The sequence below is a fragment of the Talpa europaea genome (assembly GCF_964194135.1).
Source record: "Talpa europaea genome assembly, chromosome: 16".
In the NCBI taxonomy this organism is placed as follows: Eukaryota; Metazoa; Chordata; class Mammalia; order Eulipotyphla; family Talpidae; genus Talpa; species Talpa europaea.
Window position 1 is genome coordinate 45,065,230 of NC_140084.1, and position 68,995 is coordinate 45,134,224.

General features: G+C 55.7%; 5 protein-coding genes across 6 annotated transcripts; 2 read left to right on the plus strand and 3 right to left on the minus strand.

Annotated features, from left to right (window-relative positions):
* Positions 1-5,834: 5,834 nt before the first annotated feature.
* EML2 (EMAP like 2) lies at positions 5,835-29,889 on the minus strand (the record flags this gene model as incomplete). The annotated part of the gene is given in 23 exon segments (XM_084257605.1): positions 5,835-5,960; positions 6,270-6,400; positions 7,232-7,327; positions 7,776-7,863; positions 8,429-8,526; positions 8,741-8,829; positions 9,073-9,140; positions 12,796-12,927; positions 14,455-14,580; positions 14,704-14,858; positions 16,844-16,943; positions 17,649-17,783; positions 19,126-19,221; positions 20,355-20,465; positions 20,581-20,650; positions 21,147-21,296; positions 24,374-24,503; positions 24,710-24,738; positions 26,528-26,632; positions 26,803-26,926; positions 27,022-27,240; positions 29,719-29,841; positions 29,844-29,889. Coding segments are annotated over 23 exon segments (2,547 nt in total).
* Positions 29,890-38,304: 8,415 nt separating this feature from the next.
* Positions 38,305-45,845, plus strand: GIPR (gastric inhibitory polypeptide receptor; the record flags this gene model as incomplete). The annotated part of the gene is made up of 13 exons (XM_084256951.1): positions 38,305-38,376; positions 38,770-38,869; positions 39,338-39,445; positions 39,898-40,001; positions 40,684-40,787; positions 40,935-41,079; positions 42,125-42,284; positions 42,489-42,549; positions 42,853-42,922; positions 43,046-43,134; positions 43,228-43,366; positions 45,390-45,431; positions 45,517-45,845. 13 exons carry the CDS (start codon positions 38,305-38,307, stop codon positions 45,727-45,729), a joined length of 1,407 nt encoding a protein of 468 aa, XP_084113077.1. The 3' UTR covers positions 45,730-45,845.
* A 2,471-nt stretch (positions 45,846-48,316) lies between these two features.
* SNRPD2 (small nuclear ribonucleoprotein D2 polypeptide) lies at positions 48,317-53,531 on the minus strand. The gene is made up of 3 exons (XM_084257274.1): positions 53,489-53,531; positions 51,897-52,076; positions 48,317-48,559 (listed from the first exon to the last, which is right to left on the minus strand). Coding segments are annotated over exons 1-3 (357 nt in total). The 5' UTR covers positions 53,491-53,531; the 3' UTR covers positions 48,317-48,384.
* Positions 53,532-54,177: 646 nt separating this feature from the next.
* QPCTL (glutaminyl-peptide cyclotransferase like) lies at positions 54,178-60,524 on the plus strand (the record flags this gene model as incomplete). Of its 2 annotated transcripts, XM_084257536.1 has the most annotated exons (7): positions 54,178-54,387; positions 54,868-55,011; positions 56,007-56,288; positions 57,631-57,783; positions 57,868-57,967; positions 58,439-58,555; positions 60,379-60,524. In XM_084257536.1, the coding sequence occupies 7 exons, from the start codon at positions 54,178-54,180 to the stop codon at positions 60,522-60,524; spliced, it is 1,152 nt and encodes a 383-aa protein (XP_084113662.1). The 2 variants fall into 2 exon arrangements, with proteins under 2 accessions (XP_084113662.1, XP_084113663.1); XM_084257537.1 differs by lacking the exon at positions 56,007-56,288.
* A 4,636-nt stretch (positions 60,525-65,160) lies between these two features.
* Positions 65,161-66,978, minus strand: FBXO46 (F-box protein 46; the record flags this gene model as incomplete). The annotated part of the gene is made up of 1 exon (XM_084257710.1): positions 65,161-66,978. The coding sequence occupies one exon, from the start codon at positions 66,976-66,978 to the stop codon at positions 65,161-65,163; it is 1,818 nt and encodes a 605-aa protein (XP_084113836.1).
* Positions 66,979-68,995: the final 2,017 nt, after the last annotated feature.

Consider the following 68,995-nt stretch of genomic DNA (forward strand, 5'->3'; position numbering starts at 1 on the left):
CACCAAGGCATGGAGCACCAGGGCCGCCCCGCCACTTGGCCGGGGCTTGGGCTTCGGGACGGCTCAGAAGGTGGTGGGGGACCTGAAAGGGGCCTCTTGGTTAATTTTTTTTATCGTATTATTTTTATCCAGGTAACATGGTTTTTATCCAGGTACAAGTTCACACTGTTACAGGGCAGCCCCGATATTGAACGGGTTCCTGGCTGTGGGTCCTCACCCGCGCGCTCAAAAGGGACTTATGAATACTCCACTGCAGGCACACACACAAGGTTAATACAAGGTTTATTTACAAGGGAAAAGGAAATAAGGAAAATGGACAACTCAGGGAGAAAATAGGGAAATAAAGTCTTTAAGGCGTCCTACCTGATCCGCCGACCTGGAAACCCAAAGGCACTCTCCGAGCTGCGAGTTGGCGGAGAGCCAAAATGGGGGACCCCCCCCAAGCCCACGTGTCTGGCTTTATACCAACCCGGCTGCTGAACCCCACCCTCAGGTCCCAGCCACCTTCCCTTGGGTGGGGATGGGATTTGGAGTTCCCAGTGTCTTTGGCTTTGGCCTGGGGTGGGGGTGGAGTCCACAAAGCCTGCATGGACTTAGCCTTAGGACATCCTTTCCCCCTAACACCACCTCTTCAGATATGTCTTACCGTGTTTTGCAACCTTTCCTGGCTGGGTAGATTCATCGTCAGTCCTCCCAGGTGAAAGATAATTTTGGAGACTTCAGTCGATTTTCAAAGGCCTTTAACGCTGAAGCAGCCTTGACTCTCAGCATTTCCCTGCCTGCCCCCCCCTTTACTCTCCCGGCTCAGCGTGACTCCGCCCTTATAGCCCCCTCGCCTCGAGTGCGCATGCCCGCTGCTCTTCGGACCCAGGTGTGCATCATTACAGGTGCTGGTCATGGATGCTAACGGCGGGAGGGCGGAGAAAACCTGATTTTTAACTCATTTACCCTTCACCACACGGTGCCCACCACCAGGGAAAGGAAACTGACCCCAGAGTAGCAGACAACTAGCTTCTGAAGCCTGGGGGTCAAGCGGGGTGATGAGATTACTGGGCAGCGCAGGCTGAATAGGAGTTCTCCAAGTTCAGAATGTGTATACCAGCAGGGAGGGAACAGCATGTGTGGAGGCTCAGAGGTGTGAAATGCCACAGGGAAGGGCAAATACTGGTGATTCAAATGGTGGGAGAGAGAGGTGAGGACAGGAGATGGGGCTTAAACAGCGAAAGATCGAAAATGATTGGAAAGGGGACAGCTAACATTGTTAGGGGGCAAGAGCGGGAAGCTAAAAAAAATTTAAGATTTATTTATTTATTTTTAAATATTTATTTATTTATTTTATACAAGAACCTGGGTATAGGCCAGATGCGGGGGAGGGTGAGAGGATTCGCAGAGACAGAGTGGGGAACAGAACAGGGAGACTGAAGAAATACACTGCTGAGGGGAGCAGCAGGTGAGACAGGAGAGGTCTGCAGCCCCATGTGGGACCCTCGCTGAACCAGCGTTGCAGGCTGCTGACAGCCTGCACCACCAGGGGAGGCCCAAAGATTTGTTTATTTATACAAGAGCTGGGGTACAGACCAGAGGAGCAGGACAGTGAGAGAGTTCACCAGACTCAGAGCAGGGAGCAGAACAGGCAGAATCTCCCTGCCTGGCCAGGAATCAAACCCGCGCTGCAGAGGCTGCGGGCATCTCCACAACACGGTCCTCAAACTGCTGCGCCACCGGGGAGGCCTGAAGCTAAAATTTAATGACTCCACTCCAAGCACTATTCTAAGTGTAAACGACCAAACGGGGTCTTTCACTTGCACCCAGAAAGCCACACTCTGAAATGAAATGCCACACACTTCAGAAATGTCACCACACGGTTTATTCCAGATGGCCCTCAGGGACTCAGCGGGATAGGCACCCCATATGGTTCCCTGAATGGCGGGAGTGCTGGGATTTCATAAGGGGTGAAGGAATATGAGGGCTTCACATTTCCAGTTCTGAAGGGGGGCCAGGCAGTCCTTGACCAGAAAAGTGGAGGGGAGGGAAACTCTCAATATTGTGATTTATAGGAAATACAGGTACACAAATATATACATATTTGCTCATGCAGATAATGGAAATACTTTTCTTATACACATTTGGTCTTCACCCACAATTCCTGGCTCACAGCTCCAAAAAATCTTGGAATTTCTGAAGCATTATGAGGGTTACAGTGTTTCTTGTTATGGTAATGAAGCTAACTTTTGGAAAACACCTGAGGATGGGGGCTGGTTGCCAGGGAAACCAACCCACGCTGGGCGTGATTTGAGTCCCACCTCCAAAGCTCCTGGGAAGGGAGAGGCATTTGAAATTGAGTTCAATTGCCAAGGTCAGTGATTTAATCAATCCATGTAATGAAGCCTCCATAAAAAACTCCAGAGCAGGGGTTTGGAGCGCCTCCAGATGACTGAACACACAGAGCTCTGAGGTGAGGGCAGGCTAAGGAGGGCGCGGGAGCCTCTCCCACACCTTGCCCTATGCCTCTTCTCCTGGCTGTTGCGTGTTATGTCCTTTATCATAAATCAGTGATCCAGAGTCTGACTCACTCCAGCAAATTAACTGAACCTGAGGGCAGTCTTCTGTGCCCTCTGATCTGCAGCTACTGGGGCAGAAGCATCGGTAATAACTCAAGTCTGGGGAGGGGGTTATGGGGACCACCGATCTACCGCAGGTTGAGCAGAAACACAGGACTTGCCACTGGTGTCTGAAGAGGAAGCAGTTTTGGGGGGCTGAGCCAGTGTCGGAAGTGAACTGAACTGAGCTGGTGCTGAGAACCGCTAGCTGGCATAGGGCACCTTCCCGCTCATGCTGGCACTGGCTGCAGGCACCTACGTGTTACCCTCTGAAATGACCGCATACCCTCTCCTTCCTAGAGGTTGTGCTCATCTCTGAGAGCTGTCTTTTCTTTTCTTTTTTTTTTTTTTTTTGGATTTTTTTTTTCTTTTATAGAGGCATGTTTTATTTATTTATTTATTTGTTCATTTGTTTTGTTTATACATGCACTGCGTACAGTCAGAAGCGCGGGAGGGTGAGAGAATTCACCAGAGCCAGAGCGGGGAGCAGAGCAGGCAGAAGGACTGAAGTACACTGCTGAGGGGAGCAGCGGGCGGCAGGAGAGGTCTGCGCGCCATGTGGGACCCTCCTCCAGTGGCCGGGGAGCAGCCGGGAATCGAACCGGCGCTGCAGAGGCTGCGGGCAGCTTCGCAACCCAGCGCTCAACCACTGCGCCACCAGGGAGGCCCTGAGAGCTGTCTTTTCTGAAGGGTATTGACATGTGGAGAGTTCAGAACAGTTAGCTGTTCCTGGAGACGCACAGACTGTCCTCCACTGAGCGTAGCTGGCCTGAGAGCTTTGCAGATTTCCCAGTGATCCCTTTTTTCTCCCTCGGGAAGAGAGGCACTTGAGAAGTTGTCACTCTGAAGCTGCAAGGCTCTGAGCTTTCCATCCCAAGAGATCGCTGGTGCAGTTGAGACAAGGAAAGGTCACACAAGTAGGAGATGTTCTATAACAATCTTGTGTTTTTTTGTCCAGAAAATTCCCATGTTTTGCTACCTTATTAGAGCAGTGGTTCTCAAAGTGTGGTCCTCGGTATTCCTGGGGCACTCTGGAAATGCAGGCGCCAGCAGGGGCATGACTGAACAAGGAACCCTGAGTGGGGGTTGGGAGGGGCAGTATTTTCATCAAAAGCCAGCCCTGTGGGTGATTCTAAAGCTCCTTCATCCCTTCTCTTGAATTAGATAGTAGAAAAAAGAAAACACCCCTTCGTGTCATCTTCTATAGCATCACTATTAATCACCTAGCTAGGAAACAGAAGACTCAGAATCCAACCCCAGTAGCAATGATATTCAGCTGGTTCACACTGATAGGGCTGTATTATCTGTAAAAATACTGAAACAATTTCCTATCAGGCTGTAGGTCACTAACCAGAGCAAAGATTAATCCTCCGTGTTCTAACACAACAGCTGGGGCCACACAACTTGATGTTTCCGCTGAGCTAGTTCTTAGCTCCTGGCTTGACCCTGTCTTCGGGTGCAGCATATGCATCGCTGGTGATTAAAAACACAATGCGTGCCAGCCAGCCGGCACATGGGGGTTTCTGGTTGTTGTGTTTCCCCATCCAGGAGCTCACTGCACGGGTGGGGGCAGTCTGAGCTCAGCAAACTATGCGTGGTTCACCAGGTGGGTTCTCTGCATACATAATCAGTAAGGGCCTAGGGGTTTAGTTTCAGCACTATCACCACTCTGGCCTGAGTTCAATCCCCATGTTGAATTTGTGGGGAGGTGACCCATATATGGCGCAACAGACCTCTCCTGTCTCACCTGCTGCTCCCTTTAACAGTGCATTTCAGTCAGCCCGCCTGTTCTGTCCCCCACTCTGTCTCTGGTAGGTCCTCTCACCCTCCACACCTCTGGCCTACACCCCAGTTCTTTTTTTTTTAAGATTTATTTATTCATTTATACAAGAAGCAGGGTACAGGCCAGATGCGCAGGAGGGTGAGAGGATTCACCAGAGACAGAGCGGGGAACAGAACAGACAGACTGACGAAATATACTGCTGAGGGGAGCAGCGGGCGCGACAGGAGAGGTCTGCCGCACCATGTGGGACCCTCACTGGCCAGCTGGGATCAAACCGGTGCTGCACAGGCTGTGGACAGCTTCACAGGGCGGTGCTCAAGTGCCTGCGCCACCAGCGGAGGCCCAAAACCCCAGTTCTTGCACGCATAAATAAAGCTTCAAAAAAATAAAAATCAGTGAAAAGTTAAAAGTAAAAATTTTGCTCAAGGGTAGAGTAAGTTGAGATACCTCCCAAAGGAGAACCCCGATGGCCAAATTTGAGCCCCCTGAAAATCCAGTTGGCCTTTTTTAGGCTACTCACTTCCTGAAGCTGACAATTTTTTTGTTTCTGTTGGATGAAGTTGGGTTTCCGTATCTTGCAACTCACAGTCCTCACACCCCATCTCGCAGACATGTATTGTGACTTCATTCCCTTAAGCAGAGTGCTTCAGGTGTTGGCTTCCTTGCTTTTACACAATCCCACCCTGCTGGCCACAATCATTGGTTCAGGAATGGTATGTCATCGAGGGGAGCCAATCACAGTAGACCAAGCAGCAGGCTAAGTTGATTGATCTGCAGACAGGCCCATCACAGATCTTCCCTGGGATATCTATACTGGGGCCCAAGGCTGATTGACATGAGCGTTGAAGCTGCTGGGTGTCATGTTATTGTGGTGTGGAGATACCGGTCGCTGAGAAAAATGCTGCCTTGCAGAAGGTGAGAGAAGGTATAGAGGGAGTATCCTGGTGGGCCTCTAATTGACTTGAGGACCTCAAGTTTGATTTGTAGGTAAACAGATTTCTCTTTTGCTCTCAGAGGAAGTTTGGTTTCTGTTACTTGCATTCAATAAAAACAGAATAACAGTCCCTCATCACAAACTCTGTAACCCCTGTGTGCACACACACCCCAGATACATAAGTTAATGGACACACTCTATGGCCACAGCACACACAGACCCCGACACTCCACCTCAGTGCACGTGTCTTTATTTCTGGATGATACAAAAGAAACTTAAAAAACACCCCAAACCAAACACCCTAATGCTTTCCCCAAAACAATGTGACCCCTCCTCCCATCCTGATAAATAGAGACTTCTATCTGTCTGTCCACCCTCCCACCCCCATAACACTCTCTGCTATAGACATACTCTGGGTATATATTACTCTACTCGGCAATAGACATCTCCCGAAAATAGAATCCCAGCCCTGCCACCTGACTCTACCCTTGCCCGTGTCTCTGGCACACCCCCCACCTCAGACCACCCGCCACTGCAGCACACTGGTGTCTTTGCCCCCTGTGGTCAGGGCCATGCTGTCATCCCACAAGAAGGCCACGTTGGTCACATGGCTGCTGTGTCCACCGTATTTGTGACTGAGGGCCTGTGATGGGGAAAGAAGAAGGTGAGAGGAGGGCCTTTATCTTGTTCTCTGCTGAATCCCCTGTGCCCAGGTACCTAGTAGGTGTCTCGCAAGGACCATTTAAATTAATACAGATAAAAAAACCAAAGTTCTCTCAGAATTGCAGAATCTGCGAGGGTAAGCGCTACAGACTCTGAAATTAATCACATTTCAGGTTAAGAAATGCTTTTGGGAGAGGGCTGCCTCCATCTTGCCCCCCAGCCCCCAATGCTGCTTGTTACCGCCACCCTGCCAGTCCTCCCATGCCCCACCCCAACACGGGGGACTCACTCGGGGTTGACAGCAGGGGTAGCTAAACAGGTGGACTTTGCCAAAATCATCAGCCGAAGCCAGCAGCTTCCCATCGTGGGAGCGGGCCACGGCGTTGATGTCCGTGCCATCTGCTCCCTCAGACCAGATGCCTGTGGACAACAGGGATGTGGTGGTGCTAAGATGTCAACTGGGGACCCCCAAGAGGAGCAGGCCCCAGCTATCCTCTCACCGTGTCTAATCTGGGAAGGGAAATGATCTTTTGCAAATGTGTATCTGACCCTGCTCCCCTACTGCTCCATAGCTTCTCACATGACCCCTAAGCTCTGCCCGGCCTGGTTCCACCCTACTCCAGCAACTCTTCACCAAAGCTCCCCTTGAACTCTGTAGTACTTTAGCCTCTCTGCCTGCTTGGATTCCTCAAATACCAAGGTCTATGTCACCCCTGGGTTTTTGTAGATTCTATTATTCCCTAGAGATTGTGTGCTTCTTCACCTCCCTGGAATGTAGAACTGGATCCAGTTCAATGTCCCTTCTTCCAGGAAGCCCTCCCTGACTCTCTCCAGGCTAGGGCCAGAAGATCCTCTGGACTTTTCTGTCCCAGCGTGACTTGTCTGGAGACAGGTCTGTCTCTCCCAGTGGACTGTGAGTCCCATGATGGCATGGGCCGTCATGGTCACCACTATGTGGCAGCACTGCCCTGCCCTGGGCTGGGCACAGAGGTATTCAAGGAGTGTGTGTGTTCGCTGCGATGGGTGGCCAGGGCACTGTCAGTGAGGCTCTTGGAGCCAGATGTCACCACCCATTTCATTATCCAGAGGACCTCAGAGGCCTTCTCACCTTACCCTTTTCTTATGCAAACACAGCCCCTGTGTGTAAAGGAGTTTCCTGTCCTGGAGGTAACCAATAGGACACTGGAAACCACCAATCAGGGATGTTTCTGGAACTCTTATCCTCAGTAAGACCCCCATTTCAGAACTTACCAAACACTCCAAACCCCAGGACACAAGTAGCCGTGGCCCATTCCACATTCCTCACAGCATCAGCACTGGTGATCTGCTTACAGGCAGCAGGGTCCCCTGGGATGGAAAATGAGGAGGGGGCTTCAGAGAGGAAAGAAGGATGGACTGAATACATCCTCTCACAGACAATGGACACGGGCATGAGACAATGGGCTGAATGCCTACACCTCTGGGTACTGTCTGAGGGAGCTGGGTCCCGGGTGGTGACACCCCCATGTCAGAGCAGGGGATCTGCTTAGAAACCTGCACCCCATCCAACGGGAAAGGGAAGAAGTGGTTAAAAGTGGGGTCCACCAGGGAGGAAATCAGAAGCCAGGAGACCAACCGATGGGAACAGGCCCTGAAAACCAGGGCCAGAGCAGAGTGCCTTGAATGCCCCAACAGCTCAAAGAAGCCCCCACCTCCTTTCTCAGAATTCCAGCTAGCCCCTGCCAATCGCAAATGAGAATGGTGAGGGTGGGGGTGGGGGTGAAGGAGAATTGTCTTTTGGTCTTGGAGAACTCACAGTACAGAATCTCATAATCTCCGGAGTTGGTGACAAAGCAGCTGCTGTCCTGCGCCCAGTCCAGGTGGGTGATGAAACTGGAATGGCCCTGCGGGGGAGGGAAGAGGTGGAGTTAGCCCTGGAGGACGTGGGACCAGGTCAGGCTGGGTGGAATGCAAAATACAGGGATAGGGTGAGACACAAGGGAGCTAAAATGCAGGATCCACAGGCCTCTGGAGCCTGGGGGTGAGGCCAGACTACCGTGGGCGGGGCCAGACTGTGGTGGGCGGGGCTAGACAAAAGGGGCTTGGACACAAGGGAGTTTGGAACATGTGGGCAGAGCTGGACACAGAGGGACGGGCTTTGACTGCAGGGCTGGGCCACACAGAGGGTGCGCTTAGAACGTGGGGGCGGGGCTACACGAGGGGGCGGGCTTAGAAGGCAGGGGCGGGGCTACACGAGGGGGCGGGCTTAGAAGGCAGGGGCGGGGCTACACGAAGGGCGGCTTAGAACACAGGAGGGGGTAAATGTGTGGGCGGGGCTAAGGCTCCTTGAGGCCACCGGGGCAGAGTCAGTTGAGTGTTGAAGCTGTGCTCCCTTGAGGTAGAAAATTGGTTAATTCTGCACCCCCTGGACAGGGTGGCGGCGCGGGCTGGGGGCCACTGCCCACTCACCGAGCACTTGCCCAGGCGGCTGACCTTGCGGCCGCCCTGGTCCACCGTGTACACGTACACCAAGTTGTCGTGGGAGCCCACGGCCAGGTACGCCCCGTCTGGGGGAGGGGGAGGGGGCTATGAGGAGACACCCTGGCTCGGTCCCCTCCTCTCTCAGATTAAAACCCCCACTAGCCCAGACCCCTCAGCAGTCCCAAGCGCCTTCCCAGCTGCAGCCCTAGGCCCGCCCCCAGGCTGGCTGCATGGGTGCCACCCCTTCCCCCGCTGTGGCTCCCGCCTCGCCTCTCCAGGGTCCCGGGCCCCGCCCCTTACCTGGGGAGAAGCTGACCACCGAGATCTGCTCATTGCCATCTGTGTGGATAGCCACCAGGTCGTGGGTGTCCGTGTCCAGCAGCAGCCATCTTTAAGGGGAAGGCACCGGGGGAGGAAGGGTGAGTTTATCTGGTAGGGAGGGGCAGCCATGGGAGGGAGGGACCCCAAAGAGATCTGGGAAGCTGACTCCAGAGATCAAGGGAGATAAAAAGCCGCACCAAATTAATATTATCTGGGTTTCGGGGCAGTGGGTAAGAGGTGTGTGGTCAAAAGACAAGCCTCTCTGGGGAGCAGAGAAGCCCCCCTCCCCCAAGTGCCCTCCTCAGCTTTACCTGCCAGTCACTGTGCCTACAGCCAGGACTGTGCCACTGGGGTGGAAGCCAGCAGAGCGGGCGGGGTCCTGAGGAGGGAGAGAAGAGGGGGTGCTGAGGGCCACCCCTATCCATCTGGCTATCCCCCTGCCTCAGAGCCAACTCTCAGCCTCCCCCTGCTGCCCTCCAGGAACCCCCTGCTCCGGACATCCTGAAAGCAGCTCCCTTTCCTTGTACACGTCAGCTCGAAGAGAAAACACTCCTGTCACTGTGGATCCTGCATCTTCTTCTCCTCCTGGTCTACATTCCCCCGGTTTTATTCACCCAAGGCAACTGCTTCAGGTAGCGAGACAGCTGGGACAAAAGGTATTCGTATTTTTTTTTTTTTCTGTGGGACCCTCACCGGTGGCCGGGGATCGAACTGGTGCTGCAGAGGCTGCGGGCAGCCTCGCAACCCAGCGCTCAACCGCTGCGCCACTAGGGGAGGCCCAGTATTCGTATTTTTAAAAGACTTGATATAGAGAACCTGTCTACTTGCCAGCCAAGTGCACCAGCTTTTCACCAGGCGTGTCTCGGTGCCTGCTTCCTCTCGTCTTTATCTAACACCAGTGCTGGGTACTACCACTGTGTCAACTTTGAGGGCTTGGTCAGCCTGCAGGCCCTAGAGTACATGCAGTGAGGTCTGGCTTCCACCTGTGGGTCTGACTTTTCCTAACATCGCTTGCCCTAGCCTGGGTGACCGCGCCTGGCAAATGGAGAGCCAGCACATCTGCCAGGACTGTTATAACTGACTCCTTCCGGGGCCTCCCTGGTGGCGCAAGGGGTTAAGACACAACCTATAACGCTATCCGAAGCCACTGTAGCAGGAGTTCAATCTCTGGCCGGCCAGGGAGCAACCCACATGGCACAGCAGACCTCTCCTGACTCGCCCGCTGCTCCCCTCAGCAGTGTATTTCAGTCAGTCTGCCTGTCCTGTTCCCCACTCTGTCTCTGGTGAATCTTCTCACCCACCCCCACACCTCTGGCCTGTACCCAAGTTCTTGTATAAACAAACAAACAAACAAACAAATAAACAAACAAATAAATAAATCTTAAAAAAAAATAAATGACTCCTTCCCATGGTGAGCTAGTGACACAGCCTGCAGCAAGGAAGGACTCATTAAAGTTAGCACATGGGGTTGTGCCTTTCTGAGCCTCTTTCCAAGTGGGGATCCAAGAGGGTCCCTACTTCCAAGAGGGTCATCCCTCCTGCCTTGTGGAGGCAGGAGCAGGAGTTAAATAGCTGATTTGAATGAAGTACTAAGCTGGTTTTTCCGGGTATGGGCCTGGGTTATCACAATTCAGAATAACCAAAGGGAGGGGTCTCCCTGATGGCACAAGGGGTTAAGGCTTGGCACTATCAAGCTATCCGCAGCCACTGCAGCAGGAGTTCAATCCCCAGCCAGGGAAGTTACCCACATGGCATTGCAGACCTCTCTTGTCTTGCCTGCTGCCCCCCCTCAGCAGTGTATTTCAGTATTCTGCTCTCCACTCTGTCTCTGATGAATCCTCTCACCCCTGTACCTCTGGCTTGCACCCCCAGTTCTTGTATGCATTAATAAATAAATCTTAAAAAAAAAAAAAAAAGCCCAAACCCAAGGGAGTGCATTACAAGTTACAGATTTCTGCTCCCAAACTCAGGCCTCCTGATTCAGACTCTGTGTGGCACTCAGGATAATGTGTTTTGAACATGTCCTGGGTGATTCAAATGCTCTGGAAAGCTAGAAAACTACAGGGTCTGGCGTAGAGTAGGTTTTCAATTAAGAGAGACAGAATGAAGATCCTTCTATATGATTATGACAATTTCCAGGGCACACCAGCCCCAAGTCATAAAGTTCAGAGGCCATTAACTATTCCAGTATTGGAGAGTTCCTGAAGCAGTCTTAAAGGGTGATGTGGGGGATCTGGCATATCTCCCCACATTGCACAGGCAGGGATGATTAGAAACTATAATGTCCAGAATCCCTTGCAGCTAAGGTTCAACTGTGATTTGGAATCAGTTGCACTTTCGTGTGCTCTGGAAGGCAGGAAGCAGAAGCCCTGCTTCTGGCTCCTCTTCTGACCAGCTGGGTGATGAAGCAATGGGATTGCTGTTAATGCCACATGAGTGATCACTAGCCTTGGCCACAATGGAAGTCAAGGGCACAGGGTATTTGGTTTTGGTCAATGCAAATGTCACCAGCACTGGGTGGTTTGAGAACAAGACAATCCAATAGAACCTTCTATGATGAAGGAGATGTTCTATTTCTGCACTTTCCAATATGAAAGCCATTAGCCACATGTGGCTACCAACCCCTTGCAATGTGGCTAGTTCAACTGAGCAGCTGAATTTTTTATTTCAAAGATTTATTTTATTTATTTATGCGTACAAGAACTGTGTAGGCAGAGGTGCGGGGGGGGGGTGTGATCGGATTCACCAGAGACAGAGCTGGGGATCGAACTCAGGCTGCAGTGGCTGGTGACAGCTTCATAGCACTGAGACTTTAATCCCTTGTGCAATCAGGGAGGCCCTGAATCATTAATTATATTTGCATTTTAAAGTTAATTTCAGTTTGAGGGCCTCCCTGTTGGCTATCACTACTGTATCCTGAGTTTGATCTTCGGCCAGGGAGCTACCTACATGGCGCAGCAGACCTCTCCTGTCTTCCCGCTGTTCCCCTCAGCAGTGTATTTCAGTCATTCCACCTGTTCTGCTCCCCACTCTGTCTCTGGTGGATCATCTCACCCTCCTTCTCTCTACACCTCTGCCCTATACCCCACTTCTTCTATGAAAGAAAAACAAACAAAAAACCAACTTTAATAAATAAAGTTAATTTATGTTTGACCAGCTGCATGGATTGGACAGTGTAGCTCTACAGTCAACAGTGCAGCGGCCACAGCTTCTGGGTTTCTGGATTATCTGCCTCTTCCCGAACTCGGTTCCTGACTCCCTAGCTGACTGCAGCAGAGGCAGCAGCTCCCCTAGGGAGTCAATTCTGTGGTATTCTGGGCTTCCTTCTAGGTGAGAACCTGCTCCCCATTACTTCCAAATGAGTCCCAGTTCCCTGTAGTAAATTGCCTTCTGTTTAAAAAGGCACCCCTGGATGGGGGCCTCCCTGGTGGCATAAGGGAATAAGCACCACACTATGAAGCAATCCGCAGCCTCTGCAGCATGGGTTCAATCCCTGGCCGGCCAGGGAGCAACCCACATGGCGAAGCAGACCTCTCCTGCTTGCCCGCTGCTCCCCTCAGCAGTGTGTTTCAGTTAGTTTGTCTGTTCTGTTCCCTACTCTGTCTCTGGTGAATCCTCTCACCCCCCCCCCCACATCTCTGGCCTGTACCCCAGCTCTTATATGCATAAATAATCTTTAAAAAATAACAATAAAAAAATAAAAAAGCCAGGATGTGACAGCCCTCCTGCCCGCCAGGGACTGTGCTGATGCTTCTCTTGGCCGACTTTTTCCCTTTGCAAAGCAGCAGAGGCTGCTCTCCTCCCAAGGCTGCCCAGATGTGGCTATGGAGGTGTCTTTTTTAACAAACCTGTCCCTTTTAGGGGCAGCTCTTTCTGCCCACTGTGTCTGTGCAAGCCTCCTTTACTTCCCTCCCTTTTTATAATAAGTCTGCCCTTTTGAATAAAAAAAAAAACAGACCATACATGTATATATTAAAAAGCCCAGATGTGGTTTCCATCTAATCGAGACAGCCAGATCGAGCCCAGCCGCATACCTCAATGCTCCTGCTCCACAGGGGCTGGTGGGACTCTGCGCTCCACAAGTGCACCAGTTTATCCTGCCCGCACGTCACAAACTGGGCCTGGCTGGGGTGCGCAGCCAGGCCCCACAGCTCTTCCACGTGACCCTGGCGAAAAGGGGAGATGGCAGCATGGAGACCAGGAATCCCGGCCCTTTACCCCACAAGCTGATGCTAGAAATTAGAACACAGTTTCCGTGACGCATCTGAGGGAGGCTGAGCTTACGCAGCCCCCTGCTGTGGTGTGTGAGCCTGGTCCGCACCCCTCCACCAGCTCTGCTCCCCAGTTTGCACAGTGGAAGGCCCAAGAGCAGTATGGGTAGGAGCTTGACCTTGAGAGTCACAGGGGACCCATGTGGGCACTAGCCCGGCGGTCTGGCTTCAGCTCACTCCTGCAGACGACATGCCCTTGTCTGGGCAGGTGACTTCTCCTGGGGCCTAGTTTACTCTTCTGTGGAATGGGGCTAGTCAGTGTGTGTGTCTCATGGGTGGCTGTACTCACTCAAATCATGGAGGGAAGGAATACAGTGGCCAATACAGAAAAAGGGCTCGCCAGATGGGAGGGGCTGTAATTATTAACATGTACTATATACATGTATATTATTAATGCATTATTTATATTATTGTATATTATAATTATTAATATATTATTAATCATAAAGAACACTAAAATCCAGTATAACTGATAGGAGCATGATGACTGTTAGCTCATATAACCCCAACAATACACCGATGTTACACATCAGCATTACACAGATCGTGTATGTCAATATGTTAGTGATCGACTCAGTAACATGTAACAATGGTAATACTAGAGGTTTCCAAGGTCCCCTTTTGGAACACATGCAAAGTCCCTGTAGCCCTTGTTATCCTTCACCTGCTCCCTGCGGAAACTAGAACCAGAGGGGCAGCCTCTGGGATTTCTGTGAGGCTGGCAGGGGGGAAAGGCATGGAGAGGGTGAGGCAAGGGGAGGGTTTCTGGGCAGGGAGACTTTCTGGCACTTCCTGTGCACCAGGCGCTGTTCTGCATGCTGCATGTGAACCCATGGAATCCTCACCAAACCCCAAGAGCTCAGCCCTGGTACTCTCCTATTTCATAGAGGCACAAAGAGGTTATTCACTTGCCTCATATCACACAGCTAATGAGTGGCAGGGTGTGGCTGGATCCCAGGTGGTCACGCTCCAGCATCCACACTCCTAACCACCGTGCTACATGACCTCTCGGTGGGTGGGTTTTTTCATTGGGTGGGAGGGTAGTTTTGGTCCTCGAGGAGGGAGGAGTGGGCATTTGAACTGCAAGAAAAGAGGCAGACTCCAGGGAGTCTGCCCAGATCTTTGGAACTGGAAACTGGGGAGGGATGGCCTGTGGAGCACCTGCCAGGGCACCCACAGATGGGCGCTGCTCTGCTCAGAGGGGCAGGGGAGCACAGCAGCAGTGGGGTTGGTTGCTGGACAGTAGGAAGTTCTGGGAGGGGGATTCTGAGGCGGGGCGGGGGCGATGGAGAGGAAGCAGGAAAAGGGAGCGTCGGTGGCGCATGCCGGGTTAGAGGGAAAGGGATGGGCAGGAGAGGATGAGAAGGAGCGAGAAGAGGACAGATGACGCTGAGAAGAGAACCGAGGCCAAGAGCCGCTCACCTGGACAAGCAGGGAGAAGCCCAGATGCACGGAGCCCTGGAGGATGGAGTTGCGGGTGGTCCCCACATAGAGCGTGTCTCCCCGGCCCTCTGCCACGGTGCGCACGGGGCCAAAGTCTTCCGGGACCTGGGGGGCACATGAGTGGGGGACACCCACGGGTGGGCGTGGGGCTAGGACACCATACCAGCGAGAGAAAGGTCTAGCGGGAGGAGCCCAAGTGGGGTGCAGAGAGCGTGTCCCCCTGCTCACCTCCACCTCCTGCAGCTTGCTGTAGTCAGAACCCCAGAGGACCACGCGCCGATCGCGGCCCCCTCCAGACACCAGCGTCCCGTCCCGCAGGGCGCAGAGCCCAAACACGCCGCCGTCGTGGGCGCCCAGCACCGCCTGGGTGATGCGGTTCCCGCCTGCGGGTAGGCAGGGGCAGAGGTCAGCGAGGGAAGCAGCCCCTGTACTGACCTCGGAAAGCCCTTGGGATTTTCTCAAGTGTATATTCAACTATTTCCCCATCTTCCCTCTATCCATGCTGCCACCTACCACCCATCTCCCCGAGTATGCAGTCACCCACCCACCGCGCCACCTCAACTAACCTGCACCCATCCGATCCGTCCTTTCACCCTCCCACCCGCCCATTCATTCGTACATCCACCCACTGGTCTTTCCACCCACCTACTCATCTGTCCACCGATCCACCCGTCTGTCCATGCACTCATCAACCCCCTCTCATCCTCGCATTCACTCTCTTGCACCCAACTACCCATGCACGAGACAAGCCATCCTCTCCACCCACCTATTTCCCTGTCCCCTACGGACTCACCCATCTATCCACTCATTGCTCAACCTTCCCATCCATCACCCCATCCAATCAGCAACCATTTAACTTTTACTCTTGTTCTAGCTTCATGCTGAATGGTACTGGGGACACAGTGCTGACTACCTCAGATTGTACCCTTCGGGGCTCACATTTCAGGCTAATTTCAGGCACAGACCCACTACCTGTCAGTAACAACCCAAGATGGCAAAACTCAGGAAACTGGGATCCCACAGAGGACACCCAAACTAGTGGATCAGGGAGGGCTTCCTGGAGGAGGGGCTGGGTGAGCAAGGATCTGAACGTTAACTGAGAGTGGGCTGGGTCAACAGAGGTTAGAAAAGTGCCCCAGCAGCAGGAACAATGTGTACAAAGGGCAGAGAGTAGGAGAGAATGTGGAACTATTTAGGGAACAAATAGAAACCTGGTATGATTAAGAGACAAGAGAAGACAGGGTCAGATCATGCAGGGTCTTAGAGGCCTCAGTGAGGAGCGTGGACTTTGTCCTGAGGGAACTGGGGAGTAATGGAAGCGTTCAACACGGGAAGGACAAAGTCAGATTTACACTTGGTTCTGAGAGCAACCTGAAAGGAGGGGGTGCTGGAGGGAGGTGTGGAGGGGGACAAGATTGAGGGCTGTGGGAGCAGGCAGGAGGCTGGGTCAAGGACTCAGACCATTTCACCACACCCAGACTCCATGAGCTGGACCCCATGGTAAGACTGGAGCTAAGGAAGTGAAAAAGATCCAGACTCTGCGCGCAGAGAGCTTAGTCCGCTAGGAAAGACACTGTCACTTATCCTCAGTCGTCTCATCTCAAAAAAAGTTCAAAACAACCCAATGATATTAACCCATTTTACAGATGGAGCAGCTGAGTCTCAGAAGCATGACTCTTCCAAGGCCAGAGAACACACAGCTCTGTTGACACCTGTCCCAAGTCTGTCCAACTTCCAAATCTGTGCCCCTCCCACTACACCTGCTCAAACTGTCATCTCAGCCAACGCATTCGTGTGGTACGAAGAACTAACTAAACTATGATGTGGACCTGTGACTCGGTGAGGAAACTCATTCACTCACCCATGTATTCATCACTCGTAGGTCTACGGCCTGGGAAAAGATCTATTTATTGAAGTCATCCATTTGGGGGACAACCATTTATTGAATTGTTATTTCCCTAATTGCCCACTCATTAAGGGAGAGACCATATTCACCTACTTGTTCTTCTGTTCATGACTAAGACAACCCCTTCATCATTTCTTCACTGCTCTGAGGATAACCACCTCTCTCTCTATCCATCCATCCATCCATCCATCCATCCATCCATCCATCCATCCACTGTGCTAACACATTCATTTATAGTTCCAATTTGATCCCTACCACGGGAATTGCAGAGATCAAGGGTGGGGAATAACATTTCATGGAGCTGTGGATATTGAAGCTGAGCTTTGAGGGGGTGTTGGAATCGGACAAGTAAGGAATTCGCCTACTGGGCACACATCCCACGTAACGTCAGAGGAAGGGAGCAGAGCCAAAGGGGGTAAAGGAGGACAGAGTTGGGACCCCAACAGGTGGGGTGACACTGACCTTTGCCCCAGACATAGAGATTCCCCCCAGAGTCCCCGGTGACCACATCGCCACCCTCCAAGAAGGTCACACACAGCACGTACTTCGGTTTCTCGTGTTTCTGCAGTGAGGGAGAAAGGGAAAGTGTCAGAGTCCTGAAGCAGGGTGTCTACTAAGAGCTCATCAACCATGATCTGGGGGTCCCTGCCATGTTTGGGGGTGAGCCCTGCGTAGAACACCTACACCTCCAATCCTAATACATAGAGAGTTTGTGACCACACTGTCCCCCTCCCCACCCCTGGACACAATTCCTGCCTCCTCTCCCCTCCCTGACTTCCGCCCCAACTCTGTCTCTGATTCCCCCTGCTGTCACCCCCTTGGGTTCTCCTCTCCACCCCTGCCCCTGTCTGTCAGCCCTGCCTAGCCCACCCTTACTCAGAATCTCCAACTCATCTGTCTATGCTTGAACTTCTTGGGGGGCTCCCTTCAGGGCCTCAAAAAAGCAGGGGGGCCCTATCTGGTTTGCTCCTGCATCTTCTACCCCAGGTCTTCCACTTCCTGCTGCTTTTGGTCTCAGTGCTCATCTTTCTCAGTCAGGACGCCTGTGAGCTGTTAACTCATAATACCAACAACGACATTTATTGAGCATTTACTATTTGCTAGGAGCTGCTACACTCTTCATCCCACTGAATATTCACAACTTCAGAGAGTTAAAGTGGATTATTCCCTTTGGATAAGAAAATTAAACCCCACAGGCAACATCCCAGCATCCAACACCTTCAGGGGGACTTGTTCGCCTTGGTGCTCCTGCCCTCTTGACACTCACCTCAAAGAGGCCCTGCTTCTTGCTCAAGCTGCCCCCATCCAGGTTCCAAAAGTAGACATGGGATTTCCCACAGGTGATGATCATGGTGGGGTCTGTGGGGTGGAAGGTGGCCACCAGCACCGCCTCATTGGAGCACTTTGGGGAGTGGAGGAGATTCTGAATTGAGGACCTCAAAACCACCAGGGTCACCACCCAATCCCATGTAGGACTGCCCGATACAGTGGTAGGGGGTGTGCGCTGCACAACTCTCTGTATACTTAACTATATACTTTACATCTAGTATCTCTACATAGAAAACACATACTGCACATTACTCACACACTGTCACGCCCACTATATATATGTTATCTTTCCTATACAGGAAAACTTAAGTACAGGGCCAGTCAGTGAGACATTAATGGCTTCATCATTAATATATATATACAGCAGACACTTGGACAGTCCCAAACCTACACCATGCACTGAGCTCAGCACTTGACATCCATAAGCTTATTTAACCTCATAACACCCTGAAGGATAAGTCTCATTAGTATCCCCCTATTATAGATGAAGAAATGATACTCAGAGAGGGGAAGTCATTTGCCTAAAGCCACACAGCTAGAAAGAATCCAGAATCAGCGCCTCCCTGGTGGTGCAAGGGGTTAAGATGCAACCTATGAAGCTGTCCGCAGCCTCTGCAGCACAAGTTCGATCCCTGGCCAGGGAGCTATCCGCATGGCACAGCAGACCTCTCCTGTCTCCCCGCTGGCCCCCTCAGCAGTGTATTTCAGTGGATCTGTCTGTTCTGTTCCCCACTCTGCCTCTGGTGACTCCTCTTACCCCGCCGCCCCTGCCACCCCACACCTCTGGCCTGTACCCAGCTCTTATATGCATAAATAAATAAAAAAAAACCTTAAAAAAAATGTATTTTTTAAAAAAAATTCCAGAATCAGCTCACCTAGCTCTGATTCCAGAGCCCAGCCTTTCAACTCTTCTTCCCCAAACAGAGGGCCCACATTCAAAGCCTAGGCCTCTTGCCCCCAACCCAGAATGGCCTATGATCTGAGAAAGTATTTTTACAACCCACTAGGCCCAGGTTGCTCATCTGTAAGACAGGTGACTTCCCAGAGACACATGTCCAAGTCTGTCTTGGACACTGTAGGACTATAGAGTCTGTATCTTAACCCCTTGCGCCAGCAGGGAGGCCCCTAGAGTCTGTAGCCACCTTGTGCCAACCTTTCAAGTTGGTCCTGGTCCACCCACCCCATATTCCAACATCAAAACCAAGGCCCCAAACGGAAGATGCTACCATTATCCCCATTTTACACACGAACCAACTGAGGTTCCGAGAGAGTGAACCACTTTTCCAAAATCACAGTCACCAAATTGCAAATCCAGGACTTGCAGGTGGGTCTACCTGATTTTTAACGCCTAACACTGACATCCAGCAAGTCCTATAGGGCACCCCAAGGAGAGGAGATGAGATTCATCACCCCACCTTGCTATCCACCATCTTGGTCTCCTTGGCCCAGTCCCACACGGAGAGTATGTGCTCGTTGGATTCATCCACTGCACAGAGCAGGTTGCCTCCATTCTAGGAGGAAAAAAGAAGAGGTAGAGGAGTGAGGTCAGGATCACTCCCAGACACACACACACACACACACTCCCCCCCAGTGGAAACACTTTCGACTAAGGTCTGTTTTAAGACTTTCAAAGGCTCTGGCCCACATCATATAAAACACATTAAAATATACTCATCATCTATGAACCATAGGCATAATTTTGAAACGTTCTTTATAATTTGCCTTTTGAAATGATCGGTCCCTAAGAAGCTCAGTTGCAAGTTTTCTGCCGCTACCCAGCCAGGAATTCTTGCCAAGACCATCTGATCTGCACTTTCAAATGGAATGACTTTTATATACATGAAATTAAACAACTAATAAGGTTGACATTTTTTTTATACCTTTAGTTAAACAAAAGTTAAGTTTGATTTTGCAAGGTTTTTTTTATTTCCCCTCCCCACATACTTTGGCCAGAAGATCTCTCCTTCCCCCCAAAAGTTATGAAATGCCTCCTGAAGTTCTCAGGAAACCTACAAAGCTCTCCTCCAATGCTTTTTCAGCTATCTGTGGGAGGATTGGTTGTTTTTTCATTCCCCAATCTGCTGTAGAACAACACTGGGGTAAAATACGATAAAAATGTAAACCAGGATTAGAAAAAGAAAAAAAGCACATCAATCACACACTTGGCTGTTGGAAGAATGTCAAATTGCTCTACAAATTCCTAAAGGCTTACTCTGGATTTCTATACTTATCTCGCCAGACCTGCCAACACCCATCTGGGATGGCACAAGGCGCAGCATGGGCCTCCAGCCTGGCTTAAGGGATCCTTAAGGGGTAAGGGTCTTTATGGATAAAGAATGAAAGGCGGTGGGAAAAATAATCCACCAAGCATAAAGTGATCCAGAACAAGGAAACAATGAGGAGCTTGTCTGGGGGTAGATGGGGACAGGAGGCCCCCTCCTGAGGGCTAACAAAGCAGGTCTGTAAAGCCACAAGACCAGGATCCCAGCCCCCAATGCGAGGAATTCGGCAGGGGTGGAGGGCGTGGTCTCCCGCGTGATGTCACCACGAGGGCGTGGTCTCCACCCCAAGGGGCGGGTGGGAAGATGCTCCTGATTTAGGTGGTGAGGGGGAGCGGGCAGGTGAGGGCTGGCAGAGGACTTACAGATTTGGAAAAGCCCACACAGCACACGGCTCTGTCAAACACCCCCAGGCCCAGCACATGTAAGGTGGAGAGGGAAACTGAGTCCCAGACGCGCACGTGGGGTGGCAGCGGCTGCGGGGAGGGGGAAAAAGAGAGGGCTGTCACTAGGGTCACTCGGGGGGCCAAAGGGCCTGCGCCTTCACTGCCAATCTGGCCTCCCAGTCCTGCCCCTCCCCCACTCGGTTACCTTTCCTTCCTTAGTGGTGCCCGCCACCTGCCCGGTGGCGATGGTGACCATGTCAGGGTGCACAGCCAGGCTGGGTAGAGAGAAGACAGACAGGGCTCAGTGGGAGGAGGGGGCTCCCTGCCCCCCAGGTCCACATCTGCAGCAGGTCCCAGCCAGGAAGCTTGGTTAGCCATCCCAGTAGCTGACTGAGTGAGTCAGTAAATATTAGTCCTTCGGTCGCAACAAGGGGGTACCCCCATTCAAAAGCAAGACTCGGGCCCGGAGCCTCAAACACAAATGCCCACAGGGCTCAGACCTGTACCATACATGGTGGGCAGGAAAGAACAGCCGTTTATGGGAGCTGCCACCACCTGGCTCCCCAACTAGATGGATGGTCAGGGGCGTTGTCAGCTCAGTTGTTCAAAAGCAGTGAAAAACCAAGCAAAGGACTTCACCATGTAAAACATAATCAATCCACTCTGTGTTCCTGAATCCAGCCTGCAGGTCAGTGATGGTCTGGCCCCGCCCTATCATCCCCTAAGAAGGGGATCTGAGCATTGGGGGGCGGGGGCCCTCCCAGGCCTTACCATTTGATGTCATCGTTGTGTCCCAGGTAGTGCCGCTGCCTCTGCTCCTCCACGCTGTACAGCACGGCCACAGAGGCCACGAAGTACACGATCTCCCCCGTGGGCAGCAAGTAAAGGTTGGCCCGGCAGTCTCGGCCACGGTAGCCGTAGCTGGAGATGCCCAGGCCGGTTAAGGAGCCTGTACAGCACTGCACCAGAGGACGGGCCGCCAAGCCCAGCGGCTGTCTTCTCCTGTCCCACTCCCGCCCCTGTGGTGGCTGAGTATGTCCACCAGGATATCGACCCATGGCACCGGTGAATGTGACCCCCTCTGGACAGGAGTCTGCAGATGGAGAAGGCCATGTCAAAGCCACACAAACCCTAAGGGTTGCCAGCGGCCAAAAGCTGGGAGGAAAGAGAGGGAACAAATTCTCTCCCAGAACCTCTGCAGGGAGGTGAGGCCTCTGGGGCATGGCTTCTCAGATGGAGGCGTGGCCCAGCCTGCACCTTGATTTTGGATTTCCAGTGGCCAGAAAGGGGTGAGAAAATGTTCCTTCGCAGTCAGCATGTCGGTGGTAGTTTGTCACATCAGCCACAGGAAACGAATCTCCTGTCCACTCCCCTCCCCCCAGGAATCTATTAACACCTAAGTTAAAATCCATTAACACCTAAGTCAGCTCTTGGCTGGGCTCGGAACTCAGAACTCTGGCAGGGCTCCTACAGCAGGGGGAGCAAAACCCAAAGTCCTTACAAAGCCCAGGCAGGAGGCCTGGCCTGATCTGGGCCCTGGCGCCTCACTTACCTAGTACCTGCTCAGCTCCCATTACTTTAGGGTCCTCACCTTTGCACTGGCCCTTCCCTCCACTTGAATACTCCGCCCATCATCGCCCCCTGCAGGCTTCTGCTCAACTCAGCTCCTGAGACAGGCCTTCCCTGCCTACGCCATCTAAAACTGCAAAGGGGGCCTCCTGGTGGCACAAGGGGTCAGGTCTCAGTACCTATGAAGCTACGCAGCCACTGTAGCAGTTCGATCCCTGGCCAGGGAGCTGAGCCACATGGCTCAGCAGACCCCTCCTGTCTCCCCGCTGCTCCCCTCAGCAGTGGATTTCAGTAGATCCGCCTGTTCTGCTCCCCACTCTGTCTCTGGTGAATCCTCTCACCCCAGGCACCTCTGGCCTGCACCCTGGCTCTTGTATGCATAAATAAATAAATTAAAAAAAATAAAACTGCAAAAGCATGACCCTCACTGCCGCTGGCCCTTCCACTCTGCAGCCCACTCGTAACTACCTGCCCGCTAGCTATTGGCAAATCTTCATCTGTTTTGTTTCCTGCTGGATTCCTGCTTGTGACCAGGTCACAAGCAGACTCGTGAGTTCAATATGACCCCCCAACCCCCCTTCAGATGAGGAAGTGAGAACTTTCTGTGTCGGAAGTGCTCCAGGGAGAAAGACCAAACTCCTCCCACTGGCCTGCATGACCCCTTTCTGGTCTTAAGAGGGCTCCTGCCCTCCCTTACTCTGACCTTGAAGTTCTTCCAAATGCCAACACCATTACTGCCACTCTAGGCCTTGGCACTAATCTTCTCCTTTGCCTAGTTCACTTCACCTGCCACCTTTCTCAACTACCAGTCACCTCCAAGCAGCCCTCAGACTCACTCTGTCCACCAGACTCATCCCACTTAATAATTATCTGGTCTATCTGGTCTAATTGTTAAGCGGCCCTAAAGAGACTGAGTTCCAGAGCAGCTGAGGGCTGTTCTGCTTGCTTCCATTAACTCTTCCTCTGGGAAGCCCTCCCTGACCCCTCCAAGTTCCCTCATGCCAGCCTTGCCCACTCTGAGTTGTCACTGTTGAGGTCTTTCCACACTGCACTGTGAGCCCAGGGTACAGGCAGACACTGTCACGGTGACCTCCTGGGTCCCTGGCCTTTGTCCACAGCACAATGGACTGGACAGCAGTATGTGGACCTGACTTGTGGTTACAGTGCCGCCCGAAGCATTCTAAAGCGGGGGACTCGGGCCCAGTGACGCTGGCAGTCCTGGCTGCGCCTCCTCTGATCCTGCCTGACATCACTGCCTGGCATTCCTCGATTCCCGAGAGTGTTCCCTGTTGCCTCAAGGAGGTTCTCACCCCGAAGAAGGCCAAGCCATTTCACTGACATCCCTGCCTCTGCCAGAGCTGAAACCAAGGCAAAGAGCAGAAGACAGGGACACAGAGGGCTTTTTGGAAAAAGCTGGGGATCCAGTGTCAGGGTTCATGCCTCAGATCTCTGACTCCCTGAGACCGGCCTGAGCCCCTTTTCTTGTCCTGCATTTCCTATCTGGAAAGTGAAATTCCCAACCTGCAGGCCTTGGAGGCCACTAGCTGTAAAAGTACTTTCTTAGTTACACAAAGGCAAGGATCTTATCATCCACTGTATTTGTGCATGACGGAACTTAGAACCATGCCGAGCATGTAGTAACTGCGCAATAAAAATTATGATTTTATCAGTCCTTGTTTATAGGGTAAGGATTATGAGCTCAGTACCTTGCTCCACTGTTTCCTGATTCTATGACTCTGAGATCAAAAAACCCATTTTTCAGAGGCGAAAACAGAAGCCCAGAGCAGCAAGGTGACTCGTCCAGGGTCACACAGCTAGTCAGGTGGAGCTGCGGTTTCAACCAAAGATATGGTGCTTAATCATGATCAACTTGTTTCTCAACTACACAGAGCTCACTCTGGTCTGAGCCTGCTTGTCATCTGGAACACTCTTCTAAGTGCTTCCATGCTGGCTCCTTCCTATTTATTGTTCAGTTCTCCACTCAAATGTGACCCCATCAGAGAAGTCCCCCCATCAGAGAAGTCCAATTACTCCCCTCCCAGGAGCTCAGGTTACTGTATTCCCAGCACTGAGGACTTCACAGCAAGATCTTGTTTATGTAACACTGGCTTCTGTGTTATCTTCCACCTCCTCCTTTTAGAAAGCCAGAGTCCACATGTGGAAGAGACTCTTGACATATGGAAGGCACTGAGCAAACATTTGCTGTTCTAATGCTTCATGAAAGGTCCTTCCAGTGAAAATGCTTTCCTCTGCACCCAGCAGACTCCAGGGTGCTGTACACCCTTTGGGCCACATAAGCCCAGCCAGTCCCACCTTCTGTACAAAGCCCCTCCCTCCTGCTGACTTCCCCAGGGGAGAACTATTGTCCCTTCCCGACGGGGGACCAGGGAATGCGGGCAGGGTAAAAAGGGATTAGAGCAAAAGGATACACCCAGTCCAGCTTGAGGCGGCAGGAAGGCAGCTCAGAGCGCGTGTCCAGGCTGTAGGTGGGCGCCAGCTCATCTGGGATTAGCATGGGCACAGGGCGGCCCCTCAGGAACATTTTCACGGAGCCCTCCTCTGCTGGGACACCCCCAGAGATCAAGTGTTAATACCACTCCGCCTCTCTATTTCCTCTTTCCTTTAGGTTTCTTTTTTTTTTTTAATAGGTGGGGAAACTGAGGCAGGAGACGCAAAGGCCAACAGCCAGGTCTCCTGGCCTCCAGCTCCACCCTCTCACCCCAGCAAGTCCCCCAACCAAGTCCCACCCAACTCTCCCCGCTTACCCATGCTGAAGATAACTTCTTTGGTTTTGCTGTCAGGATAGGACCAAAAAAAAAAAAAAAAAGCGCCCTAATTAGCAGACAAGTAGGAAAAGGGGAGACTCTACTCCCCCACCCCACCGCTCCCCGGAGGTCTCAGATGAACATTGCGGGCCGCGTAAGAGCGGAGCGCTGCCTCTCTGCAGGCCGTGTGCTTTGCTCGGTTGATCTTGCAGAGCCTAAGACACAGGCCCAGAGAGGCAGTGATCGCCAAAGATCACACAGCACGAAGTTGCAGGAACGCCATCCTGGAAGAGGGGAGTCGCCAGGGACCCTTCCCTCCTAATCAGCACGGCTCTCCCGCCGTTCCCCACCCCGGTCCCACGGAGTCCCAGACTTCAAGCAGCAAGAGGAGAATGCTTAAGGAAGGGGTGTGTCTCCACGTTTCCTCCGCCGGCGGAATGGGGTGCTGCTCGCGGGGCTGGGGCCCTGGCGAGCGGGAGACCTGGGGCCCAAGTCTAGGGCGCGCAGAGGGGAGGGGGTCTGCGAGAGGGTCTGCGAGAGGGTCTCACCCAGCTCCAAAGCTACTCATGGCGGCGGCCGGCGGAGCTTCGGGGCCGGGGGTGGAGCCCGGACCGGCTCCGCCGCTTCCGGCCCTGGGAGGCGCCCGCGCCGCCGCGCCCCGCCCCGCCCACGGCGGCCGACCCGGGAGCCGGAGGGTCGCACGGGGTGTCTGGTCCCGGGTCGTGGGGTGCTGACACCAGGCGCGCACAGGGGGTGGGCGAGAGTGTGGTTGGAAACCCGGGCTCAGGGGCGTGTCTGCCAAGTTCAAATCCCGGCTTGGCCACTTCCTAGCTGTGGGAACGAGTTGCCCAACTTCTGTCTCGTTTCCTCATTTGCAAAATGGGGGAGAAGAGATTCTACCTGGCGGGGCGGGGGTTCGCGAGGAATTGATTGGCTCATTCGCCGAGAGCGCCGGGAGGAACGCGGGGCGCGCGGACGCGCAAGTGCCCGCTGCTCCGCGCGAAGTCGCAGGAGTCGGGGCGAAGCGCGCGGGGCTCGCGCCCTGGCCACGCCCACCGCCGCGGGCCTGCCACTCAGGGCTTCCGTCCGCGCGGAGGCCCCGCCTCCGGGCGCTGGCCCCGCCCCCGGGCTGGCCCCGCCCAGCATTCTGCTCACACCCACCTCTCCAGAGCTGGCCCGGAGCTGACTCACGCTCCAGATAGCTGACCGCCTCCCCGCTTCCCCGGGGCCCTTCTTCCCGCCGCGGGCCCCTCCCGGCAGTTGACCACGACCACTTTCACGTGACCCAGTCCCCGGCGGCCGGGCCTGCAGGTTGACTCCGCCTCTTGAGATTTAGTCCCGCCCACCATGACCACGCCCAACACCTAAACCACGCCCACTTCCCGTCAATCACTGTCGGGCACCTCCACGCGGCCTCTGGCTTGGACAAGCCCCCGCCTGGCCCCAGCCGACCCTGCCCGGGCTAACCCTGTCCACGCGCTCAAATTCCACTCGTGCGCTTCCCTGCGGCTCCCGCCCTGGGCGCGCTCCTGAGAGTCCAGGGAGACCTCTGTGGCCGCGCCCGCAAACCTTGACTTCTACTCCGGTCCCCCCAGACCGCAGCACCTAGAGGCCCGACCACACGCCTCCAGAGGCCGGCTCCGCCTTTCCCGGGCGTCACCGCCTCGTGTGGTCTCACGAGGGCCCCTCCAAGTCCCCGCTCGAGATGGTCACCTCGTGGCCTGGGCGGGGGATCCCCCGGGATTTCCCATCCTCGCCCATGCCTGCCTGGGGTCCTGGCCCCGTCCTCTGTGCCACGCCCTCGCCTTGGTCACTCACCCTTCCTTTTTGGCGCTACAGTTGCTGCTGGAGGATGTGGTGCGGCTGCGGGGGTCCTCGCGGCGCACCGAGGCGAGGCGCTCAGGCGACAGGTAGCGGCGGGCACTGCCAAGAGGAGGGCAGACTGAGGGGGCGCCTGCGGGGCGCGGGCGAACACCTCGGGGCTTCTTCCGCGGCCGTTCGGGCACGGGCGCCCCCTCCTCTCCGCGTGGAAAACACCCCCCGTCGCCCACACGGCCTTGGCGGAGGATGGGGACCCGCCTCCCGCGTCTCACCTGCGCCCGGCCGTCGGCTCCTTCTTGGGGGACGATGGGGACGTGGCATAGCCGCCCACGCGCCGCGGGGGGCCCGCGCCATTGAGGGGCGTCCTGGTGGGAAGGCCTTTCAGGAGCTGGCACACTGCAGGGGCAGGGTCAGAGGACAGCACGGGGTGAACGTGAGATCGGGCCCCGGCCGCTCCCCACCTCAGCCCGCCCTCCGCCGGGGGCGAATACCCGAGGCCGTGGTGCCCAGACGCGGAGGCGCCCGGCCCTTGGGGGTGCCCCGCGCGCGCAGCGCCGCGCCCTGCTCCTCGCACGCCCGCAGGCGACGCAGCGCGTCAGCCAGCGCCGCCTTCAGCACCGCCAGCTCGTCCTCCTGCAGCTGCAGCCGCTGCTCCAGCGCCGACACGCGGTCGTCCACCTCCATGCCGCTGGTGCCCGACAAGTTGTCATCTGCAAGTCAGGGGAGCCCGGCTCAGGGGGCACCCGGGAGCTCCAGCCCCGAGGGGTCCCTCTCGGCGCCCCGCGTCTGAATGGGGCCGGAAGCGCCCCCTTCTTCGCGGGCAACTGGGGCCCCGACGCCTGGCGACGGGCCGAAGGCGAGGGCTCCCGGAGGAAGGAAATCCCCACGTCGCTCAGGCCTGGCCCCCACACTCTCTGCCGCGGCGCCCTGGAGGTGGGACCGTAGGGAAGTCCCTTCCCCTCTCACCATCGACGTTCTACACATCGAGACCTCTGGACTTGGGTGCTAAGAGCCGATGACTAAGACGCTACATATGACTGACACCAGCCTTTCAGGGAGGACACCAGCGTCGCGTGGCAACAGCGTTCCGCAATTGATTGGTCGTCTCTGACCAAAACCAATGCATATATATATATATTTTTTTTTTTTTGCGGTCACTAATGCTCACTCTCTGTTTTTAAGACTTTCTACGAGGTCTAGATTGGTCCCTATCCTGGCCATTCCTCACCGGCGGGTTCGACCCCAGAACCAGCTGCAAGGACAGAGCTGCCGCGACCCCTGGCGGCCGACTTAGGGATTGCAGGCAGCGAATCGCAGCCCCCGGAGACCCAAGGAAGGAGATGCCCGAGAGCACCTGACACCCAAACTCTCTTCCCTGGGCAGTTTCTCTCCTCTGTTCCCCTTATTTGTTCCGCTCCTGTATCCCACACTGCAGATTCTGTTCTCCCTCTCCTCTCCAGTCCATGAGTGCAGCCCAAATAACTCCTCCTTTGCCACCCCCCCAGCCCATTTTCCCAAAGTGGGAGGGGCGAGGGACCTAGGTGGCTCCCCTCCCCTCCCCGCGCGCTCACACCCGGGCTAGACTCATTGCTGGCAACCACCCAGGAAGTCCTCGCTCCCAGCCCGCTGGAAGGGAAGATGGTAGCTTTAACAGGGACGGGGCGTGGAGGTCGCACCTGTCATCCCGCGTCCGTAGGCCGCCCCGCCCGTCCGCCCGCGCGCCCGGCTCCGCAGTGCAGCTGTCCGTCCCTCCCCCCCCCCCCCCCCCCCCGCTCTCGAGGTCCAATCGCCTGCGGGGCCTCACCCGCCCTGCCCCCCACCCAGCGCCTCCCAGGTCCTGCAGAAGAAGGTGGGGGCCTCCCGAGGTCGCAGAAAGAGATATCAGGACTTGGAACTCAAGAGAAGGGGATCTCAGGATTCTGCTTGCATCACATTTTGCAGAGGAGAAAACTAAGACTAAGGTCGGAGTTTGTGGGGAATGTGTAAAGACACGCCAGAGGTAACACCACAGAGAGGTGGGTAGGAGGGACAAGTCACCAAGTTACTTACCATTAATACCACCCTCCAAAGTGCCATGTTACAGCGAGCTCGTATGTGCCATGTGCTTACATGTTCACGCAAAACACTCAGCACGTTTCCGGGTTCATGGTACAAGCTCGGTAAATCCAGGACGTAATTGACTATTATTAAGGAACCCAATGCCCCCTGCCACTTGGGTAGTTATGGTACTGTACCCATTTTAGGAGGGGAAGGGGAGGAGGGGGCTGAGATCCTGAGAGATGACGTGACCCGGCCATGGACACACAGCAGAACAGGTACCCCACCAGGCTCAGGCACCCTGTCGCCCTGCCTTAGTGGTCCAGGATCAAACTCGGTGGTGCCTGATATTGGGGTGTATGCTCAGGGAAGTGACCCCCCTCAAACTGGAAGACAGTCCCTTTCATGACCTCCCCAAATGGAGCAGCTTTCACCTTGACCAGCCCCCACTCAGAGAGGCCAGTCTGAGCCATGACAGGCCCACCCCATCCCCCATGCACCCTCCCAACCATTCCCCTCCCTCAGATTTTTTGCCCAGAGTCAGCCTCCACTTCCCCCTTCTCCTCCAGTCTCCCCTCCCCTCTGCCTCCAGCTCCCCTATCTGGGCCTAACATGCACAGAGGCCCTTCTGGTATCATACCCATTTGTGTGAGGAGAAGGGATGGGTCCTAATGGATAGGAGGGATGGGGTCTAAGGATTTGAGGGGTATAGTGGAAGCCAAGGCCTCTGGTCACCCTACCCACTCCCTCACCAGGGGCTAAGCCAACACCATCACATCCCCCCCAAATCTGTCAGTTCCTCTACCAGGGAGAAGGGGGTGGGTCCCAGAGGCTTAAGATGGGCTAGGGAAGGGAGAGTTCCAGGCCCAGCTGGCTCCCAGGACTCCCCCCCCCCTTCCAGCCCCAATCTCCTCCAGAAGGTTCCCAGCCACCTTAGAAAGAGAGGCGGGTCCCAGCGGGTGGGGCATAGGGATCAGGGATAGGGGCAGAGGGGACCTTGATCTGGAGGTCAGGGTCCTGCTGGGCAGGGATGGGGGGTCAGGATCTTCAGAAAGGGATGAGGATGGGGACTTGGAAGGAGGAGGCTGGGGCAGCAGGAGCCGGGTCCCGCCCTGGTCGGGGCCAGGATAGCAACTGAGGAGGGGTCTCACCGTTGCAGTACTGAAGCAGCGAAGATGTGTCGTAGAGGCCGCAGAAGGCCGGGCCGCGCTCCGCCATCGCCCCGCCACAGCCACCGCCGGCCCCCCCAGCCCCAGCCCGGGCCCGGTCCCCCCCCCAGGCCCTGCCTCCCGTTGCCATAGCAACGCCCTTCGTTCCAGCATCCCCGGCTCAGCCCGCCCAGCATCAGGCGGCCGGCGCCGGGCCTGGCACCGGGGTCATCCTCCAGGATGTCCAGAAAGGGGGTCGGGACACCCCCTGCCAGGCTCCCCAACACAATCCTTGGGCTGGGATTGGTTGTGCCCCGATCCCCCTCGGTACCGCCTGGGCCCGCCCACAATCTGCGCGTTTTCTCTCTAGCCCCCCTCCTCGCCGACTCAGGACCAATGAGAGCCTGTCGCGCAGGCCCCAGCACCAATAGGGAGGCAGAGGTATTGGGAGGGGCAGGGCCTTCCCTGCTTTTCAGCCTAAAGCGTAGCCTCGGGCTCTGAGAAGATGGGGCAGAGAAGACACTCCCATATTCCCCGAACCTTCTCCCTCATTTTTCACTAGATTTCAAAAAAATCCTCGCAAGACCTAGACCCTCAGATCCGCTCAGATATCCACTAGCTCCGCCCTGGAACTCTTGGTCTTATTCTAGCCGGATTGAGAGAGTCCTTGTTTATTAGACCTAGGCCCGCCCCCAGGGCTCTTAGCTCCACCCCCAAAATCCTGCAAGAGCTGAAGTTCTATTCCCGCCCCCAAGAGCTTGTGGCACCGCCCCTAAGCCTCCCAGGGCTACACTGCTTCACTCAGTCAGGAGCCTTCACCTGGAGCCGACCTTCACCTGTGATTAGCTGCACCCCCGAATTTAGATCCTTCCTAAACCTTTCCTTCCAAAGGCGGCCACAGGCCCTCAGCTCTTCTAGGCCCTCACCTCCCACAAACTCGGTATCCAGTCCGGGTTTTGACAAAGGCGCAGCTGTACCGCCTGGCGGCTGGTGGTGTCAGCATGAGCTGGCTCCCAAGTTGGGAGAAGAGAGAATAGAAACCTGATGATGGATTTCAAAAAGATCAGAGCACCTTTCTCAAGTCGTAAGGAAGTACCTACACAAGAGCCCGCCCATGTTTCAGAGGCTGGGGAAGTGACCCCAAGGCAGGTCGAGACCGCGAAAGCACAGGACTTTGGAACTGGATTGACTTGAGCTTGAATCCTGCTTCAAAATTCCTGGTTGTGGCCCTCAGCCTCAGTTTCCACATTTGGAAAGTGGAAGGGAAAGGTCTTGTGGTGCCTATCTCTTTTATGCAGTCAAAAAATGTTTACAGATCATGTAAGAATTATATAAAATAAAATATTTTTTTAATGTTTACAGAGTACCTACTATGTGCCAAGCTCTGTCCAAGGTTCTGGACTTCTACAGTAACCAAGTCAGTCCCAGAGTTTGCTGTCAGAGATCTTGTGGTTTGATGGAGGCAGCAAGCTTCCATGCACAAAACAAATAATAACAGCCAACACTAGTTGAGCACTTAGTATTGCCAAACACCCGTTTATCTTCACCACCAGCCTTATTTTCATGACCATCTTACAAATGAAAAGACAGACACAGCTGCTAAAATCATCAGAATCTCGGATAAGACAGTGACTTGATCAAGGATAGGAGGGGGGTGCTAATTTAGAGAGAATGGGGGCAGGGAAGGGTAAAGGAAGTGCCATTTGAGCTGAGCTGTGAATGACAAGAAGGAAGAAATCATGCATGAAGTTGGGGGTAAAGCCTTCCAGACTCAGGGAGACAGCAAGTGCAAAGGTCCTGAGGTAGGTATGCATTTGTCATTTTTCCTGGGGCAACAAGATTGGTGAAGATAGAGCTGCAGAGAGAGAGGAGAGTGGGAGATAAACGAGGACAGAGAGGTGATGGGCCCACAGATCTTGTGGTTTGTGAGTGTATCTCGCAGGAGGCCTGATGAGACCCGGATGTCAGACTCCCAGTACCTGGCACACAGTGGGCACACATCAGTGCTAGCAACCCCTACTCACTTTCCAGTAGACACCTACCAAGGCAGGCGCCAATGCGGATTCAAGGTGATGCCCAAAATAGACATGGGCCACTATCATTCAGCCTTTACCACTAAGCAAAATCCCGGATTCCTGCCTCCCAACCTCCTGCTTCTCCCTCTCCCCGTGAGCCCAGATGCTGGGAGAAGGGCAAGGCAGGCAGAACTCTGTGGCAGGTTGTGGGAGCTAGGGCTATTCCGGGAATGTCCTCAGAGACCTGCAGGCTCCCTGGGGAGTAGAGATCCTGGCAGCTCCAGGCCTTGGAGAGAGGGGAGAGGAGCCAGGATGTAGCTGAAGGAAGAACAGGCAGGGGAGTTTATAAGCTCATTGGTGGGGGACAGAGGAGGGGGACACACAAAGATGAGTCAGTCCTTGCCTTGAGATGTCAGCATCCACGTGAGCGGACTGACCTTGGCTCAATAGCTGGCACTTCTCTCTTCAAAATGGGAGTCATCCCAGCGACCACTGCGGGGAGAAGAGCAGGTCTGGTGAGCTCATGCCTGTCCAGTGCTCAGCTTTTAGGTCCAATTACTGGAGCTAGTTTTATTGCAAGTGCTTTCTCAGGGAGATGTCAAAAGCCGGGGAGACAGAAGGGGGAGGGAATGGCAGGAGGACCCACTGGGCTGGTTAGCCAGTCGCTCTTTGTCTTTCCTCTCTGCTGACAGGTTTCCTCCCCCAGGCGGCTTTTCTCTCTCTCTCTGTCTCTCTCAGTCCTTGAATCGCTTATGAGCTATGTCACCCAGAGCCAGTTACTTCCCCTCAGCACCTTCATCTGGAAAATGTAGATGAAAATACCTCCGTTGTGAGGATTAAGTGTGTAAACATATTGTGAATGATCTGGCGCCTCCCTGGCCTAGCAGGGGGAGCAGAGCCTCCTGCGTGGACATAAAGTCAGGGCAGTTCAGCCAGTGATGTGAGGCGGCCACGGGAGAGTCAGGCTAGGACAGGCCAACTTCTCACCCGCCACAGGTGACCCAGGAACCACCCAGAGGAGATTTTAACCCTGTGCCTGGGTTGCAGGTCTCTGCAGCATCTTCAGAGGTCAGGGGAGTGCCTGGGCCCAACCTGTGCCGCCTCTGCGCACAGGCAGCAGCCACGTTTCTTTAGGTCAAGAAAACTCGGGAAATCCGAAGATCGAAACCCACAGAGGAAAACCAGAAGCGCCCTGTGGAGAAGACCATCAAGGATCAAGGTCTCGTCCCTCTGTCTCCTCAGCTCCGGATCCAGGCATGTCAGCTAAACTCGCACTTGTGATTGTCCAAGCAGTGCACACAGAACCTGCGTCCTGGGTTCGAACCCTCACGTGGATTATCTAATAAATTCTTTGTCATTAACACTTTTCAGGGCCTCCCCGGTGGCGCAGCGGTTGAGCGCTGGGCTGCGAAGCTGCCCGCAGCCTCTGCAGCACCGGTTCGATCCCCAGCTGCCATCGAGGGTCCCACAAGGTGCTCAGACCTCTCCTGCCGCCCACTGCTCCCCTCAGCAGTGTATTTCGCCAGTCTGCCTGTTCTGCTCCCCGATCTGGCTCTAGTGAATTCTCTCTCACCCTCTGAGCTTCTGACTGTACCTTGTATAAATAAATAAATAAATCTTAAAAAAAAAAAGACTTTTCAGCCAAATGCATATGAAAGCCCCAGGTGTGGCGTATGTTATTATTTCTGTTACCATTACTGATCTCAGCCCCTTCCTGTCTTTCTTTGTCTCCCTACGTGGCCCTGTGTCTGGATTGGCAGAGCCCTGAGGGCAGGCCAAAGATTGTCCTGGATCCCCAGGCTTAACAAGGCAAGGGCCGGATACCAAACAAACACCCAACAAGATGAATCAGATCCCACTCTGTGCCAGGCCAGTGTTGCTGGGGATCCAGCAGGAGTAGGCACAGCCCAGACCTCCCCTCACGATGCCCACAATCCAGTCGAGGAAATAATTATTTGTTGAAGGAATGAATGAATGAGCTGTCTGGGATGAGCCTGGAAGACTGGACAGAAACTGAGCACAGACATTTCAGGAGAAAACTTGCCAGAATAGAGGTTGGAGGGCTGGGAAGAGTTTGAAGGGTCAGGAAGTGGTGGTGAGAAGGCTGGAAGGCATCGTGAAGGCTTTGAGGCCAAGGAGAGAAGCTAAGGCTTTCCCCGGAGGGCACTGGGGAGCCATGGCAGGTCCTGTGCTGGGGGGGGCGGGGGGGGGTGGGAGAACGGACAGAGGCAGGTTTGAGTCTGGATCACTCTGGATGGCCAGCTGGGGGGAGCGCGGGTGGGGGGATGGGAGGTTGGGGTCAGGAGACCTGGATGAAGAGGAGGGTCCTGGATTAGAGCAGGGGTTGGGAGGAGGGAGAAGGGGAAATGTTCTAGAAACCCAAACCCGAGGGAAATTCCTAGACCTGCCAGCTCTGGAGACGCGAGGATCGGGGCGGCAGGGCTCGCCCACCACCACCAGGGGGCAGCATGGGTTACAGGTTCGACTCTCAGCGGCTTCGCCCAGGGCGGGAATTTTTGCACCCCCATTTGAAGCGGGTCGGAGGTTGGAGCAGCCTGTGCGGCTCCGGTTGAGAGCCCCTCAGCTCTCTTAACTTCCCCCCCATCCTGGCCTCTTGGTCCCCTGGAGCCCCTACCCCACCCAATGCAAGATTATGTCAACACGGCCCCGCTGTGTCTAGCCAGGAAAATATTTGCTCTCGGCATCTGGGGAGGTCGCTATGGAGACGGAGGGGCAGGGCACAGAGTGGGGGAGCACCCCTTCCCGGAAAAGGGTGATGGGAGCCGAGTGTCTTTGCCGATTTTCTGTCTCATCGTGGTGTTGTGAGAGCTCACCTCCAACCCCATTTGCGATCCAAGTCTCCGCTGCTCCCCCCTCCCCCATCTATTTCAGGCGCCCACCCCACCTCCTTGGGGTTCCAGTCTCCATGTCGCCTCTCCGAGTCGCTGTCTTTCTCTCCGAATCCCCTGCTTTTTCGTTTCTCTCTCTAGGTCCTGTCTCTGGTCTCCCTCTGGATTTCCATCTTTCTTTGAATCCTATCGGGGCACTCCCCCACTCCCACCCCTGGACATCTTTGGAGGGCTGTCTCCCCTTGGGTCCCTGGCCCCTGGCACAGATCCCTGGTCTCCACCTCCTAGGTCTCTCTCTTGCCCCCTGTAGAGCCCCATGTTTGCGGGTGAGTCTCTGCCGCTGGCTCTTATTGTCTCTTTCTGTCTTTGTGTGTCTGTCTTTCAGGCGTCATCTCTGCAGGCTTGAATCACAGGGGGCCACCCCAGCCTCCCCTTTCTGGCCCAAGTCCCCATGGGGCACCCCCTCTGCTCATCTCTCTCTGCCTCATTTCTCCTACACCATCTGCCAGCGCTCCAGGCCCCCGCCTGCTCCCCACAGGCTCTGCCAGGCCAGCGGCCCCATGGGGGGAGGCATAGGCCTTCCAGCTCTTCCCTACCCCTGCATCCTGCGGTGGGGGGCGCCCCCCATCCTGTGTCATTGCTGCGGGGGGTGGGGGGTGGACACAACCCGGAGACCCAGGCCAGTGGCAGTGGAGAGAGAGTTGCAGACAGATACCCAGAGAGAAAGTAGGAAGGGAACAGAAGAGAGAAGAAAGCTAAAGGACAGGCAGGAAGGACTGCCCGGGACGGAGATGGTGGTGAAGAGCAGGGGGCAGAAAGCCTCCTGAGAAGGGACGGGCAGGCAGGGAACAAGAGAGAAGACGGGGAAGCTGGGTGTTGCCCTGGAGCGAACAGAGGAGGAGAGATTCAGACCAGGGGACAGGGTGGCTGTGGAGAGATGGACAAAGGAGAAAAGGGCAGAAGGAGAAGGCACAGGTGCTTCTCTGCCAGAAGTTTCTAGAAGCCCTGAGTCTGGGAATTGGAATGTGTCCCTGTGGTCCCCTGTGGCCTGGCTGCCCCACCCCCTCCCCAGCCCCCAGGAGGGGGCTCCCCTCCCCAGCGGAGGACAGAGATGGTGGAGACCCAGGCACGCCCCCTCCTGGCCTCCAGGCCCACCCCACCCAGCTTGGTCCAGTGTTCTCCCGGAGCAGGGGGTGCTGCGGAGCTGGGGTCCCTGGCCCCATCGTCTCCCCTCAGGGCCCCGTCCTTCAGGCTCTCTCTCTCCCCCCCACCTCTCCCCACCTCCCTTTCTCCAGGTTTCTGCGGCCCCCTGGCTCTGTTTCTCTGTCTCTCGCCCTCTCTTGGCCCATGCCCCTCCCCTGGTACCCGGCTGTCCTGGTCTCTCCATCTCTCTTCTCCCTGTCTGTCTCTTCCTGTCCTTCTCTGTCTGTTGATCTTTAGTTTCTTTTCCTGTTTCTCTCCCCACTGCTCCAGTCCTCTCTCCCCTCCCCCTTTCCTGTCCACCCCCATCCCCAGCCCTGCAGTGACCCCGGGCCCTCTTGGGGCCAAGGAGAGGTTCCCTCCGAACCCCAGCCTCTCCCTCCCAGAGGTGCTGGGCCATCTCAGACCCTCTCCCTGTTCTCTCTAGGAGCTGAGCTTTTCCCAGGACCCCGAGGGCGCCAGGAAAGTGGGGCAGAGAGCGGGGAGGCGCCAGAGGCCGGGAACCCAGGTTGCCCCCCCCGCCCCTCCCCCCAACTAGTCTCCTTCCTCTGGTGCCTGACCTCCGGCACCCCTTACACCCGCCCTCCTGGAGCCTCTGGGCCTCAGTCTCTCTTCTGCAAAATGGGCAGATTGGCCTCTGGCCCACTTACCGCTCCCAGGGGAGGGTGTGCTCACGGATGTTGATAGCCTGATGAAGGCGTGCGAATCAGAGGCTTGCACTCAAGGAGACAAGGACGCTGAGAACCGGGACTCAGGTTCTCTAAGTTTCCCCCGCCCCACATTTTAGAATAAGGGGACAGACCAGAAGTAGAGACTGAGAAGGGGTGCGACTCAGCGGGGACTCTGACCGAGCGCCCGTGAGGCGGTGGGTTTGTGTGGCTGCGTGGGGTGTGAGGTGTGTGTGGCGCGTGTCTGGTGAGGCTGCGAGGGGGGTGGTGTGTCGGCAGGAGCAGGCCGCGAGTGAGACTGCGTGAGCCCCAGCCCGGCGGCGGGGGCGCCTGTGAGATGTGCCACTCACACCCACGGTCACCCACGAGCCTCCGCTCTGCGCCCGAGCCCGTCGAGGGACGCTGGGGACGAGCGGTGACAGGCGCCCTGGCCCTGTGCTCGCCCGCGGTGACTGTGAACATGTGTGCGACGGGCACTGGCGCTGTGGGGACTGGGGGGAGCTGTGACTGCGTGACTGTGCGTGCAGAGGAGTCCCCGCCCGGGGCGGGTGGCCGCCTGTCACTACGGGGGCCTGTCCACCGCGGGTGTGAGCGTCAGTTGTTAGGCTGTGAGTGAACCGAGGAGGAATCCGTTCTGTGAGGAAGGCGCTGTGCTGTGAATGAGGGCGGAGCCTGGGGGGCCGGTGTGGGACCCTGGCTCTGGGGGGTGTCATCAAGATGGTCACGCCTGACTGCTCTGCCAAGGGATCTTCAGCGACTGGTCCCCAGCCCCCCTTCCTGTTCCCGCCCGGCCCGGCCCCGCCCCCACCACCGCCCCGGCTGTCACCTCTTTCAGAGCCCAGGCAGCCTGGAAGGCAGCGGCAGCCCAGGAGCAAGAGACCCAGAGCTCAACTGGGGGCAGGTGAGGGCTCCCCAACTCCAAGCAGTTCCCGGTCCCCGGGGTGCCCTCAGATCTCTGGGTCCCTAGTTCTCTTTCTTAGCCCTTGACTGTCTCTGTGTCCCTCTGGCCAGTCTCTGTCTATCCTCCTTGATTCCCCATCTCTGATCAGCTCCAGGTGGCTCTGCTTCTGTACCCCTATCTTTCCTTCCCCCCTTCTTATCTCTGTCTCCTTTGTCTCTTAGCCCCCTTCTGTCTCGGTCTTTGGTCTCTGATCTCTGGCTGTGTGTCTCTCTCTGTGTCTCTTTCTGTATTTCTGTCTCGTGTGACTGACGGTTCTGTCTTTGGGGGCGCAGGCCGAGAGCCTCCCTGCTTCCCTTTCCCTACATGGTGAGGGATGGGGAGCCTTGGGGGTTGGGCAGGTTTCCAGGCATCCAGGTGTGTCACCCCTCTGGTCCCTCAGGGGAGGGTTGCTCCATTATCCTGGGCTTTAGCCACAGCCAGGAAGGTTTTATAAGATCAGGTTTCTGCGATTTGGAAACTCTTGAGGGTCCTCTCTCCCCAGCTGTGGCTGACAGCGTCTGTCCCTCTTCTCCAAGGCGGTTTCCAGATTCCTCGGAGTCTGGAGATCTAGACTCAGTGACATTAGCGCTTCCGCCCAGCGCAGCTCTAGGACAAGGGCACCCTCAGCAAGCAGCCCCCTTCCACCGCGCTGCTGCCGCCCAAGCCGCAGTCAGGGGGTGGCCTGGAATCATGTGCTGCGATCTTGGTCTAGCCCACTCCCTATGCGCCCTTCCCACCCTCCCCCAATTCATCACAGTTGGGGGTTGGGGTGGGGGCGCTGCCTGCAAGTCCTCGGGTATGAATCCAAGTGGCCCTGGACTGGGGGTGCAGGACAAAGCCTGATTCTGCCCTTGGACCCTCAGGCCAGAAGCTCCTGCCGGTGACCAGACCTCTGCGCCCATGCCCGGGGCCTCACCATGGGGAGCTCGGCGTGCTGGAGGCTGCTAATGCTGCTCTCAGTGTGGGGGGGTGTGCTCCAGAGGGTGGAGGTGAGCACCCCAGGAGCCACAGGAGTTCAAGGCTTGGAGGGGGGCCCCAGGGATGGTTTTAAGTCTTTTGCCACCGCAGAGAGAATTAAGACTGCCCTGCGTGCCCGAATTCAATGCTGACGTTGTTTCCAGTTCCTCGTGTCCCCTCCCTCCACAGTCTCCTGCTGATTTCCCTGGTTCTCCTAAAGGTTTTCAGTGCCCTCAGTAACTCCCCAGAAGGTTTCCAGGCACCCCTCACGACTGAGAAGCCGTTTTTTGTCACCCAAGACTAGCAGGCCAAACAGGACAGCCCTGGGGTTTCTGGCCCAGGAACGATTCTGCCTGGAGCTGGCGGGGGGGGGGGCGGGGGGGCGGGGGGGAGTTTGGGGGTGCTCCTACCTTCTCTTTTCATAGACAGACTCCGCGGGGCAGACCGCGGGGGAGCTGTACCGGCGCTGGGAGCGGTACCGCAGGGAGTGCCGGGAGACGCTGCAGGCTGCGGAGCCGCCCGCAGGTGTGGGGGGCTGAGGGAGAGGGGTGGTGTCGGGGCGCACCCAGGGCTGCCGGGCAGGGTCTGAAAGAGAAGTAGATGGAGACCGGGGGTGAGGTGAAGATTTGAGCGCGGTGGAGACCGGCTTGACACCGACGACAGTCGGAGGAAGTTTGAGGAGGGAGGAGTCTTGGGCCGGGCCCGGAGTGAGCCGTGCAAGGGGCGGCGCTGGGGTGGAGCTGGGGTGGGAAAAATCTGCGGCTGGTACCGGCTAGGTGGGAGGCGCCCGGAGAGGGACTGGGGAGCCCAAAGAGGCCTTGGGTTATGGGAGGAGGCTTGGAGCCAGTGGGGGGAGCTTTGGGCTGTGGGAAGAGCCCTGGTGGAGCAGAGCCTGGACCAAGAATTGTGAGCGAGGCCAGGGCAGGGACTGCATGTGGAACACCCAGAAGCACCTGGGGGTCCACCCGCAGTTGCCCCCATACGCACCCCCAGGCCTCGCCTGTAACGGGTCCTTCGACATGTACGTCTGCTGGGACTACGCGACGCCCAATGCCACTGCCCGTGCGTCCTGCCCTTGGTACCTGCCCTGGCACAGTCATGGTGAGGTGCCCCCGGACCCGGGCCTTCCCCAAACACCCTTGTCCCAGACACCACTCCCCTGAAGTGGCTCACCTGCACCCCGTCTGTTGCTTCTCTCTGTCTGGGTGTCTCCTATCTGTCCCATCTTGTATGGGTCGGCTGAAACCTGGCTCTGCCACATGCCAATCCTCTGTCCAAGTCTCTGGGCATCTTGGTCTTCCTTCCCTAACTGGCTGTGTGGCTTGTGGCGGTTTCATTTCTTCTTGCCTCAGTTTCCTCCTCTGTAAAATGTGCTTGATTATACTACCAGTTCACAGGCTTTCACAGACTTATAATACGCGTAAATGCTCTGGAAGGGCTGATCATCACCATGTTTGGCGCTCGCGCTCGCTGTCTGCTGTGGTCTCAGGTCTGTCTCCCTGCCTCCAGCTTTCTCTTTCTGTGTCTCTGACCCCCTCCCTGTTTACCCACAGTGGCTGCAGGCTTTGTCCTCCGCCAGTGTGGTATTGATGGCCAGTGGGGCCCGTGGAGAGACCATTCTCAGTGTGAGAACCCAGACAAGAATGGGGCCTTTCAGGTAAGAAGAGGTGAGGGATTCCAGTCAGGATGTTGGTGGAGAGGCAGGGGAGCAGTTGCCTTGGGATGACCTGAACATTTTGTTAATACTGTTCTTTGGGCTCCAGATAATAGACACTCAACTCAAACTTGCTTGAAGGAGAAGGAGGGAAAATGCATTTATTGGCCCCTGTGACTGAAAACCGTTAGGCAACAGCTTCAGGCACAGCTGGATCTAGGTGCTCAAATCATGTGGTGGGAAATCTCTGTCTCTCACCATTTTGTGGCCCTGTTTTTCTCTGTGCTGCTAGTCTCATCTTTTCTTCACGGTGGAAAAGGTGGTCCCCATTAGCACCAACCAAAACACACTCGGGGAGACTGAGCTTCATTCTCAATAGTTCCAACATAATGTCCCAGGCCTGGCTAGTCATTGGCCTAGTTTGGGTCATAGGTGGCCCCTCATCTAATCAGTATGTGGTTGTTCATGCCCACACTTAACAACAAGTGTTGGGCTTGGGAGGAGTCAGATTTCTGGTTGGCTGGTCTTGGAGCTGAGGGGTGAAGTCAGTCTCAGTGAAACATGGGTGCCTGGATCCCCAAGAGAAAACTAGGGTGCAGGACAGGAACTGCAGGTTTCCTTGGGCCCCTTTCCAGCCTTAGGGGAGAGCTGACCTCTAGTCTCCTGGCCTCCTTCCCCCCACCAGGACCAAAAGCTTATCTTGGAGCGGCTGCAGGTTGTATACACTGTTGGCTACTCCCTGTCCCTTGCCACGCTGCTGCTAGCCCTGTTCATCTTGACTGTCTTCAGGTGGGATCCCTAACCCCATGAGACTGGTTCTCCAGCAACGAGCATCTGATGGTGGTTCTGTGGAAAGGGATGGAGGTGGTTCAGGGGGCTCTAAGTGGCCAAGGGCAGGTCTCCAGGGTCCCCAGACTGCTTTCCATACCCCCCCAGGAGACTGCGCTGCACCCGAAACTACATCCACATCAACCTGTTCACATCTTTCATGCTGCGGGCGGCAGCCATCCTCACCCGAGACCGGCTGCTACCTCCCCCGGGTCCTTACCCTGGGGACCAGGGCCCCACCCTGTGGAACCAGGTGTGTGTCACCCTCCTCTTCCTCAGCTGGGAAGCTGCCTCCTCTGGTGGGGCCAGTAGGTTCCCAGTCCCCGTGCTACCTCGTATCAACTGTTTCTCTCTCTCTCTTTTAAAGATTTATGTTTTTATTTATGCATACAAGAGCTGGGGTGTAGGCCAGGGTTGGGGGGGGGGTGAGAGGATTCACCAGACACAGAGTGGGGAGCAGAACAGGCAGATATACTGAAATAGGGTGCTGAGGGGAGCAGCGGGTGAGGTAGAAGAGGTCTTCTGTGCCATGTGGGTAGCTCCCTGGCAGGGCTCAAACTCATGCTGCAGTGGCTGCTGCTAGCCTCATAGTGCTGAACCCTGACCCCTTGTGCCTTAACCCCCAGTTGAAGGAAGCCCCTCAACTCTTTCTCTTGACCTCTCCAAACATCTGACCTCTCCCAGCTCCAGCGTCCCCCAGCACTGAGTTCTCCCCCATCTTGTCCTTTACTGGAAGTTTCCATTTCTTCTGTCCATCATCTCACCCATCTTCGGACTTTTTTTTTTTTTTTTTGGACTTTTCCAATAATGAGAGACTCGGTCTGCTGGCGATGAGGTGGTGACAGGATGGAAGAAATGAACTGGTCAAGGGAGGGTTTGGTAGATACCAATTGTTGCTGGGAGAGACCAGGGCTGGGGGTGAGGGCCTGCAAGTTGCCACACCAGAGCTAGAGAAGCCATGGGGCAAGCGGGGGTGGGGGTGGGGGTGGGGGGGTGGGTCATGTGTTGGGGGGGAGAGAGAAACCAGTGAGTTGAGTTCAATTCTTAGGCGAAGGGATGGGAGAGGCCATACTTAGGGGTCTCGGGGGAACTACACCAGCAGGAGGGGAGATACTGAGGTTGGAGAGGGAAAATTCATATCTGCGAGAATGTCCAGTGAGAGATTTTCTTGATGGCAAGAACTGGGGGTGGAGGGATAACTAGTTGGAGGAAGGCCTGGGAGCACCCTGGTGGTCCTGACTACCTGTTCCTACCTGCCTCTACCGCCCCCCCCACCCCATGCCTGGCCACACCCCTAGGCCCGGGCTGCCTGCCGCGTGGCCCAGATCGTGACCCAGTACTGCGTGGGCGCCAACTACACGTGGCTCCTGGTAGAAGGCATCTACCTGCACAGCCTGCTGGTGCTGGTGGGGGCCTCTGAGGGGGGCCACTTCCGCTGCTACCTTCTCTTTGGCTGGGGTGAGCCCCGACCCTGTTCCCAGTCCAGCCCAGCACGTGACTGTTCCCCCAACTGACCTGGGCGGCCTCAGGGGGTCTCCTCCCCGCTCCAGCCTCTGCCTCCCCACCAGGGCGGGAGAACTCCTCGGGTCTTGGGCTTGGCGGTGCCTGTGCGCGCGCTGACAGCTGCGGCGGGGTGGGGGGCGGGGGTCGGGGTCTGCACAGGGGCCCCCGGGCTTTTCGTCATTCCCTGGGTGATCGTCAGGTACCTGTACGAGAACACGCAGTGAGTTGTCGGGCTTGGGGTGGGGTCCGGGATGTGGGCGGGGTGTGATGGAAACGGGAAGCTTCTGATGGCAACTAGGGGCTTGGAGGGGACCTGGGTGGGGCCTGAAGGAATGGGTAGCTTGGTCAGCTTGTCTTTGGGGACCACTGGCAGGGGCGGGGTGGGGGCGGGACTTGGATAGCAGCAGGCGGGGCTTTAAAGGACTGTGGGTGTGGCTTTCAATAATGTGGGCGGGACCTGGCGGGAGGGCTTGTGATCCGGTGAGCTTGGGGATTTCTCTTAGCTCTACTCCCCCACCCTCAGGTGCTGGGAGCGGAATGATGTCAAGGCCATTTGGTGGATCATTCGTACCCCTATACTCCTGACCATCTTGGTACGGCGAACCCTGCCTCCTCCAGGCTGTCCCCAGGGATTTCCCCTCCAGGGAATCTGGGCACCACCCTCTGCCTGCTAGGACAGGATCCAGGTTGTCCTCAGCTTCTGTATCTCCCTGCAGATTAACTTCCTCATCTTTATTCGTATTCTTGGCATCCTTGTTTCAAAGCTGAGGACAAGACAGATGCGCTGCCCTGATTACCGGTTGAGGTGAGAGAGGGTCACAGGGACTGAGAGAGAGGTGGCCTGGTCCAAGATGAGGGACCTGGGGCCACAGGCCCGCTCCCACCCTTTTACCCACAGGCTGGCCCGCTCCACGCTGACGCTGGTGCCTCTGCTGGGCGTCCATGAGATGGTGTTTGCTCCTGTGACAGAGGAACAGGCCCGGGGGACCCTGCGCTTTGCCAAACTTGGCTTTGAGATCTTCCTCAGCTCCTTCCAGGTGCTCAAGGGCGTAGGGGGTACACCCTTCAACCTGGGCCCTTTCAGCCTAGAGAGGCAGGAGACTAATCATCCTCTGGTGTGGCCCCTGAGTGGGTGGTTTAGATGGGATTTTGTTCCTTCATTCTACAGGAAATACTGAGTTAGTGCTGCCCTGGGTGGGGAAGCTTCAGGGGACCAAGGCGGGCGACTGGCTGGCCCCAGCAGCTGCCTCCTGGGGAAGAAGGAGGGCGGGCTGTGAGGCCGGACAGGACCGGGGCCACATTTGACTTCTGTCACCTCCCCGCTCTGTGGCCTTTGTCACAGGGTTGGAGCGAGGATGAGCAAGTGAGGTGCCTAAGGTGCAAAATGTGAGGTGATCACCCCCAAATTTAAGACTGACACTGCCCTTGCTTGTCCTACCCTAATCCCCACCATGCTTTACCTTGTTGGGCCTCAGTTTTGTCATCTCTAAAGTGGGGACATTACCAGTTTCACCTCACAAGGCCGCTCATTCATTAGATTCGGCAGACGCTACTGTGGGTACGGGAGAAACAGACATTCAACATGCCATGCAATTAAGACATGCGGGATGGCAGATGGTGCCATGTGCCTGGGGGGCAGGGGGAGGCAGGAAAATGGAGGTGAGGCATAGACAGAGAAGGGCAGGTTACAGAGGGGAGGCCGCCCTGAGAAGACTCTGGGGCGAGGGCCTCCCCTGGTGGCGCAGTGGTTGAGTGCTGGGCTGCGAGGCTGTCCCCGGCCGACAGCAAGGGTCCCACAAAAAGAAAAAAAAAAGAAGACACTAGAGCGAGGCCCAACGGGGAGGGACAGGTGAGGCAGTTTCAGGAAGGGAAACATCAATGCAAGATACAAGATGTTTGAGATGGGAGAGAGGACGTGTTACGATGGAGGAAGGCCAGCCCATCTGAAACGGGGGGTTGGGGGGGTGTGGGAGCAAGGGGGAAATAGGACTGAGGGCTGAGAGACCCAGACAGGGCCTGGTGCCAAGTGAGGACTTTGCCTTTTCTTCTGAATGAGGCGGGAGCCACTGCGGGGCTCTCAGCCACGGGACGTGATCAGAGTTAGTTCAACAGGATCAAGGAAAGTGACAATAAGATCACATTTTCCTAATAATACATACACATAATTGATTTGTATTGTCATTATTAATTATAGCTATAAGACATTTTCCATTTAAATTCATATATAAAAACATATCGACATATGTAACAAATTCTTAAATGTATTTCGTATACATGAACATGTTAATATCATTGTATTATATATTTATATGCTATATATTATACACACGATATCATACATGATCTATAGTATATTTTATATATAATGTAGTATGTAATATATATGTGGTCACGTATATTTTTATATACAATATAGAGTATATACATCACTAGAATGTTAATATACATCACTATATTAATGCATATGGTTATATAAGATGAAGAAACTGAGGCGCAGAGGAGTCAAGCAGTTTGCACGAATGGAGAAGAGGTTATCACTTCCGGGCAGCCTAATTTCGGGGTCCCCTGTTCTTTTCTTTTCTTTTTTTAAGATTTATTTATTTATTTATTTATGCAAGCACTGGGTACAGTCAGAAGCGCGGGAGGGTGAGAGAATCCACCAGAGCCAGAGCGGGGAGCAGAGCAGGCAGAAGGACCGAAGTACACTGCTGAGGGGAGCAGCGGGCGGCAGGAGAGGTCTGCGCACCATGTGGGACCCTCGCCGGCGGCCGGGGATCAAACCGGCGCTGCAGAGGCTGCGGGCAGCTTCGCAGCCCAGCGCTCAACTGCTGCGCCACCAGGGGAGCTGGGGTCCCCTGTTCTTAACCTCTAGCCCCGATGGCTCCGCGGACCTGTGAGGGCGAAGGGGGAGCGGGGAGCCGGGCTGGAGGAGGCTGTGGCAGTCTAGGACCCGGGTGGCGGCAGCTGAGATGGTCTGGGGCCTGTCGGGGCTCTGAGATCATTAAGGGGGTGCTTATGAGCCCGCCCCACGCGGATTTAACGCGCAGCCTTCCCTGGCAGGGCTTCCTGGTCGGCGTGCTCTACTGCTTCATCAACAAGGAGGTAGGGAGCCCGGCCGGCCCCGCGCCCTCTGGCGGCCCCGCGGGAACGGCGCGCCCGTCAGCCTCTGAGCGCGGTGCCCTCGCAGGTGCAGTCGGAGATCCGCCGCAGCTGGCACCGCTGCCGCCTGCGCCGCCGCCTGGGCGAGGAGCAGCGCCAGGCCTGGGAGCGCGCCTCGCGGACCCTACCCGAGGGCTCCGGCTCCGGCCCCGGACCGGTGCCCACCGGGCGCGCCCTGTCCTCGGGGACCCTCCCGAGGCCTGGGGATGAGGCCAGCCGCGTCTCGGAAAGTTACTGCTAGGCCGTGGGGTTCCCGGGTATACCCAGTTGGCACGCGTTAGCTGAGCGCCCACTGTGTACCAGGCCTGGTGTGGAGGTCGCTGGGGAAAGGCGGGTGGGGGTGGGAAACAAGCCAGGCCCCTGTCCTCCCGGACATGACAAGTGAGCGGGGAGCAGACCTTGGAGACAAGCTAAATACTCGCTGTGAAGAAAAATTGGGGGGAGGGGGTGAAGGGGCCTGGGGTGGTCTCAGGAGGTGTATGGAGGAGCTGACATTTAAGCCACGCCTGAGAGAGTGAAAGAAACAGCTTTGGGAAGAAAGGCAAGACATGGTGGAGGCTGCAGGAACAGCATCTGCAAAGGCCCCGGGGCAGAAGGGATCTGAGGGAGAGGGAGCCTGCATGGCTGAAGGGTGACGCGTGCTGAGTCAGAACCAACAGGGGAGAGAAGCTGGCAGGGGCGCGACTTGGGATTTTATTCCAGGCGTATGAGGGAGCTGGGGAAGGCATCTCCGGGGCAGGGAACAGGTTACTGGGGGGCAGGGGGAGCAGGAGCTCGGTGAGGAGGCTGGTGGCTGGGCCAGGGTGGCAGCCGCGGAAGAGGGTGAAGGGGTTGGATTCGGGGCTATTTTAAAGGTAGATATGAGAGGATTTGCCGATGGGGCACCATGAGGAAGGCGCAGCCAGAGAAGTCAAGGACCATCCCCGCGTGTGGGATAGTGGAGAGAGGAGCACTAGGAGGGTGGGGAGCACTTGGAGTCCTCTTTGCACATAAGCTAGGAGGAGGGGTCTGCAGCTCGGGGGAGAGGGTGGGCCTGGACACAGAAAGACGAGCGCTCCCTGGGCCCAGACAGGATTCCATGCCTAGATATAGGCATGGCCTCCACACAGCCAGAGGCCAGGCCGTGGCCAGCAGGACAAGGGCAGTTGCACAACTCCACCCTCCCAGCAGCCCTGTAGTACTAGGCAGCAGGCAGCCTCACTGTGGCAGGCCCACCTGTGAACCCCAAGAGCCTCTCAATCCACCCTCTTGCAGACAAGACTCGGCTAGTCCTCGGTGTTGTCAATTATTTCTCTCAGCATCCCCAGTTTCCTGAACCATGTATCCAGGAGTCCTTCAAGCTTGGGATCCTGCTGAGACCCCCTTGTGGCTCTGGGGGCCCTGGTACATGAAGCATGAGCCAACTGTCCTCTGGGCAGGCACGACAGCAAGGGCGAGGCTGAGTGGCGGGAGGCAAGGCAGCTCGGCTTCAGCCACCCGCTGCCCCAGGCCCCAAGAGGCATGTTCATGTGACCTGACACAACCTGCATGTACCCCACTCCCATTAAAGCTACCGTGTGTGTACCAGACGCCTCCTGAGGGCCGCTTCTCGGGGAAGTCGGCACAGCAAGCAGCAGCCTGCTTCCAATCTCAGTTCAGCCACTGGTCAGCTGTGACAGGGAAGTCCCCCACCCCTGGGTGCCTCAGCTTCCTCAGGACAATGGACATCATGATGGTCCCCCTATGCTTGGGACATCAATTCCCGTTTCCTGGGGGCGCACAAGTTAACCACCAGGGGAGGGGACTCCAACCCAGGGTATGACCTGCCGCCCCAGGGCCGGGGACGCCCCTTCTGTACAGGAGCGGTCCCCTGCGCCAGTGCCCCTGCCCCACTTCCCAGATGCAGGCCCTGCTCCTGAGGGCCTGGCTCCACCATGTCATAAGTGGGGGCCCTGAGACAGTCCTCTACCATTTCTGGGCCTCAGGAGTCTCATCTGTAAAAGGGGCGAGCTCCAGGCTCTGCCCCACGGACGGCTGCTGCAAGTAAACGCGGGCGCACAGCTGCTGTTCCGGGTGTGCCGTGCCGGGACTTCTCCCAGGGCACGGTCCCGGCTCTGCCACGAACGGGCTTACAGACAAGTCAGGCTGTGCTGCCCCCCACTCAGGTGCCAGCACATCTCATCTGACCCCGTCAACTCCTGCAGCTGCCCAGCCTCAGGCCCATCCAGACAGCAGAGCCAGACGCACACAGAAGAGACATGGGGGGGAGAGCACCCGCGTGCACATCAGAGCCAGCCACATCTTCCTTCATCCCCCATAGAAAGGCAGCTCCCCACCCCTCTCCCATGTCTAGAGGCCCGTGTTTGACAGACTCTCAAGGGTAATCCCGCTGTAACCAGAGGGGCACCATTCAGGGGCTAAGCCCCAGGCTCAGAGGCTGGGGGCCCCCAGGGAATCACCACCTCCCATACCTCGATTCCTGCCTCTAGAAATGGAGGTGACATTACAGGCCTGTGCAGAGCTGCTCGTAGTCTGAACGGCATTGGGCCCACGGGCAGCACCCGCAAGACGTGTGCTGACCGAGCAAAGGAAAAAGACTGCAGGAAATCCTGAGACCGACTTAGAAGAGAGGCAGGAGCGAGGAGCTAGGAGAGGCAGAAACCGCAAGAGGGCGAGAGCTCTGTCCAACCCACTCCCTTCGCAGGCCAGGGAAGGGCCTCTTCACCTGCTGGGGGACGCCAAGCCCCCTGCCCGCACCATCTGCCCCTCACCCTGGAGCCCACCCCCATGCACACGGCCCAGGAACAGACAAATGCCACTGGGGGAAAAAAAACAAACAAACAGGACTTTATTATTCCCATCAGAAAGGGCAGGTCTTCACGGGCGAGGGCGTGCGTTCTGGCGGCAGGGAGAGGCCCTACTTGCCGGCGATGAGGGGGTTCCGCAGGACCACGATGACCGAGTCCCCGCGCAGGAACATCTTAGAGATGTAGCGGTCCTTGTTGACCGGCTTCGACTTCTTCTTGCCCTTGCCGCTCTTGGGCACCTCCGTCCACATCTCCTTCACGTTCTCCAGCACCATGTTGCAGTGCCTGGTGGGGACAGTGGGAGAAAGGCACCGGGAGTGAGGGGGAGCCTCTGGAGCCTCTCCCCGGCAAGCATCGCCTCCCGCCTCTGGCAGCAGTGTGGGGCGCAGGCCAGGGACCCCTGCCGCAAGTCCGCAGGATGAGGTGTGGGCAAAAGACCTCACACGTCTGTCTCAGTTTCCTCCTCTCCACGATGGAGACATTCATGGTGGGGATGTCTCACAGGGCTGGTGTGAAGATGAAATAAACCAATACATGCAGTGCACCTTGTGCTTCGAGCAGGACTGCGCACTGGCAAAGGCAAACAGAACGTCCCTGTGTGTGTTTACAACGCTCCTGAGGACTTCTGCAGGCGGCAGCACAGACGCTCTTCTCAGAGACCCAGGCTCCCTGGCTGCAGGGCCCACGTGATGCCTCCAGTCCTGCTTGTCCATCCTCAGGGTGCCAGGGGGGCCCCTGGGAGGACAGTGTGGATCAGCAAATCGAAACGCTTGCAATGAACACACCAAGGAATAAAAGGGGGTCTCCCTGGTGGCGCAGGCGGTTGAGCGCAGCGCTGTGGGGCTGTCCACAACCTCTGTAGTGCCGGTTCGATTCCCGCTGGCTGCGGAGCAACCCACATGGCACGGCAGACCCCTCCTGACTCACCCGCTGCTCCCCTCAGCAGTGTATTTTGGTCAATCTGCCTGTTCTGTTGCCCACTGTCTCTGGTGAATTCCCTCACCCCCCACACCTCTGGCCTGTACCCCGGTTCTTGTATGCATAACTAAATCTTTTTTTTTTAAAGATTTATTTATTTATTTATACAAGCACTGGGTACAGTCAGAAGCGCGGGAGGGTGAGAGAATTCACCAGAGCGGGAAGCAGAGCAGGCAGAGGGACCGAAGTACACTGCTGAGGGGAGCAGCAGGTGGCAGGAGAGGTCTGTGCACCATGTGGGACCCTCGCCTGGTGGCCGGGGATCGAACCGGTGCTGCAGAGGCTGCAGGCAACTTTGCAGCGATCAACCGCTGCATCACCAGGGGAGGCCCGCATAAATAAAACTTAAAAAAAAAAAAAAAGGGAATAAAAGATACGACACCCCTGTCCTTCCTGGGGTGCTCATTCTAGTGAGGGGAGGAGAACATGGAACACGTGAACAAGGAGCCCCGTGAGCAAACGGCCAAGCGGTGGTCGCTGCTGAGAGAAACACAGAAGCTCAGGGAAAGTGCTGCCGGAGAGGAGAAAGGCAAACGCAGCCGGGACGGGAGGAAGCACGGCTGTTAAGGAGGGCGCTGGGTGAATGTGGCCAAAGTACATCCACCACTGACGGGGGCAAGATGTGGTCTGTCCACGCCACGGGGGACTACACAACCATAAGAACGAACGAAACGGAGAGCTGGAGAGCAGCCTGTGCAGCAGTCGGCACGAAAAAAACAAACACTCAACATCTACAGAGCGGGTGTGTCGATAAGGAAAACACTTTCAAGAACAGGCAGATAGTAACAAAAACGCGGATGGCTCTGAGTTTCAGAGGGAGGCCGAGGGAAAGGGCCTAGGGGACACAGAGGATGTGGTGCGGGTGGAGGGAAGAAAGCGGATGGAGCAAAATTAATCAGAAGAAAAAACAAGGAAGCAGAAAACAAAATATGTAAATATTAACAAGTGTTTCAAAAGAAAAAAATCAAGAACGAGGAAGCTCATCTTTCCTAGGGAGTGACCCACAAGAGCTGCCATGGGGCCTCCCTGATGGTGCAAGGGGTTAACTCTCATTCTGAAGCTGTCTGCGGACCAGGGAGCTACCCACATGGCGCAGCAGACCTCTCCTGTCTCCCCACCGCTCCCCTCAGCAGTGTTTCAGTCAGTCTGCCTGTTCTGTTCCCCACTCTGTCTCTGGTGAATCCTCTCACCTCCCTGTGCCTCTGGCCTGCACCCCAACTCTTGTATGCATAAATCTAAAAAAATCTAAAAATCTTAATAAATAAGTGTACCTACAAATTCAAATATACATGCATACATATAATCTATAATAATTACCACCCACTGAGCATTTACATGCTATCAGGCCTATTCTAGCATGCGCGCTCTCTCTCTCTAAGAGTTGTTTATTTATATAAGCACTGGGGTATGGGCCAGAGGCGTGGGAGGGTGAGAGAATTCACCAAAGACAGAGCAGGGAGCAGAACAGGCAGAAGGACCAAAGTACACTGCTGAGGGGAGCAGCGGGTGCGACAGGAGAAGTCTGCCGCACCATGTGGGAATCTCCCTGGCCGGCCGGGATTCGAACCGGCGCTGTAGAGGCTGTGGACAGCTTCACAGCGCTGCGCTCAACCCGCTGAGCCACGAGGAGGCCCCCTATCTAGCACTTTCTAAGCATTAATCCATCAATCCTTTATATCTCATGTCCAGGAGGTAAACACTAGTGTCATCCTCAGCCTCTGAGCAGGAAACTGAGCACCCAAGGGCACAGATTTTGGCAGTGGCACAGTCTGTGTTCAAATCCAAGTATCTCTGTCCCCATTTGCTCAGCACTTTCTTCTGTTCTTAATCCAATCTATTCAAGAGGAAACTGAGGCTGAGAGCAAAATTCTTGTTCATGGCCACATAGTAGTAGCTAGTGGCAAAAACGTTCTAGAATTGAGCCTCACACTACTGCAAGGAATGTAATCCCCTTCTATGTTTATGGGGTGTATCTCCTGTTAGGTCTGAGCCAAGTAGCAACACACAGACCATCGTTTAATCCTCACAACTGTTCTATGAGGGGTATAGTTATGAGGCCCACTGAGGAGAGATCACTTGATACTTCGTCTGCGTGAAGCACTCAGACCCTAGATTGTTCTGCCTCTTCTGATGGGGTGCCTCTCCAATTACCCCCAATAAAGATAGCACCCCATTCCCAGTACTCCACATTCTTACATGGCTTTACTTTTCTTCATAGGATTTATCACCCCTTCTCTTTAGGACATGTGATTTACATGTCATGTATGTGTCACTTACGCCTGCTGTGCCTTACTATACTTTGCACATCTTCAAGTCCTCAATCTTTGCAATGACCACGTTAAGGATGAGATAAAAACTTGCCAAAGGTGACAGGCCTGCTGAGAGGCAGAGTTGGGACATGAACCCAGAGTGGATCCCCAGAACCTGCCCACTCTGCTTCACACGCAGAGGGGCCATGAGACCCCGACAACACCTCAGGGCTTTAAGATGTTTCTGCCGAGGCGTCTGAGCCACCTTTCATTCAGACTCCTCAGATGGGGGCTAGAGCTGCTTCTCTCTGCTTATTTATTCTCTATTTACTTATTCTCTCTACTTATTTAGATTTAGACCTGGACAGAACAACTGCCAAAGCCCGGGCACTCACCTGTCAAAGGCCTTCACACGGCCCAGGAGCTTCTTGTTGTTTCGGCAGTTGATGAGCACTTGGGTATTATTCTTGACCGATTGTGTGAGCACAGAGAGGGGACCCGTGTTAAACTCCTCCTCCTCGCGCTTCTGCAGTTCCTCTGGGGTCATCTCACTCTTGGGCTTGTTGAGGAGGCTCCTGAGCAGGAAAGTACAGATCCCATTGGTGAGAGAGGCCTGGGTGGCTATGAGAACAGTCTCTACCTTCCCCCAACACACATCCTCTCGCTCAGCACTCCTTGTTGGCATCACCACCCAGATGCCTAGTAGGCACAGTCAACCTTGCCTGTCCTAAAGTAAGCTCCAGGTATCCTGACCAGGCCAACCTACTCAACCCATAGCTTTCCTCATTTCATGGGGCAAGCTCCATCTTTATACACCTTTTTTTTTTTTAAAGATTGATTTATTTATGCATACAAGAGCTGGGGTACAGGCCAGAGATGTGGGGGGTGAGAGGATTCATCAGATACAGAGTGGGGAACAGAACAGACTGAAACACATTGCTTAGGGGAGCCACCAACGAGACAGGAGAGGTCTGCTGCGCCATGTGGGTTGCTCCCTGGCCAGGGATGGAACTCATGCTGCAGAGGCTGCGAATAGCTTCATAGTGTGGTGCTCAACCCCTTGTGCCACCAGGGAGTCCCCATCCTTATAAACCTTTTGAGCAATAACTTTGATGTCAATTTGACGCTTCCTTTTCCTCATATCCTACAATCTGTCAGCAATTCCCACAACACTGCTTGCCACAGAGTAGAACCAGGGATTATGCCAAAGTCTGTCACCTCCTCTCATTCCCATAACCCCCACCTCAGTGTAAAAAGTAAAATCCCGTTTTTGCAATGCACCTCATTCCCCCCCACCCCCCAGCTTCACTCTCTTCAGATCTTCGCTCAAGTGTCTTTCTGTACTAGTTATTAAGTTAGTCTCTCCAAACTGGCATTCCCCAGTACTCTTTGCCCTGCTCTACCAGTTCTTTACTCATAGCCCCGGTCACCTAACACACCGTCCACTTTACCTGTTTATTATCATCATATTTATTGTCTGCCTCTCCCCATCCCATAGGCTGCAGCAGGAGCTTTAGGGATGGTGGGTGTGGGGGGTGGTTCACCCATGTATCCCGTGCGTCCAAAGCAGGGCTTGTTAGATGAGCAGGCAATAAATAATTGAGTAAGGAAAATCATTCGGGTGCCTCGTTATCCGCAAAAGTCGCAAAACGAGGCCGAAAAGCCACCCTTCTCCAGAGCAATGCATGCGGTTAAGTCCCACAGCCTATGCCGGTTTCCCCAAGTGCGCACTCCCCTCTCCCAGGCTCGTCTTCAGAAACCCGCCGCGCCTTCCAGCCCCTCCCAACGGCAAGTAACGGGCCCGTTACGTTTGCAGCTGAGCCCTCCCCGGACTCAGGACCCGCCACAGGGCCCGCGGCCGTTCTCCATCCTCAGGAGGCGAGTGCGCCGCGTCGCCGGAAACCTCTGCCCACCCGCTTCCGCCCGTAAGGAGCTACATGTACAGCCCCGAGCCCACTCCCGCCGCCCGAGCCTCGCCCGGCCTCACATGGTGGCGGTGGCTGCGCTCCCGGGTCGCTCTCGTCTCCACCGCGTTGTCCGGCCTGGGAAGAGCGGGCGCGAGGGGCGGGACTTCCGCTTCCCGCGGGCCACTTCCGCGGCGCGTGCGCACACCCAGCCAGGGGGCGTGGCCTGTTGCCACAGCGACCCCGCCCCCCCGGCGCCGCGGCGCGGGGCTTGGAGCCGGTTCAGAGCCGGCCGGGGCCGCGCTCACCGCCATGGAGGGGGCGAGACGGCGGGCCGGCGCCAGCCATCTCGCCGCACCACGGCGCAGGGTGGAGGAGGGAGAGGCGGCGCCGTTCCAGAGGGCCCCCGGCCGCGCCGCGGCGGTCAGTTGACTTTCCCTCCGCGGGGCCGACCAATCCCGCGCCCGCGCCGGCGGGGGCGGGCACCTGCGTCCGGGGGCGAATGTTGTCCAGGACCGGCCGCTTCTCATTGGCTTCCCCGCCCGGCGAGGCGGGGCCCACCCCTTCCGCGCTCCCGTCGGGATCCTGCAACGCCCGGGAGAACCGACCCCGAAACCCCGGGAGACGGCGAAGCGAGTGCTCAGGCCCGGAGGCCCCGCCGGCCGCGCTGCTCGCGGGGGGCTGGCGCCCGCGGGCCGCGCCCCTGTGGGGTGGGGCTGGGCCGGGCCCGAGCCCTCTCCGCGGCCCCTGCCGGCTTCTGGCCGCAGCTGCCATGCGCCCCGGAGGCCGCGGGCGGCCCCGGCTGCGGCTCGGGGAGCGCGGCCTCCTGGAGACACCGTCGCAGCCCAGGCGCCGCCTGCTGCCGCGGGCGCACCTGCTGCCCGCGCTGCTGCTGGCGCTGGGCGTGAGCTCGGCCCTGTACACCGTCTGGAGCGGCCTGCGCGGCGGGAAGGACGCGCTGCCGCCGGGCCGGGAGCTGCGGGTGAGGACGGGCGGGGACGCGGGCACCGCGGGGACCCAGGTTCCCCACTTCTGCTTTTCTGGTTTCTTAGGTTGACGTGGCCTCTCTCAGGCCCTCCCCGCACCTGCCTCCGTCTCTGTCTTCGGAGCCTATGCCCCTTGCCGACCGAAGGCGGCTTCGGGTTTGTTCCGAAGTAGTTTCCTTGAGAGGAAGGATCCAGAGGAATGAGACAGTCCTGTGTTCTGACTCTAAAGTTAACTATTTGGAAGAGCCCCTTCCTGTCGCTGGGCCTCTGTTCCCCCATTCAGATCTGGGCGGGCTGGGCTGGATGGACCTGGGGAACGGTCTCGAGCCTAGAATTTACCCTGGAAACCTCCGATGCTCAGGCCGCGACTCCAGAGAGCAACTGGAGCATCTTAGGGGCGATGGCGACTGGGGTCGGGTCAGAATGGAGGTTGTTGTCAAGCTCTACTTTCCTCTTCCCCATCCTACCCTCCCAAGACCCCGCTGGTCTCCAGCCTCCCAGAAGACCGGCTGCGGCAGGTGGTGGGGCAACTGGACCCACAGCGTCTCTGGAACATTTATCTGCGCCCCCTGCTGGTTGTGCGGAATCCGGGCAGCCCTGGCAATCTGCAAGTGCGAAAGGTAAAGAGCCCCTCCGTCTTCCCTGACATCCCAGCCTGCCAGCAAATAGTAAACAGGCATTTTGCCCAAAATCCCAAAGGAGCTAGGAAGCAGAGCTGAGCTAATGTGACTCTCAGGATCCCGCACTGGTAACCACCAGGCCATACCACCCTCTGTACTGCCACCCCCGGCCCCGCCCCCTCCCCAAACTTACCATGACCAGCGAGCATCTATGAGGTGGGATCCAAGGAGCTCTTCATCGTGCAGATGGGTGATTTTGCTCACAGGAGCTGGGCATTTTGCCCAAATCCCATCCTTAATATATGGTGCATCTAGGGTTTCAACCCAAACAGTTTGGCTCCAGAAATGGTCCTGGGTCATCTGTATGTCACCTCCCAGAAAGCATGGAGAGTCATTTGAATACTGCTTGGGTTCAAACCCACCTCTGGTCACTTAAATTGTGACCTTGGACTTGTTTCCTAAGCTGTTTCTCACTTTTCCCATCTGCAAAACAGTCATTACAAACCCTACCCGGCAGGGGTAAAAAATAGAGCTCGGGGACCTCCCCTGGTGGCACAGGCCATTGAGCGCTGCCCTGTGAAGCTGTCCGAAGCTTCAGCAGTGCTGGTTCATTCCCGGCCCGCCGGCCAGGGTCCCACATGGCGGGGCAGACCTCTTCTGTTGTGCCCACTGCTCCCCTCAGCAGTGTATTTCGTAAGTCTGTGTGTTCTGTTCCCAGCTCTGGCTCTGGTGAATCCTCTCACCTTCCCATGCCTCTGGCCTGTACCCTGGCTCTTGTGTAAATAAATAAGTAAATCTTAAAAAGAGCTCAGCACACAGCAGGGTCACATCCTGCTGGCACTCCACAGGCGCGCAGCAGAAATGTGTCGAGGGAGTGATGCAAGCCGAAGTGGGGCTGCAGACTCAACATAACTGCTCTGTAAGGCTCAGGTCACCGGGCCCTTCTCTGACCTCCTCCCCAGTGCTCCCCACCCTCCCACCTCTCTCGCCACTAGTTCCTGGAGGCCACCATGCGGACCCTGACAGCAGGCTGGCATGTGGAGCTGGACCCCTTCACAGCCTCAACACCCCTGGGGCCACTGAACTTTGGTAATGTGGTGGCCACACTGGACCCAAGGGCTGCCAGTCACCTCACCCTTGCCTGCCATTACGACTCCAAGCTCTTCCCATCTGGGTCAGCGCCCTTTGTGGGGGCCACGGATTCAGCTGTGCCTTGTGCCCTGCTACTGGAGCTGGCCCAGGCCCTCGACTTGGAGCTGAGCAAAGCCAAGGAACAGGTGAGGGATGGGGCGGGGCGGGGCGGGGCGGGGTGGGGCGGGGCGGGGGTGGGGGGAGGCTGCCTCTGCCCTGGTTCATGCCACCTACCCCCACCACCTTGTGTCTCTGATCTTGTGTCTGCTCTACACACATGGCCACTGGCATCTTTCCACCTCCTGCAGTCCTGTCCCCCTTCTGCTCCAAACCCTCCTGTGGCTCTCACCTCCTTCCCAACATAATCCAGTCCTTTCGGTGACCCCTGTGACCTCTCTAGTCTCTCCCCCTGCTCATTGCAATTCTGCCACCCACCTCTTCTGTGTTCCCTAGAGAATGACCTCAGGGCATTGCTGATTGCTCTACCTAGAAAGTGCTCTTCTCAGCTGTCTGCCCGACCCTTCATTCAGGTGCCCACTCCAATGTCACCTCCTCAAAGAGGCCCTCCTAACCACCCTAAAATATCTCCCCATCACCACCCCATTTCCTGATCCTTTGTGTTGATTTGTGTGTCTCCACAACTACAATAAGCTCCCTCTAATCAGGGACTTGGCTGCTTTTGTTTCCTGTTTTATTCATACCCTTAGCCCAGATTACTCCCTGGCATAAAATAAGATGTCAATCAAAATGTAGGAATGAATGAATGAAAAGCTCAATCTCCTGGTGCCCCTCCCTGCTCCGACCCCCTCCATGGCTCTAACCCCAGTGGCTTTGTAACGAAGCCTGAGCTGTGGCCCTTGCTGACTTCTCTGGTTCCTTCTCTCACCCTAACCTTGCTCTGTGTTGCTCCCTTGCTGGGAACACTTTGTGTCACTTTGCCAGGTCAGCTTTTACATACCCCCAGTATCCACACTCCATCCCAGCAAATTCAACATGCGGGCTCAACACACGCACCCCGCCCCCTTCCTATGCTCTTGCAGGACCCTGGAGTTCTGGGAAGCATTTGTCTCAACTGCATTTCACTGTCTGCATAATTATTCATCTATATTTACTTATGGATCTCTTTTGCTAAACAAGCTTGAGGAATAGCAACAACAATCAGAGCTGACCTTTATTTAGTTACTATAGGCCAGGCACTGTGCTAGAACCTGGCTTGGCCTACCCTGTGATTAGAAGTACGATTAACCCCATTCCAGATGAGACAAGTGAAGCTTTGGGAAGTTAGTAACTTACCCAAGACCACTCAGCTACGAAGCTGGAGAGTCGGGATCTGAACCCAGGCACTCTGGTGCGGTCCGTACTCTTGGCCACTACCCTGAATGACTAAGGAGACACCTATATTCAGGTCTACTGAGCAGGCAGGCAGGAAATGTGGGTGGGTTGGGGTCAAGGCTGGCACTGAGCTGGCCCTGCCCACTGGTTTTGCAGGCAGCCCCCGTGACCCTGCAGCTTCTCTTCCTGGACGGTGAAGAGGCGCTAAAGGAGTGGGGACCCAAGGACTCCCTGTATGGCTCCCGGCATCTGGCCCGGCTCATGGAGTCTTTGCCCCACAGTCCCGGCCCCACCAGGATCCAGGCTATCGTAAGACCAGGGTCCCCTGGGTTCTGGCAGGGGAGGGAGAGGGGGAAGCGAGGTTGCAACTCCAGTTCTGGCCTCTCTCCCTAGGAGCTCTTTATGCTTCTTGATCTTCTGGGGGCCCCCAATCCGACCTTCTACAGTCACTTCCCTCGCACAGCCCGCTGGTTCCATCGTCTGAGGAGCATCGGTAAGCACAAAGGGGGAAGCAGGCACCAGTATGGGGTACAGGAGGGTAGGGAGGACCAGTTGAGGCAGGCACCTGAGCACGTAGGAGTCATCCAGCCTTCCCCCTACTTTCCTAGCCTCTCTCCGAGAACCTAGGAGGGCAGGAACAAGTAGATCCCTCTGAGGTCAATGTAATGATTACAGTCAGACTACCCTGGGTCAAATCCTGGGTCTCCTTACAGTTATAGGAACTTAGCCAAATGGCTTCATCTCTCTGAGCCTCAATTTCCTTTCCAGAAATGAGTATGATGGTGATATCTACCTCCTGACTCAGAGAGACTAGATGAGATTGGGAGCCTAGTAAGCCTCGTTCTTTCTTATTGGGAGGACCAGTGCCTTACCCAGAGTCCTCCTGCCCTCCGCTGATTTATGAGCAGGGAAACCTTTGACTCCTGAGGGGTGACCTTTGCTCTCTAACCCCCTCCACCTCCAGAGAAGCGCCTGCACCGTCTAAAGCTGCTACAGTCTCATCCCCAGGAAGTGATGTACTTCCAGCCAGGGGAACCCATCAGCTCCGTGGAAGACGACCACATCCCCTTCCTCCGCAGAGGTACCAGCTGCGTGCGTGTGTGCATGCGTGCGTGTGTGCACATCTGTCTGTCCAAGCCACCGAAGGGTCCTGGTCCTGGCCCCTTCCCCAAGTTGCAAACTGGTAACAACTTGTTTAACATCTTTATGCCTCAATTTTTCTCCTCCAGCACACACCCCCACCCCCACCTCAGTGCTGAGGGGACTGAATGCACAAATACACGTAAAGACCGTGACCAGGGCCTGGCACCCATCAGGTAGTCAAGGAATGTTGGCATTTCTGTTCGTGCCTAATGACTGCAGAGTGCCTTCTACCTCATGCCTTTCAAGGCCCTGGTGGTCCAGGAGAACTGAGACCATCGGAAAAGGCCCGGACACATTTCAGACCCACTGAAACACAGCCTTGGGCCTCTGAGTTATTTTTACAAAACTCCCAGGTGATTCTGAGGTGCAGCCAGGTCAAAGACATCAAGTAGGGGGGTGCAACATAGGTTTTAGAACTGCATAGGCCTGGGTTCCCACCAGTTGATGAAAGCCCATTACTTAGCCTCTCCAAACCCTCACTGCTTCTGGAAAATGAAGACAGGGACACACACAAGCACATGTGTAAGGGTATTGTCATAATCGCAGGGCAGGGCAGGTAAGATTAGGCATATAAAATGCCTCTTTACATAGCACTTGGCATAGAGTAGGTACTGGGGACGGCTTTTAAATGTTCTACTCTATCACTTACTCATTCAACAAATAGGCCCTTACAAGGCCTTCTTTATTGAGTCCATCAATGAGCAAGCACTCGGGCAGGCACTGAGCCAGGTTTCAAGGGTACATGAAGGCCATCATCCACCTGGCTCCTGTCTAGCTGGGCGGGGGCTGGGATTTAGCAAATCTGGACTGACACAGAAGGAAATGCTCTTAGGCAGGGATCCCGATTTGGTGCAGGCGCTGCAAACAGAGCCTGGTGCCCTTGGCTCAATTTCTGAGTGTGCTGAGACTTGGAGGGGATCTTCAGCCGATCGCTCTGCCTGCCTCTACCTGGGGTCCATGTCTGTCAAGTGGGATAAAGCAGGGGAGTTCGCGTGCTCCCAGAAAGGCAGGGTAGAGGAAGTGGTGTGGGTGTGGTCTCACAGCACTAGGTAGCTGGTAGTGCTCACTGGCAAGGAAAAGAGCCTAAATAACACATGCCTGGCAGGAGGTGCCAGTGTCTCCCCCACTTCTCATCTTTGTACAATTACAATCCATGAAATTCTGAGTTTCTCCCATTTGTGTTAGGAAAACAGTAGGGATGATGGCTCTATTTTTATTTTTTATTTTATTTTTTTTTTTTTAAGTTTCTCTCCTCCCAAGTATTTTTTTTTTTTTTTTTTATAGAGGCATGCTTTATTTATTTGTTTGCTGGTTTGTTTGTTTGTTTTGTTTATACATGCACTGGGTACAGTCAGAAGCGCGGGAGGGTGAGAGAATTCACCAGAGCCAGAGCGGGGAGCAGAGCAGGCAGAAGGACCAAAGTACACTGCTGAGGGGAGCAGCGGGCGGCAGGAGAGGTCTGCGCGCCATGTGGGACCCTTCTCCAGTGGCCGGGGAGCAGCCGGGGATGGAACCGGCGCCGCAGAGGCCGCGCGCAGTTTCGCAACCCAGCGCTCAACCGCTGCGCCACCGGGGAGGCCCGATGGCTCTATTTTTAAACTGACATACACCCTCAACCCTCATGCCCTTAAAATTGCCGATCAGTTCTTCATGCGCCAGAATGGAGTTTTCCCCATTCCATGTTAAGGCAAAGCCTGGTGACCCAGGCCGGGTGTCCCAGGTCAGCTTGGGCCTGACCGAGGTCTCCTCTCTGCCCTGCAGGGGTCCCGGTGCTCCACCTCATCGCCACACCCTTCCCTGTCGTCTGGCACACACCGGAGGACTCGGAGGCCAACCTCCACCCACCCACGGTACACAACCTGAGCCGCATCCTCGCTGTGTTCCTGGCTGAGTATCTGGGCCTCTAGTCTGTCCCACAGACTCTCAGAGAGGCGCACCTGGCAGAGATCAAAGAGGCGGGGTGAAACATTGAATTTCTTCACGGTACGTTGTGAATTGTCAAGGTTAAGACAAAAGGCGGTCTTCCCCCAAAGTATGTCACCATGGGGAAAGCACTCGGAGAAGCAAGGTACCTCAGAAGGTACCTTGACAGTTTGAGTGCGTTGGTGTTCAGAATGGGCAAGTCAGACCTAGATTCTCTGCAAATTATTTACACCAAACCATTCTTTGTCTTTCAGCCATGAGAACAAGAGTGCAATGGTGGGTGTAACTGCTAGTATTTCCCAGCCCTCCTTCATTTTCAGACTCAACTGGGCTGCTTATTTAAAAAATGCAGACTGCCAGGCCTCATCCAGACGCATTGAATCACAAGGATGAGCACAGGTTGGGGCACGCTGTCCTTATGGATAGGGTTTGGTGCATTCATAGCTGCTTAGGAAACTTACTCCATAGAATGGGGGGTGGTATAAAAAAAACAGGGGTCCTACCTGTGCTCTGTGCCTGCTGGTTGTGTGACTGATGGAGACTTGGTTGGCAGCAGGATGCCAGGCCAGGCTGCAGGGTTATTAAGTAGTGAGAGTGAACATTAACCTTCTAGCACCATCCCTAGCGCCAACTCAAAGCTGAAGCCTCAGGAGGCTCATGGGCCGAGACTCAGGGTCTCAGATGAGCATCAGTTGGAAAAGGTCCTTGGTTCACCTGCCACAGCTGTAGAATGTGTCAGGAACTACTCTGTGCACACACTCACTCACTTAGGCCCCGCCCTGCCCCCACCCTCTCTACTATCCCCAGATCCTGAGCTAGGTCCAGTTTGGTTACACTTGGTGACTGTGAATTATGAAGTAGTTGTTTACAGCGCCCAGATTCTCTCCTACAGCTGGGCTACCACCTTACCTCTCTCCAAAAATCAGCTGTGCTGGACCAACAAGTTGGTGACCAAAAGCAGCCCCTTCTGAGACTGGCTGCAAGCAAGAGGGAGGTTGAGGCAGGGGGATGAATGGCCTCTTAGAGGTGAGGCTGACAGAAGTCCAGACATCAGAAAGGGAGGTTGACAGGGATCACCCACAGGGACACAGGGTCAAGCACTCAAGTGCACCCTCTGCCCTGGGCTCCCAGAAATAGTGAAACCACCATCTCTGGGAGAGGGAAGGCTCCGTGTTCAGCTCCACACCCAGCCCTTATGCCTCCCCGCAGGACACGCTGGTTGAATGCACCGGGCAGGGGCCGATGCCTGTCTCCACTTGGGACGAGGATTGTTCATTCCATTTTACAGATGAGGCTGTGGTGCTGGGCAGTGTTTTCCTCAGCTCCCCAAACTTGCCCCCGCTCCCCACCCCCCCAGCTCTGCATGATGGTGTATTTGATGAGCAATGTCAAGCAATCTCAATGTGATGTCTCACACATCAGTTTTCTGGGGGGGCTGTCAGTATTCTCATTGTCCAGGGGAAACTGAGCTTTAGAGAAACCACTTGCCCAATTTCCCGCAGCCGGACACCTTCGGTGCAATGTGGTAGGTGCACAATTCTTTGAATTTCCTGACTCGTTGGGCTTAGTGGTATCATTTTACCAGTGTGGAACTCACAACCATCGTGTGTTTAAATATTACCTCTGCAGCTTTCTCTTCTGATTCTAGAATTCCAATTGTCTCAGACTTTCTCCATCTTCCATAACCTTTTATGTATTTTTTTTGCGAGGGGATTTCTGTACTATTTTTCAGACCTACTTTATACTTCAATAAATCTTCATTTATGTCTGACTTGCTGCTTAGGCCAGCCATGGTGTTTTCACTTCTGGTTACGGTGTGTGTGTGTTCTTTCATCTCCGCTAGGCCATCATTTAGCCCTGGCTTCCCTGCAGGTATTTCCAAGCTCTTGTATTAACATCTATGACTGGTGGTCTTACCATCTGAAGCCTTCACTGGGGTCTGGCTCAGGCGGCTTTATTTCCATCTATCTGGGTGCCGCTTATGGTCATTATCTGAAAAATTGTGGAAGATGCTAAGTGTCTGCTCTTCCCGACACATTTGATGTCTGTTTCTGCCCGAGAGCCCAGCTAGCAGTGCACAGGTGATACAAACCCGGCTGCAGGCCTGAGGCAAGGGCCAGCCTGGGACCCCAAATTCTCAGGGCCCACTTTCATCCTTCCCTTTGGCCTGGGGCTCCCCTCAGAGTTCAGGACACTTCCTCTGCAGCCTTCTGGGTCACCCTTACCTGAGCTTGCAGTTCAGCGGGATCCCAGCTGCTGCACCTCCCCCTGCGGTGACCTTTAGGGCTAACCGTCCCTAGGTCTGGCTGGGCAACCAGCGCGCAGGGGGAGAACAGCAAAACCCCCTTGAAGACATACCTGCTGCACCTCCCCCTGCAGTGACCTTTAGGAATGGCTTTCGCCACGGACGGTCCCTAGGTCCGGCTGGGCAGCCAGCGCGCAGGGGGAGAACATAACACCCTGACGCAGGGGAAGTACAGCAGAAGCTCCCTGAAAAGACAGAAGCTTATCAAAAGATAAGACCACCAGGAACCACTACAAGAATGCTAAAAATCTTATCCCGTCTTTCTAGAACTACAAACTTTAATCCCTTATTGTCTTTCTAAACTTCCTTCTTTCTTCTATAAAAGTCATTGCTTGTTATGTAGATCACTTTCCTGATGGTGATAGACTGAGCCCATGAGCAAGCTGATTTCATTGATATTCATTGTCCCTGTGCTTTTGGAAAACATATATATACTGGTCACAAACTCCAAGAAAATTACACTCAGATTTTCACTCTTGAAGTGTGTCTGTTTGTCATTTCTTTCACCGACGCCCTGACCACCCTGCACGCTTCTCTCAACCCTGAGGTGGCCTCATCGTCTACTGCTGTGCTGGTCCGCGGCACCCAGCTCCTGTGGATGCCTCGCCTTGGCGGGCTCTGGCCATGACTTCTGCCTGGTCATCCCAGTAAGACTACAGATAGGAAACCCGAGTTGTCCACGTCAGCAAACGCCCGCGGAGTAAAAACTGGCTTCAGGGCCTCCGTTTCTTTCCCTTAAGTTTCTGGCTTAGTGTGTCCTGAATTGAGCTTGGAGAGTCTGGGTTCTGGATGACTTCAGGGCCACCGTTACCTATCCGACACTGGACTTCTAAATAAAAGCTACGCTGTTTAAGGGCCTCCCCGGTGGCACAGCGGTTGAGTGCTGGGTTGCAAAGCTGCCCGCAGCCTCTGCAGCGCTAGTTTGATTCCCGGCTGCTCCCCGGCCACCGGAGGAGGGTCCCACATGGCGCGCAGACCTCTCCTGCCGCCCGCTGCTCCCCTCAGCAGTGTACTTCGGTCCTTCTGCCTGCTCTGCTCCCCGCTCTGGCTCTGGTGAATTCTCTCACCCTCCCGCGCTTCTGACTGTACCCAGTGCTTATGCAAATAAATAAATAAATCTTTAAAAAAAAAAAAAAAAAGCTACGCTGTTTAAGCTACTACTACTCAGAGATCTTTGAATCCAAACTACACAGGTGCGGAAATTCAAACACAATCTCAGCTGAAGAATCCGCTGGCTCAACTGTGCTCCATCCCACCATGCACAGACCCATGACTCCCTCCTCTCCCAAACCTTCCCTGAACAACACACAAACCAGTCTGGGCCCAGGCTTATAAATATTGATTTTATAGAAAGGACCAATTCAAAATTGGTCAGATGCCACACTCTAGAAGCTTCCAGAACCACAATGGTGAAAAAAACAAAAAACCCAAACAGAACAAACAAAAATACCCCAGAGCAAATTGCCTGAAAATGAAGGCCTCCCTTGACCAGAGGATTCTAAAGAAACACAGGTGGCTGGGGGAGAAGGGACCCCGTGCCTGAACAAGTGCCCAGAATGGAAGGAAAAACCCAGAATTTCAAACCCACAGTCCCTGCCCACCGGCCCCCCCACGCTGTCAAAAGCGAGGCGGAGGGCTTCACAGCTTTTTTGGGGGGTGGGAGAAGGGTGAGCAATAGCTTAAATAATGGGAGGAGGAAGGGAATTCCTATATGCCAACTTTGTTTCTCTTCCCCTTGGGGGAAGTGGAGACTGGTAGCTTGTAAGAAGAAAACAGCGATTTTTATTTTAATGGGGAAACACCTAGAAATGGCCATGAAACGTGCTCAATTTGATCTGTGACCCAGTGGCCCCCGATTCATGAGGAAGTGAGCCCTGGCATGGTACATTAAATGGACAGGTACCAACTTTGGGGATGTAGCCTCTTGGGAGAAAATCAGCGCCAGAGAGAGATGGGGGAGTGAGCAGAAAGGGGGCCCAAGTGGGGAAACCCTTAAGTAGTACTAAAATTAGCTGCCGTCTGCTCCCTGCTGGTGACCCCTGGTAGCGCGAGGGGCAGGGAGGGTACTGAGGCTGAATGGAGAAATTGAGATGCTGATAAAAAACACCCTACTCGAGGGTCCGTGCCCCTGGGTCTGAGGAGTAGAAAACCAACTGGGGGTGTGTGTCAGAGTGCTTTCCTGGGTCACCCCCCTAAACTTCATCTCAGTTCTTGGGGGCAGGGGTGAGCGCGTCTGGACTGGGGTATGGGTCCTCGGCTCCCCGGGGGAGGGGGTGGGAGTGGGCATGGTGGGCTCTCCCCCCCCTCCCCCGGCTTCACCTCCCTTCCTCCCGGCCTGCGCGGCCCCCACCCCCGCCCGGCCCGTGGCAGGGCAGCACCCAGTTGTTATCATGAAGACCCAGGCGGCAGCCGGGGGTCTCGCGATCCGCTCGGCGGCAGCACATCCAGTAGGAACGTCCGTAAGGCAGGTCGTGGTGGTAGGGCTTGGGGTGCCAGCGGCAGAGCGACACGTCGCCCTTCTCGTATCTCTTGCGGCACTGCTTGCAAGGGTCATCGCGGTAGAGCGGGTCTCGGCTCCAGCGCGAGTCCGTGGCGCGCACGCCAAACGCCTCGATGATGCCCTTGAAGTGGTGGCAGGTGCACTTGAGCGCCGCCAGGGCCCGCGTGGGCAGGAAGCTGAAGATCTTGACCAGCACGTGCTCGGGCAGCAGCAGCATGTACTGCCGTGGCTCCAGCAGCCGCTGGATCTTAAAGCGGATCTCCAGGAAGTCATGCGACACGTGCCGGTACAGGCGGCACAGGGAGGTGTCCGCTGTGGCCTCTGCATCATCTGGGCCTGATGCCGCGGCTGGAGAGTCAGCGGGAGGGGGGTCGGGAGGCCCGTCAGGCCCTCGGGACTGGAGGAAGAAGAGCTGGCCCGGCGGAGGCGGCTCCTCGGGGCTGACTGTCAGGCACACGGTCTCCTCCTTCACGTTCTTGGTGCCATCCTTGCCAAAGAAGATGCACTCGTCCACCACGCCAGTCACCACCACATCCACGTGGAAGCCTGAGGCCCCGCAGTCCCGGGCAGGGGGTGGAGGGGGGGCTGGGGGCGTGTCCTCAGGCCTGCTCTGGGCTGGGGTCTCACCCTCGCTGGCTTCATCAGCCCTGGCCAACAGGAACTCCACGTTGCTGGGGAGGGCGTCCCGAGAAGGGCTGATGAGCTGGTACAGGTCACAGGTGATCTTGTCCTTGGCTCGGGTCCCGGGCCCTGGACTGCCAGGGTAGGCACAACCCGGGCGGCCCCCGCTCCCGTTGGGCATGCTGCCATCGGAGGCACGAGGCTCCCGGCCGTTGGAGATCCGGAAGGCTATACGCACCTCCCCAGGGCCGGGCCCGGGCCGCTCCTCTTTGCGGAGGCCCTTGGCAGGAGGGTTGTCTCTCTGGGCCTCAAAATGGGCCACCGCCTCGGCTACCCGGCTGCAGTCCCCACCGCCAGCCCGCCGTTCAGACCCCAGCCCCTTGGCGGGACCACCCTGCTCAGCCGATACGAAGACCACGGGTGCTGGGGTACCAGGGCGCGGGTAGTTCTGGAGGGCCAGGGCGGCCCGCTGCTCCACCAGGGCCACCATCTCCGCCACGGAGAGCAGGTCCACGTCCTCACCCGCTGAGGCCGGGGCCCCCTCAGCAGCAGGGGGCCCCTCCTGGCCCCCTGGGTCCGGTGGGGCCTTGGTCGACTCAAGACAGCGCCTCCTCCGCTTGGCCTTGGAGCTGTCACTGCCCCAGTGTCCCTTGACCTTCATGGAGCTGGCCCGGCTGCTCCCACCACACTGGTGGGCCACAAAGAAGGCTACCTTCTCCTTCGTGTTCCCGGGCTTAATAACATACCATGTGTCCAGGAGGACGCGGCCCTCGTCGCCGGCTGCTGCTGCTGACAGAAGCGGGGCAGGCTGGGAGGCGGGGGCCTCCGTGGCCAAGGTGGGTGGTGTATTCTCTGAGAGGGCAGGTCCATGGTCTGGCTCAGCCCCGCTGCCTGGCTCCGAGCAGGCTGAAGGCTTGAGAGCTGCAGAAGGTGGGCGTGGCTGGTTCTGGGAGTAGGTGCCGAAGGGCCTGGGGCACCACAGCTGGAAGGGCAGGAGGCTACCACGGTCCATTCTGGGGACGGTGGCAGACAAGCAGGGATTCACCGAATCTCAGGACCTGGCTGGTGGGGAGCTGCACAGGCTACCTGGAGACAGGGAAGAGGAGGTTGGGGCACTGGGGGAATCGCCAGCCCTCCCAGGGTCTCCTTGGTTTCAACCTCTCCCGCAGGGGCAGACCACCAAGAACTCAATTCCCATCCCACCGGTGAGCACACGGAGGGCTGCAGAAGGGCTGTGACCTGCTCTTTTAACACCCCAAGCAGGGCGCCGACGCCAACCCTACAGCTCAAACTCCACTACCCAGCTGCCTTCACTCACCATCCACGGGCCTCCTGCGGCCATAACCTTTAATCCTAAGTGCAAGTACCAACTGCCAGACAGCTCCTTCTCTTTCTATTTGCTCACTCAGTAGCCAGTTCCTGAAAAGACAAGAATTCCCAGCCCTGCCCAGAGCTCCGGCTGCTTGAGCCCCCGGAGGGAGGAACGGAGGGAGGAAAGAGGTGGGCTGGGTGGGGGTCAGAAAATCTGAGGTCAGAGCCAGACAGGCACTGGAGAAACCTGCTCTTTTGTTTGGGCTCTTTGATAATCTCTAAAGCTGTGTGTCCTGCTCCATTAAAATGTCGGTGCAAGTAATTCCCCCAAACATAGCCCCCAACCCCAGGCGAAGACCTGCTGCAGTCCAGCTTCCTCCTTAAGTTGCATACAAGGAAACTGAGGCTCAGAGTAGAGAAGGCATACATAGAACAAAACCAGGTCCTCAAACTTGGTTTCTGGATTTTCCCATTCAGGGTTCACTTAGTAACAGTCATTTTATTTTACAACAACTTTGTATGCATGATCTGATGGAGGCCATTTTGTTACACAGCCCAATTTCACTATTTTCCACTGGAGGCAGTCTATCCCAGAGTCTCAGTCATTCCCTGGCCCATTCCTCTCCACACTTCAGCAAACCAAAATAATCTCCTGGGGCCTCCCTGGTGGCGGAAGGGGCTAAGTCTTAGCACTATGAAGCTATCACAAGCTGCTGCAGCACTAGTTCGATCCCCAGCCAGGGAGCTGACCCACATGGTGCAGCAGACCTCTCCTGTCTCCCTGCTGCTCCCCTCAGCAGTGTATTTCAGTCAGTCCACATGTTCTGCTCCCCACCCTGTCTCTGGTGAATCCTTTCACACCCCACCCCTCACACACCACCCCTGCACTCTAGCCTACACCCCAGCTCTTTTATACAATACATACATACATACATACATAAAACAAAATAGCTCCTGGCCTTTAAGTCTTTCACATGCCTATAGCCTAGGGTGGAAGGGAGGGCTGGTCAGCAGTCAGCACACTAAGGCAAGAGACTCAAAATCTGGCCCACTACCTGTCTTTGCAAATAAAGTTTTATTGAAATGTGCTCCTTTGGGGGGCCTCCCTGGTGGCGCAAGGAGTTAAGACGCAACCTATGAAGCTGTCCACAGCCTCTGCAGCACGAGTTCAATCCCCCAGCCGGCCAGGGAGCAACCCACACAGCACAGCAGACCTCTCGTGACTTACCCGCTACTCCCCTCAACAGTGTACTTCGGTCAATCTGCCTGTTCTGTTCCCCACTCTGTCTCTGGTGAATCCTCTCACCCCCCTGCACCTCTGGCCTGTACCCCAGCTCTTGTATGCATAAATAAATAAATCTTTAAAAAAAAGTGCTCCTCTGTTTATGGTTGCTTTCATGCTACAGTGACAGAAGTGAGTAGCTACAACAGAGGACAGATTGCCTGCAGAGCCTAAAATACTCATTATCGGTACAAAAAGTCTACCTATCCCCATAGTTCAGATAAATCCACATACCCTCCCCATTTACTTTACAGTCCTGGAGACATGAACACCATTCAAAATCCAGATAGCCTCTAAACACCAGTAACAGCTCTAATCCTAAAAAAAAGCTTACTCCCCATAATCCCTAATTCCACCTTCCCTTCAAATTCTTAGACCCCTAGGGCCTCCCAGGTGGCGCAGCGGTTGAGCGCTGGGTTGCGAAGCTGCCCGCAGC

What these genes read in the sequence shown, in the direction of transcription:
- SNRPD2 (XM_084257274.1), bottom strand. An exon ending in CGTGTGAAGGCCTTTGACAG is followed by an intron (nt 48,560 to 51,896) that starts GTGAGTGCCCGG and finishes TGTCCCCACCAG; the next exon opens with GCACTGCAACATGGTGCTGG.